Source organism: Electrona antarctica (assembly GCF_951216825.1).
Source record: "Electrona antarctica genome assembly, chromosome: 7".
NCBI classification, from domain to species: Eukaryota; Metazoa; Chordata; class Actinopteri; order Myctophiformes; family Myctophidae; genus Electrona; species Electrona antarctica.
Window position 1 is genome coordinate 21,025,452 of NC_136812.1, and position 63,088 is coordinate 21,088,539.

General features: G+C 42.1%; 5 protein-coding genes across 8 annotated transcripts in view; 3 read left to right on the forward strand and 2 right to left on the reverse strand.

Moving 5' to 3' along the window:
* Positions 1 to 4,486, reverse strand: part of cep350 (centrosomal protein 350) — a 44,197-nt gene extending 39,711 nt beyond the window's left edge. For all 3 annotated transcript variants that reach the window (XM_079506785.1, XM_079506786.1, XM_079506784.1), the window contains exons 1-5: positions 4,155 to 4,486; positions 1,823 to 1,911; positions 1,590 to 1,633; positions 1,280 to 1,394; positions 709 to 877 (exon numbers count right to left, since the gene is read on the reverse strand). In XM_079506785.1, the coding sequence (XP_079362911.1) occupies positions 709 to 877; positions 1,280 to 1,394; positions 1,590 to 1,633; positions 1,823 to 1,898 (404 nt within the window). In that variant the 5' untranslated portion in view covers positions 1,899 to 1,911; positions 4,155 to 4,486. The remainder of the gene's footprint in view (positions 1 to 708; positions 878 to 1,279; positions 1,395 to 1,589; positions 1,634 to 1,822; positions 1,912 to 4,154) is intronic.
* A 2,277-nt stretch (positions 4,487 to 6,763) lies between these two features.
* On the forward strand, positions 6,764 to 8,197 carry LOC306927184 (glutathione synthetase-like; the record flags this gene model as incomplete). The annotated part of the gene is made up of 1 exon (XM_079506870.1): positions 6,764 to 8,197. The coding sequence occupies one exon, from the start codon at positions 6,764 to 6,766 to the stop codon at positions 8,195 to 8,197; it is 1,434 nt and encodes a 477-aa protein (XP_079362996.1).
* A 12,039-nt stretch (positions 8,198 to 20,236) lies between these two features.
* Positions 20,237 to 27,655, forward strand: LOC306926156 (uncharacterized protein; the record flags this gene model as incomplete). Its single annotated transcript, XM_079505416.1, has 9 exons — positions 20,237 to 20,302; positions 21,781 to 21,868; positions 22,270 to 22,423; positions 22,875 to 22,965; positions 23,082 to 23,198; positions 23,395 to 23,470; positions 23,602 to 23,860; positions 24,418 to 24,577; positions 27,560 to 27,655. 9 exons carry the CDS (start codon positions 20,237 to 20,239, stop codon positions 27,653 to 27,655), a joined length of 1,107 nt encoding a protein of 368 aa, XP_079361542.1.
* Positions 27,656 to 44,254: 16,599 nt separating this feature from the next.
* LOC306926157 (glutathione synthetase-like) lies at positions 44,255 to 45,322 on the reverse strand (the record flags this gene model as incomplete). Its single annotated transcript, XM_079505417.1, has 1 exon — positions 44,255 to 45,322. One exon carries the CDS (start codon positions 45,320 to 45,322, stop codon positions 44,255 to 44,257), a length of 1,068 nt encoding a protein of 355 aa, XP_079361543.1.
* Positions 45,323 to 52,588: 7,266 nt separating this feature from the next.
* cUnh1orf52 (chromosome Un C1orf52 homolog) lies at positions 52,589 to 60,155 on the forward strand. Of its 2 annotated transcripts, XR_013790492.1 has the most exons (4): positions 52,589 to 53,029; positions 55,158 to 55,368; positions 57,155 to 57,671; positions 58,719 to 60,155. XR_013790492.1 is itself a non-coding variant. In XM_079506805.1 (3 exons), exons 1-3 carry the CDS (start codon positions 52,745 to 52,747, stop codon positions 57,304 to 57,306), a joined length of 648 nt encoding a protein of 215 aa, XP_079362931.1. In that variant the 5' UTR covers positions 52,589 to 52,744; the 3' UTR covers positions 57,307 to 60,155. The 2 variants fall into 2 exon arrangements, 1 of the variants encoding a protein (XP_079362931.1); XM_079506805.1 differs by having other exon boundaries at positions 57,155 to 60,155.
* Positions 60,156 to 63,088: the final 2,933 nt, after the last annotated feature.

Consider the following 63,088-nt stretch of genomic DNA (forward strand, 5'->3'; position numbering starts at 1 on the left):
AGTAAAACACAGCTAAACGACTAGGCAATAATGGTCAGAAATGTTATTCTATAAGCTCACAAAGTATTGCAGTGCAACGCATTCTGAGCTTATAGATCGGCTAATTTCACTGTGCAATACCATCGTACAATGATGAAAAAGGGCTTAAGTGGTTAAACCTCTTATTGCAGAGGCACGTAAGCTATTCAAGTGGGGGGGGGGGGGGGGTGTCAAGAGCATATGTTCTGTGAATAGTGAATAATGGTGTGTGCTAAAGAACCTCAGGGCCAGACTGTTATTTGTCTAAAAGAGCTGTTCTGACGTACAAAGTCTAAAAAGCGAAAGATAACCAAATGACACACACGATAATTCAAAGGGGAAAAAACATCCTGTAGTGAAATTAACTGTAATTTCCAAATTACATTTCTTCATTGACAAAGCACAAAGACTACTTGACGACGACGTGACAGATGTAATGCTGCGTTCCCACGGGCAGATACAAAGATACAGTCTACCAATCATTTTCAATGGAAGCCAGTGACGTGAAGCTACAAAGCAAATCCAACTTTTGTAGCTGCTACAAAAGACACAAAACTACAAATAAGTTGAACTGGCTTCAACTTCAGATACAAACATGCTGTGAATCTTTGCATCTGCCTGTGTGAACGCAGCATAATACTGCAAAGAGAGGTGGCACTGGGTGTTCCAAGGCAGGGTCTCAGCATTTACCTGTAGGAGGCCAGCGGCTCTCTGAACTCCACACTGTTGTTTCTGCAGACATTGCTGTCCTGGGTGGTGTTTCTCAGTGGGCTGCGAGAACTGCTCTTTTCTGGGCTCTGGTGTCCTCGCCCCCTCCATTTGGATGACCCTCCTCCCACATCATCCATTTGTCGTCCATCTGAGGTAGGAGTATGGTTGTTAAATATCACGTTGAAAAACTCAAAAAAATTGCAATTGTAAAAATTGCCGTCTGTATATAGGGCATGGTTTTCTGGCACCACTGAAAAATCTTCAATCAAGCCATCCAGGATCTTGGTGATTCCTGACCATAAAACCATTGATTATGTGGAAAAAACATCAAAGTTGGTCATGATTCACCAGGATCCTGGATGGATTGATTCTAGGCTTAAGATAATTGATATAAATATTTTTGTAAATCTCTATGGGGAAAGATTAATGATTTTTCAGTGGTGCCAGAAAACCACACCCACTGCTATGCCCTATAGTGCGCATATTTCCCACATGTCCACTGCCTGAGCTTTAGATACAATATCTCATTCTGTATTTTCTGTATTCTTACCTCTGCGTCTGACCTTCCTGGAGGAGGATGAGGAGCTCTTCTTGTGGTCCATAACAGAGGCCAGGACAACCCCTGTTCCTGGAGTTGCCTCCAGTCGGTTCTCGATGTGCCGCAACTGGAAGGCGGGTGAAAAAATAAATAAATCAGGCCATGAAAGAGGAAGACGGAGAGCCATCTCCTCATCGTCATCTCAGGAGATTTGTTTCAAAAGACAAATCATTTCTCCCCCAAACAATGGCTTTTCACCGTAGGCAGCCGACTAATTCCAGAGCAAACTTTAGGAAGCAAAGCATCTCTCTAATGTACTTACAGCAGCTTTGGAGTGAGCCAGGCCTTTCCATACAGCTGTATGATCTGGAAACAACACAAACAAATCAAGATGTCAGTACTGTTAGGAAACTTCTTTCTATGACAACTTCTTCCAACCAACTCATTTTAATATAATTTGATTGTTTAATACTTTTAATACAATAATGTGCTGGTGGACACTAGCACAAGTACCACGCAGAAGAATGAGAAGAACAGAATAGAAGTCCTATGCACCTCTGACATTGTCCAGACCAGAAAGCTGCTGAGAAGAGCTGTTGAGAGATACCTCAGCCGTCTTGCTGCTCCTCATCTCTCCTGCTCACCTGCACAGGAATAGACAGCAAAAAAACAAAAAGCAAATTGCATTACACACACATTTGAGGAAGGATATCACATGCAAGATCATATCGCCTAGACGCCTATAATTGAATAATTTTCACTTCCATCAATCACGCACACAACCTCGGACATTAATCGCCCTTGGGATCCACTATGTCTACCGCAATGCTTTTATTTATTCCCAGCTCTCGATAATCCACCAAAAAGTGGAAGAAAGGATTACCAAAATATGAAAAAGAGAGAAAGGACGTCACTGTATAGTGTATATGGGCCTACGGCACAAAGAAATTCATAATTATATATATATATTATAAATAGCCGGTTTAGCCAGACAAATGGTAACTTTACAGAGTGGGAGATACAATAACAATTGACTATATGTACATGCAAACCACTTAGTGCCACGGTTTGACTCACTCAAGAGTAGGTCTGGGCGATATGGAAAGAAATCTAATATAATGATTTATTTATTTTTACCAAATACCTCAATATCGATAATAATATTGTATTGCGATGATAATATTCTCTTATTTTTTTCAGAAATAGCACATCTACAAGATTGTGCTTCACTGCATTGTGATGCGACAGTTTGAATCCTGCAAAGTATGTCAAGAGCCCATAGCCTACAATGACAAGTTGGCATTTAGCATCATTCTGAACGGACTCGAAGCTGAATAAATAATTCATCTTTCATGACAGGCGGAGGTTGCTGACGGCAGGCAGATATCCTGCCATTTAAAACCGGTTCAGCAGCAGCAAATTCCTCTAAAGATTTCCATGTGGGAAGATGAGCAGCCAAATGCTAAGCATGTGATGTTTACCTAAGATACCGGTCAGGTTAGTGAAGCGGACCTACCTACTGTACCACCAACCAAGAGTCATGAAACAATGGGGTTGATTTAGTTCTGACAGGTGCATTTGCCTCTTAAGACAAGCAGTGTGTCCATTTTTATCACTTGGCTTTTTTGTGCCTTCCAAACAAAGTGGACACTGCCAAAGTGTTAATTCAAGTTATGTACCACCCGCTTATCCCTATACCATAGATCTAGCCAGGTCTGTTGATATATAAATCAGTCTTTACTGGATGTTGCAACCAGGCTGGCTTTCCAGGCTTATGCACAACAAGAAACAGGTATTTGTATCTGTGTTTTCGGGGGAAATACAGGGATTTCTCAGACATCTCATATTTCACACTCCTGTCATTCCTTTCTTGCACGTCATGCCGGCTTACTCATAACAAACACATGACGCAGGTGATCATGTCAAGTTAACAGTTAAGCGAATTATAATCATGTTCTGCCCCGAAATAATATAAGAGGAACTTCCAAAAAGCCCCACTATCAACATATAGCCCCTTTCGGAACCCTGTATAAAAAAAAATTGTATCTCAAATACAAAAACGGTACGGGGTCAAGAAAATCATCCAGGCCCACCCACAGTCCCACACTGACTCTGAAATCAATCATAACAGAGCTAGCAGTAACGATGCCCTTCTTAACTATTCACACATCCCGTTTGGACTGTTAGATCACTTCCAAGCAACAAGAAACTGTCACCTGACCAACAAGAAGAGCTGACGCTATAGCTATTTTATGATAGGCCTACGGCACGGTAACTTTACATAGAAACAAAAACATATATATTGATAAGTGTTTTCGGTCACATTAGTTAGGTATGTTTAATTATAAAACAGGAACCGACACCGACCGTCCGACTCCGAGACGTACACTACGTGGTTGTGTAGCTAACACCCATCTGTAGCTACTAGCAACCGAAATGTTAATGTTCGGCTTGTGGTTACATTATTATTACCGCTTTATAACGCCAATAAACTGCATTGAAACAGTAAAGAATTAAAATCATGTATCTTTCAGGACAGTTCAACAGTGTACTTACCTTATACTGTATCTTGACATGAAACTTACAGTTTAAGTTTTACCGGGTGTACATTACATACAATATAAAGTGATCATACGCCCGCCTCCGCTGTATTAAGTTAGACAACCATTTATCTAAATATATTCTAAGGGCCACGTAATGGCCATTAAACTCAACTTTATTTAGGAAGATTGTCGCATTGTATTAATAAAGGGAGTAGTCCCACTCCCAGCCGCGCTAGCCAACATGAACATTTAGCTGCCTGTCCCCCGGTATTGTTGAATCCAATAACTTCAGACGACTGGCTCTCGAATGATGTCACATAAAAAACAACAACAGCAAATGTTACCTTTTAGGCCAACGATCCGATCTCCTCAATTGTCCATAATCAACACGACGCCTTCATGGTGATGAGGGGGGGACGGACAAACTTCTTTCGGACTACTTCTTTACCCCCCACTGTCTTTGTAGGTCTTGTTGCCAGCCTACTGCTAACTTAGCAAGCTAATGTTACCAAGCTAGTGTCAGTCAGTCAGTGTGCAGATTAGCTACTTTGTTAGCAACCTGCACTCCTTAATGTGCATTTGCAGCGTCTTTCGTCCTCCTGTCCTCCCGGTTAGACCAGGGAAAGCTACCCGCCTCTAAGGTGCCCTTTCCCGGGGTTACAATGTTGATGTTTCAAGAGCGTTCAGTTGACTATATGGTCCACCATTGACAAAACCATAGGAAAACTGATGATATGCGGAAATATCGCGATTGCACTCTGCATAAGGTACTTTGTTTTGCCCTGTGAATTTTGCGTTGAATGAAATATGACCTTTAGTTTCGACGGAGAGTGTCAGATACTGCATTTAAATGTAACAGTTAAGTTGTAACAATTACATTTCTAACGATAAAATATTGTAAAAACAGAAAAAGATATAATAATATTCATTGTGCAAAATGTATTCTGACTTCGATTTCACGAAGCTTTTAAACAAATATTATTGTATACTTATGTAATGTATGTTAATTTATTATACACTATGTTACTATGTTAATATTAGGCAATAGGCAGGCTGTACAGTACTAACCCTATTCATGTTAGTGAAGAGGAAGTGAAATAACCTGATATCAATTGTAGGCAAAAATCTACCGCCAGTATGTGTAAGTTTTACTCATGTTGAGAAAGAGCGTCCCCTGCTGTGCAGTGGGAAAGTAAAGTACATTTTACTCAAGTACTCTAGTACAATGTTGAGGTATTTCTACTGGAGTATTTAACACTTTTCAATACTTTTACTTCTACTGATACTCTACTATCTTTGTTATCTATTATTATATATAGAGTACCCTGGGCAGAATTGCATCAAGACATACAATACTATATAAGATATCAATACTAAGAGCAGTAAATGTGTATTTACAGAAAAACATTGGCCGCCCCCGTCATTATACTTTTGGCAAGCTAGAGGATTTGAGGAACTGATCTCTGGTAACCTTGAGGTCATTGCCCCCCCATCCCCCCACCCCTTTTTCCCATCACTGTACATGTTTCTTTTCCCTTTTTACCTCCTTTATGATGAATTCCTGTTCTGTTCTTTGACTATATAGAAGTGTCTATTTGTACGTCTCTAAATGTTTTGATGAATTGAACAAGGTGGACCCTCTTGTAAACAAGTGTAATGCTTAATTGGGTCATCCACTCACAGTTAACAGTCTTTGTATTGAGTTTGTGCTTGAAATGTACTGTAATTCTGCAAACTGTTAATAAATATTTCAATCAATCAATCAATCAATTGCTCATTAGCTCTGCATTTCATTTTCCAGTTTTTCTCCATCACTCTCCGCTATAATCTTCATCGTGTATACGTTTCCAAAATTATGTTTCTGTTCAGGGCAGGGGTTATCAATCAATATGTCCATATACGGACAAATGTGTCCATTGGAAAGACTTGGCATTGTCCGTGGAACATTTTTGATTTTCTTTTTTAAACACCCTTATAATGTTCATATTTTGATCATAGATCCCATTACTGAATGCCAAGTCTTGAGGTTTTCTTCAGAATATGTATGACACTTATTTACTACAACGCTATGGCACATTAGGAGTCCAACTACTGTAGTACTAGTGGTTGTCAAATGTTTTATTTTCAATGACCCCTCAACTCTGAGAGTGTACAAATGTAACCAAATGCACCCGTAAGGGTACATTTGGTTCCATTTGAACACTCTCAGAGTTACAGACTTGCTATGGTCATTCAGGCTTGTCCTCTCATTTTGTATGTCCATGGCAAAAATTGAATTTTGACAGAAATGTCCACCACAAGCCGACATGGTGATGACCCCTGGTTCAGGGATGTGACGACGACACATTGGCAACACACTCCATTTTGTCCATAGCTGCATTGGGAACTCTGAGTCATAGTGATGACGTGGTCCGCCGGCCCTCCCATATAACCCAATTATTATAATATATAGGAACATGCACAACATTCAAAGTAATAGGGCGACAGAAAAGAGTGTGTCCATTGAGTTCAATGGAGAAGTGGCGCCATGTTCTATTCTGTTCCTCAAGCTATTTCTGCAGTATGTATAATAATGGAAGTCAAAGGCAGTGGGATCAGGAAGACATTTTGCCCAAATATGGAGTCATATAGCCTAAACGTCATAGAAAATGTCATAGATAATGTAAATTTCCAGTATAATACTAATATCACCCTATAATGTGTCCACGTGAATTGTGTTGAAAGTCCATTCTGCCCAGACTGAAGCTCTGTGCTCTTTAGATACCTCAATAAAATTGTATATATTGTGCACATTGAAAAAAAAGTGATCAGAAATGTTTCTGATCTCTTTTTTTCCTCCCTGAACCAATTATCTAACGTTTATCAATTAAAATAGTGTATTCATACACTTTTCCACCTGGCTCTCATTAACTTCAATGCATTTGTGTAGAATTGCAAGGACAGGTGAATAACAATGGCTGCCAGAGGAATACCAGAGGACATACTGATGAATACTAAACTGGTCAATGACTTAGAGACAGTGGCAAAAGATGCAGCTCTCATACATGGAGTCTTAATGCGTACCAATGAGAGCCCCAACTCGTCAGAGATGGTGACGTATGCTCCTTTCACACTCTTCCCTTCCCCTGTGTCCAAAGCTGTGTTTTTGCAGGCTCTGGCAGTGCAGACGCACTTCAATTTACTGGTGGACAAAGTCAGCCAGGACTCTGTGTTTCTGAAAGAGGCTCTTGCCAGCACCATTGCAGTTGATGATTTTACTGGAAGGTTGTTCAGTATCTATCAACAGATTCAGAAAGAAGGAAGATCTCAGTCTATTGTGTTGGGTCTGAATCGGTCTGACTACATGTTGGACCAGAAAGAGGATAGAATTTCATCTCTGAAGCAAATTGAGATAAACACAATTGCTGCAAGTTTCGGGGGTCTCTCCTCACGGACACCAGATGTCCATCGGCATATTCTTAGAGTGGCTGGTCGGCTAGAGGAGAGCCAACGTGTTTTAGACAACAACTCAGCAGCAGGTCTGGCCAGGGGGATAGAGAAGGCCTGGGAGCTCTATGGATCAGAGAGAGCGGTTGTCATGTTCTTGGTTGAAGAGGCTCAAAGAAACATCTTTGATCATCGGTACATTGAGAATGAGCTCTGGAAGAGAAATATTCCTACAATTAGAAGGCGTTTTGAAAATGTATGTATGACAGCATCCCTTGACCAGGACAAGCGACTATTCGTAGATGGACAGGAGGTTGCAGTAGTGTATTTCAGGAATGGTTACATGCCTCAGAACTACACCTCTGAACGAAGTTGGGAAGCTCGTCTGCTGATGGAGCGCTCTCTGGCTGTAAAGTGCCCAGACATCTCAACCCACCTTGCTGGAACCAAGAAAGTCCAGCAGGAGCTGGCCAGACATGGAGTTCTGGAGAGGTTCTTCCCTCAGCAGCCCCAGGTGGTGGAGCAGATCAGAGCCACCTTCACTGGCCTCTACACACTTGATATGGGCCCTGAGGGAGACCAAACGGTGGAAATGGCTTTATCTCAACCAGACCAGTTTGTCCTGAAGCCCCAGAGGGAAGGAGGCGGTAACAACGTCTATGGATCAGACATCTGCCAGGTACTAGAGCGAGTGAAGGACAGCAATGAGAGGACTGCATACATTCTCATGGATAGGATCCGACCAAGTCCCGTACACAACTACCTACTAAGGCGGGACTCACCTCTCAAGCTCACCAGCTGTGTCAGTGAACTGGGAGTGTTTGGAGCTTATGTCAGGCAGGGCAAAGACATGGTAATGAATGAATGTGTGGGTCATCTGCTGAGGACAAAGAGTATTGAACATACTGATGGAGGCGTAGCAGCCGGAGTGTCTGTGCTGGACAACCCTCTCCTAGTTTGATAACTCACACTGACCCCTCCTTTTGGGCTCTGAACTGTTGGTGCTGCACAAAAGGCTTATGGGAATACTTTCATTACCAAGCAAGGAAATACGAGTCGTTTTGTTGTGTTTTGGGTCAATTTATTAATTTATGTATTAAGTAGCCATGTAATAAGCAGGATGGCTGAGTGGTCATTGTTTATAGATAAATCACCTTCAGGCTGATTAACCTGTCGCGTCGTTGGTTAATCAGCCTGTCTGTGATTTATCTATAAAAACTCACACCTGTGTGAAGTGAGGGGCGCTCTTATCATCTTACAACATCGAGGAGGGAATTCGGTATAATACAACGACTCAAACTTGATACATACAGGTACTGTATGTTTTACGTGTAACCTCTATTAATCTAACTCTAATATATTAAAGTCTAAGGGCCTGTACAGACGAGGACGTATTCGGTGTTTCTGGGGCAAGTAATTAGCCGATCTACCCTTTTTGTCACACGGAGACGGCGTTTTGGGGGACTTTAACGGCTAATTTTGAAACTACCTTCCAGAGTGGGAAAGTTTGGAGACGCGACTTTCACGTCTCCGTGTGTACAGCGAATGCCGCCTAATTTGCTGAAACGGTGATGTCATAGTCCCCTCGCCCCTCCAAACTAACCAGTGTTAATGGTTTATTTCACCATAACCACTTACATATAAGTATCACAGCTATTTTATATTTGCACATAATGTCTATAAATCTCTTCTCCAAAAATAGCCGATCTGCAGCCCGCACGCATGCAAACCGTTGTTGAGATTGAGCAGGCATGCACGAGAGAGGAGTTGTGTGTGAGGAGCTGATCACAGATAGAGGGAAAGTGTTATATTTGGCCTATTATTTATGCTATATATTATTGACCGCGTCGCAGTCGCAGTCACAGTCACAGAGAGAGAGAGAGAGAGAGAGAGATGCTGCGTGTTAAAAAATAGAAGGGGCGCGCTCTCTCTCGCTCTCTCTCTCTCTCACACTCTCTCTCTCTCTCTCTCTCTCACACTTACTTTGTGCTTGCTGCTGTTTTCAGAAGAATTAATCCAAGGTTTGTCATATATTATGGTTTAGTAGGCATACACTTTAGCTGGTCAGTCAGTGTGTGCAGACTCAGAGAGAGAAGCAGCACTGCTCTGCTCATTAAATTGATATGACGCATATGCGCATCTGATCAAGATAATTAGTTATTTGGCAACACCTGTGTGAAATACCAACGCTTTCATATAGCCTTTAGAATAAGCTTTTTCTTTTTTTGTGGCCATCTACAGGCCAGCCATGTGTACTGCATCTTTATCTTGAAAACGAAGCAGTTTACCGGTCTCGAGTGGACGTCGTACATAATTAACATAACCGCAATGTAGACGCAGTAAAGTTTTATATCGTTCACAAAACTTAGGCGGGGAACAGCCCGCGACGTCCTCGTGAAGGCAGCCCCTTAGCTCATGTTGCTATGATTAGGTGATGTAATGATGATGTAAAACAAACGGTGTCAAAACAAACATTAAATTCCCTTCATTGTCAATGGCATTGTTAAAACAAACATGAAATGTACTGTAATTCTGCAAACTGTTAATAAATACTTCAATCAATCAATTAATTAATCAAGGCCCTTTATTAAAAACAAACAGTTTTGTATGCGAATATACAGGGCCGGCGGCGTCCTCACTCGGCGTCCTCAGGGTACTAAAAGTGTTTTTGCTCCTAGTGAACTCCCAGTGTATTCCTAGTTCCTGTTCTCTTCGTGTTCCTGGATTTTGGAAATAAACGTCCTACACTTCCACTACTTTGCCTCTCTGCCTCTGTCCTGCTCTTGGGTCCGAAAACCTCCTGCCTCGTACTGTGACAGAATGATCTGACCAGCCTGGACCCAGCGGACAGAGGTTTTATTTTTTGATTTTAGTTTTTTGAACTTGCCTGTTTCGAACAAGCTGCCAAGGCCGTCCACCATGGCGGCTCTACCTTTTTCATATCAAGACTTTGGCGTAACAAAGGATGTCTTTTATGAAGAACCACAGTTCATTGATCAACTGGCTAAATACTGGAGGCAGGATCGTGAATTTGCCCAATACGTGCCATTTTTCAGATGGGAGAGTAGGGGTGCACCTTTCCCTCAGTTACCTACTGAAGAGGTTCCTCCAGTCTCCCCTGCTCTTCAAGTTCAGCCCACTTCGTCACCAGCCCCCCAGAGTCCCAGCCAGCCCAGCAATCCGCTGCCCGGCACTCTACTTCCCAGCACCATGTTGCCCAGCAAACAATATTAGTTTGCCTCTTCTAGTTAGTTACAAGGCTGCAGCCTGTCGCGCATGCCAAGCTGTCATTCTCAGAGGACATTAGATGGTTGAATAATCTTTTATAGTTTGGTATTGATAGCCTAGCACAGACTCACCTTTGCCATGTACCAAGCTATGGCCTGCGCCTTGCTTATACGGTGCTTCAGTCCGATGCGGCCTCTCTTCCGCTTTTTCTCAGAAATGCAGAAACCAGGTCCTAAAACACCAGAATGAGCATTTAGAGAAATGCAATCATGAACTTGTTTGGGCATTCCGGCTTTGAAACTCATTGTTGGTACAAGAACTAAACAAATTATCTTTGTCAAATAGTGTATGTTAAAAAGGACCTCACAAAGGGCTCATTTATACCGAGTGCACCAATCCATCTGCAAGTAAAGCAGGTCAAATGCACCCACATAACTTTCTTTTATTTTTGTATTTATTAATTTTTATCCCACAATTTTGTAACCCATTTTTCACCCCTGTGTCAATTATCTAATGTGATCCTGGGCTCTACACACCCTCCGCCAACCTGGGGGGGGGGCAGCGGACTGACCTGATGCTTCCTTCCATGCATGAGGAGTCCAATCTGCTTCTTTTCACCTGACAGGGGGGAGTTTCCCTGGTTGGACGTAGCGCGTGGAAGGAACACGTTATTCCAACCAGTTCCTTTCCCCTCCATCAGGCACCCCCATAACTATTAGCATTTTACAAACATAATACAAAGGACCAAGATTCATTAGAAAACCCTTCATGGGCAAATTAATCTTCCATAATCACAAAAATATAACCAACCCTTGAGATTCCAGATACTCACCACGCAGAAGTCCATTCCGAAGGTGTTCAGCGGAAAGGAAGCGCCGAATCCAAAGGTTCCCGTATCTGAGAAGTTCTTCCTCTTCAATTTGTATTCCTTTTGCTAGAGGAAGAGCAATGCAGGGACAGACAGACACACATAGCTCCTTAATGGTGTGGTTGTGTCATAGAGTGGAGAATGCCATATTTCTGTGTTGAGGTGCTGGAGCCAGCTAGATGATATGACGGTGGTTGCACCACTCAAAAACACAAATGCCATATAAACAGCCTATTGTGGATCGATCTAAACTTGCCGCTTATGAGGTGTATGACACTAAAGGTTGAATTATGCCATGTGTGCCAATGTGTCTGCTTAAGTACACAGGTCTACTATGTAGCTCATGTGCATTGTGCACCTCTTCAAAAGAGGAAACTAATGACAATGTGCTAAACAAGAATTATTCATAATTATACATAAACTGTAAATTACTGCTCTTGTGATCTCACATAATATACATCTTCTAGAATAATCCTCTCCTTCTCACAGAGAAATTCCAGCCATTTCCAGTGTAAACACTGCACCATAAAGTAAACACAATTACTAATGGCGTTTCAAAAATGAATGCATGACAATGCCTTCTAGTTTTGCAGATGGCTAAAGCCTATGCATAACTACCATAACTATGCATAACTATAATCACTCACTACTCTAGGCAAATCATATTAGACCTGATGGTAGCACGTAGTTACATAAACAATGGTAATTCAGCCTTTAGTGGTCTACTACTGTACATGATCTATTAAACGAAGAGAAGAATATGCCAGCCTAAAGCTGGTCCATCACACTAGAGAATAATTCATCCAATCAGTGTCAGATTCGCCACCACTGAAAATCGCAGGGAGCATTCCCAATTTGATACTGATCAGAACCTCACTAGATCGGTTGTTTTCTAAATCCACTAATGTGCACAGCATTAGGCACTAGACAAATATTAAGGTATTTAGAGCATCCTCACGTCACGGAAAAAGATACCCAGGACGCTGTCTATCACTTCAGTGTCACGGACGGTACAGTAGACACCAATCCTCACATTCCTGCGGACACCAAAGGATCCAGCTTTGCGGGCTGCAGGGGGAGGAGTATAAAAAATATAGGATAAAATTGATGATCTATTCTACTTTGTGAATGACACACTGTACAGGCCTATACACAAATAAAGGTTCCTTTTGGTTCCATTTGTACACTCATTACAGACACCATGGGCCAGATTCACAACGCTGTTTAACGCTCAAATTGTCAGCGTACAGACATTTACGACCATTCCAACATGAAACCATGTAGGCATTTGAATGTCAAGTTTTCTGGGCCAACCAGACCAAAACGTCAAAACGTTTAAGTATAATCTCAAATACCTACCCTTTGAGTAGACAGGTTTCTGTCCTGTGAGCAGCCACCCTATAAGCTCTATACAATGTGTCTCCATCCTGGCCAATGCAGATATGGAGGACCTGTCACGATCTGTGACATTTTCTGTTGTGCTTTTGTTTTGTAGTATTTTTGATCCCTTGGTTTCCTCTGTTGCTTGTTACCTGTGTTGTCTCACCAGTACCCTGATTACCCTAGTGTTTCCACCTTGTCTTGTTAGTCTTTTAGCCAATCATTGTGTTGATTATCTGTTGAATTCACCTGTATTGTATTTATACTCCCCTGGTTTTTCATTTCCTTTGTCAGATCATTGTTTTTGCTCCTAGTGAACTCCCAGTGTATTCCTAGTTCCTGTTCTCTTCGTGTTCCTGGATTTTGGAAATAAACGTCCTACACTTCCACTACTTTGCCTCTCTGCCTCTGTCCTGCACTTGGGTCCGAAAACCTCCTGCTTCGTACTGTGACAGAATGATCTGACCAGCCTGGACCCAGCGGACAGAGGTTTGATTTTTTGATTTTAGTTTTTTGAACTTGCCTGTTTCGAACAAGCTGCCAAGGCCGTCCACCATGGCGGCTCTACCTTTTTCATATCAAGACTTTGGAGTAACAAAGGATGTCTTTTATGAAGAACCACAGTTCATTGATCAACTGGCTAAATACTGGAGGCAGGATCGTGAATTTGCCCAATACGTCTCTGCAGCCCCGCCTCCCGTGTCTGCAGCCCCGCCTCCCATGCCTGCAGCCCCGCCTCCCATGCCGCTTCCAAGGTCCTCCGCCTCGCCTTGGCCTCCTGGCCGACCTCCAGAAGGCGTCTCCTGTACTTCGTCGCGGCCTCCTGGCCGCCCGCCAGATGACACAAGCCTTGCCTCGTCTCGACCTCCCGGCCGCCCCCCTGAGGTCATCCCTGCCTCTGCCCCCGAGGTCGCCTGTTCTTCCCCCTCCCATCCTCCAGGTCGCCCACTTGATGTTACCTGCTCAGCCCTAGTCCATTCCCCTGGTCCCTCTGCCTGGTGTCACCCCAGTACAACCACCATGCCCACGTGGGGTCCATGTTACCAGACCCCCGTTTTGTTTTTTTTCTTGGTCCCATGACAGTCAAAACATGTATTTATCGTCACAAACTTGGTCCTCTATAACAGTGGTTCCCAAAGTGGGATCCGGGGACCCCCAGGGGCCTTTGAGGGAGTTCCAGGGGGTCCTCAGCTAAATGATAGTTTGGAACCAAATGGACCCTTATGGGTCTGTAACTCTGAGTGTACAAATGAAACCAAATGTGTACACTCTCAGGCCCTTTTTCCACCGGGGTTGAACCGGTTCGGTTCTTTCTTCCCACCAAATATTGAACCAGTTCAGAGTGTTTCCACTGAAAATGAGTTGGTTCCGAACCATAAACGTTCGTTCCCAATGTGAACCACAAAACGGTGGTTCAGCTTTGTAATTGCATGCAGCGCTTTGTGAACCAAGACGATATAAGTGGGTGTGTCAGTAGGTTGGAACTTGTCAGTGGGTTGGAACTTGTCAGTGGGTTGCCAGTCTTATTCATAACTATATTCTGCAGATATTTACAGATGGGTTTGTTGATATATCATTCACAGCCTGATTTACATCACATTTTATACCTAAACATGCCGAAAATTGGGTTTTTTATGCCTGTTGACACTATTTTCTGATTTGTGGAGTGATGATTAGAGATATCTAAAATCCCTTCTGTAATTTTCTTTGTCTCTAATATGTCAACAAAATGAAACAATCATTTTGAACCTGGCTTTATCCGATCTTCAGATTTATCGTCCAGAAATGTATGCATATTAGCGCATATAATGCCTAATTTGCATATTTAAACATATAATTTCAGAAAACTTGTAATACAAAATCTTAGTTTTAATATAAGTAATCAACTGGAGAAGTTTCATTGTGATAGCTATTAGTTAACTTTTTTCCCTATTCACCTACCATGTCTCACCTTAAACGAACCAAACATGTCCGGTATGAAGTATTGGATATATCTTGGATATAATGCATGTCAAACTGGGGGTCCTTGAAATTAAACAGGTTGAGAATCACTGCTAGAGCCGTAAAAATCTTCTTATGGGGGTCTGTGGCATGTCATTTCAAAAGGGATCCACAGGCTAATTAGTGTCAATTTTCGGGGTCCTTACCGTCCTTGACATGGAAATGTTTGGGAACCACTGCTCTATAAAGTCCGAATTCACACACCCAGGCCTTAACGAACCGCACGTGGAACCCCAGCCCAGGAAGAGCATGGTCTTCACTGTAGTGAGGAGTCTTCACTCATTGTTGACTGTTTGGTTTGTTTATTACATACCCGGGGATCCGTAAAAAACAATAAACCAAACTGTTCAGCAAAGTTCATCACAGCCCCAGCATTGTAGACCACCACTGTAATAGCACCACACTGACGAGGGAAAATAAATGCAGACGGACACAGACAGCTCAGATTCACAGCTCCACACAGGACACTGTCCTCACAGCAAGTGAGGCTTTTTATTGAACACATGACACACCCATAATCACATACACGCCCACCGCAGGTGGCACTGATCAGTGTTCAATTACGCATAAACATGCAGCAAAACAGTAATAGTTTGCCTCTGTACATAAGATACAATTAAGAGCACTTCTTAACACCCCCACTTGCTCTTAGATTGTCACCTTACTTTTCTTTAGTTCTTCACTTTCCAAACAAAGTCAGCAAACTTAATCAACTTAAATTTAGTAGCAGGTTTAGTCATAACATCTGCTACATTTTCATTAGATGGACAATAATGCAACACAACTTTACCATCAGACACATGTGATCTAATAAAATGGTATTTTGTGTCGATGTGCTTACATCTTTGTCGGCTTACAGGATTTTTTGCCAAAGCAATTGTTCCCTGGTTGTCCTCATAAACCATAGATGTACCATAATCATATTTGTCAAGGTCTTTCAAAAGCAATTTCAGATATAGACACTCTTGGATTGTTGCAGCTAGTGCCATATATTCTGCTTCACAAGTGGACAGTGCGACAGTGGGCTGCTTTTTGGTTTTCCAAGAAACCAGACTGCCATTTTTGGATAGGCCAATACAATAACCAGTAGTACTTCGTCCGTCATTATCAGCCGCCCAGTCTGCATCACTGTACGCTTGAATACCTAGAGTTTCACATTTTCTGTAACAACTCTTTCTCAACTGTACCTTTAAGATACCTCAGAACATGTTTTACTATAACCCATTGCTCATCAGTTGGCTCTGCAAAGTATTGTGACAGTTTGCTTACAATGTAACTTAGATCAGGTCTTGTACAAACGGTCAGATAAATGAGGCTACCGACTGCCTCTCTGTATAATCTGACATCAGTCATCATGTCAGTATTATCAGTATAGTTTAGTTTTTGTTCACTAGGTGTTGACCTGGGCTTGCAATCTTGCATGTCAAACCTTTCTATGATTTTTTCCACATACTTTGCTTGAGACATTTTTACACAGTCATCAATCTGGTTAAAATCAATGCCTAGAAAATGTCTAAGTCTGCCCAAATCCTTCATTTTGAACCTTGATGCAAGCTTGTTCTTTACATCTCTCAGAACATTTTCATCACTTGCAGCAATGATCAAGTCATCAACCCATATTACCATTAACACCTTTTCATTTTCTGTTTCTCTGGTGTAAACACAATGATCGGCTTGATTTTGTACAAAATGAATTTGGGTCAAGTATTCATGTAGAACCTTGTTCCAATTTCTGCCAGATTGTTTTAGCCCATACAATGATATTTCTAGTTTACAAAGTATTTTTTCATTGTTGTTAGATTGTACCTCGTAACCCTCTGGTTGTTCCATATATATCTCACAGTCTATAGGTGCATTCAAGTAGGCAGTTTTGACATCCATTTGGTGCACAATCAGGCTTTCCTGTGCTGCTTTCTGCATCAACACTCGGACACTTGTCAAATTAGCTGTAGGAGAAAGTGTCTCCTCATAGTCAACTCCCATCTTTTGACTGTATCCCTTAGCCACATATCTGGCCTTGTATTTTTCAGACCCATCAATGTTCTGCTTAATTGCATAGACCCATCTACCCCCCCACTGCTTTCTTACCCTCAGGTAAATTGGTTAAGGTAAATGTGTTATTTTCTTTAAGCGATTGCATTTCCTCATCCATCGCATGGACCCACTCTTTTGACTTGTCTGAGCTTAAGGCTCCTTTTAAAGTTACAGGTATGTTACATGTCACTCTATAACAGTAATCTATGTTACTCTGGACCTGGTCACTTTCCTCATCAGATGTATACTCAGAAACATAGTCACATAGGTAACTTGGCCTTCTTTTGATTCTCCCAGATGGATATTTCTTTGGCTCAGGTTCAACTTCAACTGCCTGTGGCTGGATACCCTCTTCAGCCTCATTGACTGGAACTGCAACAATTGGACCTGGGCCTTGCCTAGTAGTTCTACTGGCCCTGGATTCCACCATCAGGTCATCATCATTATCAATAGGTGCACTCTTAGTCTGAGTCTGTTGCTCTACACCAGTTTTAGAAACAAACTTTACTAATCTGTTCCTTTGGACTTTTCTGCTGTCAGGAAAATAGACAATGTATGCTGGACTGGTTTTGTCATACCCAATAAACACACATTTTTCACACCTTGGATCAAGTTTTCTTTTGTCCTGAATATAAGAAAAACACTCTTGCATTCTTGACAGGTTGGGCTGTCTCCCTGTCAGCGCTTGTACTGGAGTCTGCTTTGTGCGTTTGTTAAAACACCTGTTCCTGATAACAGCCGCTGTCTGTACAGCATAAGGCCACAAACCTTTTGGTAGCCCACTCTCAATTAACATGCATCGTGCCATATCAAACAGTGTGAGCCAATTTCGCTCAGCTGTTCCATTTTGATGTGGAGAATACGGTGCTGAGGTCTCATGTTTGATGCAATTCTTAACCATTAAAGATTTGAAAACCTTTGAAGTGTATTCAGTACCATTATCTGATCTTAGACGTTTAATTTTCCCATAAGGGGCTGTGTCAGCAAGAAACTTCAGTGCCTTGCACTGTGTCACTCTTATTCTTGAGAAAATACACAAACACTGCACTGGAAAAGTCGTCAGTAAATGAGTACACACTTCACAATGTGGAGGTTTGTTAGCTGTACCTTTAATTTGCATACCTTCCACAATAGGTGGCAACCTCTTAACATCATCATAGTTACAGTGCCCTAGTATTTCGTGCCATGTTTGCAAATCAAAACACCCTTTAACTTGGTCATCACATTTCACATCATCTTTTACAGTGTGCAAATAATAAAGTATCGTGCACGTGAATGTGAAATTTCGTACCGTCTGTGTGTATCAGGACGTTCTTCCCCTCCTTGAAGATCACCGTCGCTCCGCTGGCAGTCGCCGCTTTCACCGACAAAATGTCTTGTGGGTAAGAGGGAATGTACAACGCCCGTTTCAGCGTAGTCTTGAGATGGCGGCCACGGCTGTCCATCAGAGATACCACTGCATCCCCTCGGCGTTCTGCTACGCCTTTGCATCTTGTGCCATCAGCCAGCTCAACACAGTGCGACTCGGCCTGGAAGTTTTCATCGAACCGCTTGAACTTGTCAAGGTCTGTCACAATATGCGTGGTTGCCCCGCAGTCAACCATCAGGCCTCTCGCGTCAACACCCCGGCTGGAACTCCGCTGCCGTCCCTTCTCGCACCCGGAACACGTACTCCTCCTCGTCAGTCCTGTCGCCTCCTCGGAAACCTTCCGTGCATCGTCTCGGCGCTGTCTCCTGCAGGTCGTGTCTTGGTGGGTGGTGCTCCTGCAGTGTTTACACCACAGTTTGCGTCGGCATGTGCGGGCCAGGTGCCCCTTCAGGCCGCACCTGTAGCACACCACATCTGCTGTCCGTTCACCTCATAGAGTATATATATAAGGTTCACCTGGACCTGCTTCTCTGCCTCTCGATGGTCGTTGTTGCGCCCGCGCCGCCATCACGTTGTCCTCGGCGTGCATCGTCTCCGTGTCCTCGTAGCTCCTTAATTTCGTCTTGAATTCAGCAAATGGTAATGGCTCATCTGCTTGCGAGATATGAATGGCAAATTAAGAGCACTTAACACAAACAGTCCCGGTGTGAAAGCAAAATATTTTAATGTCAATGTATACTTACTTCATTTGTTCTATTGTTCTGCGGGAGTAGACTACTAGGGACCTTAAAAAAAGTGCAAAAGGTATAGTTTATCAAGCTGTAGCCTACCAAAAGTAGAAAGTACTCATTATGCAGAATGAGTGTATTTATAGATGCATTTATACTTTTCTTATTAAAGTAGCATCGACTGCCGGCGTCACAACGGCGTGTTCATAGATGTACATTTGTCTAGTTTAGCTAATATGGCTAATGGTAGCCTCTCGATGGTCGTTGTTGCGCCCGCGCCGCCATCACGTTGTCCTCGGCGTCTGGGGCCTCGTAGCTCCTTAATTTCGTCTTGAATTCAGCAAATGGTAATGGCTCATCTGCTTGCGAGATATGAATGGCAAATTAAGAGCACTTAACACAAACAGTCCCGGTGTGAAAGCAAAATATTTTAATGTCAATGTATACTTACTTCATTTGTTCTATTGTTCTGCGGGAGTAGACTACTAGGGACCTTAAAAAAAGTGCAAAAGGTATAGTTTATCAAGCTGTAGCCTACCAAAAGTAGAAAGTACTCATTATGCAGAATGAGTGTATTTATAGATGCATTTATACTTTTCTTATTAAAGTAGCATCGACTGCCGGCGTCACAACGGCGTGTTCATAGATGTACATTTGTCTAGTTTAGCTAATATGGCTAATGGTAGCCAATTGTCTTTCTAAAACGAGCTACATAGTTGACGGCAAATTATGTTTCTTTTCAAATGCTACTGTTCTCCCTGTCCGAGTACGACACGTACAGGCATTTATCGTTTACATATTCAATTTAACAACTGTAATCCCAATTTACCTTTTAGTTTGTAAGTTTTTTTTAAATATTTATTAACAGAAGAGAAGTTCAGCGGCAGACCTCAATGGACATCCAAGAAGAACTCAAATTGCCGCGTATAAGGGTCACATGTAGACCAGATCTGAAAGCAATCAACGCGCCACAACGCACTCTACCTTTGTAGCTTATAGATATTCTTTAAGATGACAGCTACGGGGAATCCATTAGGACAAATGTATTTGGCCTCGCGCGAAACTGGTCTGGTAACACAAGTACGGGACTAAACACTTAAGGTAAACATTCAGGTTAAACCCTACTCTTTAATTATATATAGTAAACATAGTTGGTATTTCATTTCAATATTTGTTTTGTCCATGTTACGCTGGAAATTCCACTCAGAAGGGTTCTAATGGCCACCAACGAATTACATGTATGCGCAAATCAAAATCCTTCAGAGCGCTGCCACTGGCGTGCCGTCACACTAGGTTACGCTTCTTCACCTCCCAATAGAAGACAGTGTAGTTTGACTAGCGCGGACTTCAAGATGGATGCTCAACAAGAGGATGGATTCAACAACAGAGACTATGACGGACCTGTACCCGTATAACTTCGAGCCTAGCGTCAGACAACCTCGGGACGCTGCGGTCGAGGTGAGAGTACCCCGTTATCGCCAGGAGATGGAGGCATGGGCTGCAAGGTGCAAGCAACCACTGGCGAGTTGGAACGACAGATTGGTAAATCCACCATTGTATGAAACTCCCGTCATTACAGCCTATCTACGTGGCTGCCATGAAATAATACTTTTACAACATTGCTACCCCCAGGGGTCCTTGAGGGAGTTCCAGGGGGTCCCCAGCTAAATTATAGTTTGGAACCAAATGGACCCCTATGGGTCTGTAAACTTGTACAAATGGAACCAAAACTCCCTCAGGGGTCCTTGAGGGAGTTCCAGGGGGTCCTCAGCTAAATTATAGTTTGGAACCAAATGGACCCTTATGGGTCTGTAACTCGATCAGAGTGTACAAATGGCACCAATTCCATTTGTACAACATTGATTTTACAATATGAATTGGGATCTTAGAGATAGAAATGCCATTAAATGGGGGTCCGTAGACTAATGCATGTCAAACTGGGGGTCCTTGAAATTAAACTGGTTGAGAATCACTGCTAGAGCTGTAAAAATGTTCTCTTATGGGGGTCCCTGGCATATGTTTTCAAATGGGGGTCTGCATGCTAATTAATGTCAATTTGGGGGTCCTTGACATGAAAAGGTTTGGGAACCACTGGGCTATGTGATATCCTATCTGTACAGTTAGTATCATGCAAAGTATGTGAACTATTTGCAGTCTCGTGCAAAATGTTACTAATTGTTGGGTCCCTGAACATTTACAATTCATGTCAAAGTTTGTTTCACTTCTAATTTGTAGATAATGGTCTATAGAACAGTTTTGGTTCAAGTGTCAAGAAACAAGATTGAAGAAAAATATATATTTTTCAAAATGGCCAAAATCGTGTCTGTCTTTTCCCATAATTGCTGTGTAGTAATTTGTATTGCTATATTTACTGTAGTCTCATTTTGTGAAATATCATAAGATTTACTCCAATAAGTTTTTTTTGTTTTAATAGATTACTCATTCATAATAACAGACATGCATATGCGCCAACATCAACATTCTAGGTTCAATAGGATAGTTGTTTGGTGTAATGATGATAGTTAGGTGTAATTTGAAGTAATTCGATGTCATCAGCCATCTTTATTTGTTTCCATGCCAGAATATCAACATCAATATTTGAACTCCAGTTGATACCTCACACAGTATTGACTTGATATAGCAATACAGAATTACAGAGCAATTGGGGGGAAAACAAAAAAATAGACATACATGGAACCCCAACTTTCTGTGTTTGTGTAAAAACAAACATTGAAGACAAAAGTGAAGACGCAAAAGTGAGGACACAAATTGTGATTGACTGATCACCCCATAGCAATGATTTGATTGGCTGAGCAAAGTACATATTGAAGAAAAAAGTGAGGGCAGGAAAGTGAAGACGGAAAAGTGAGGACTCAAATTGTGATTGATGTCTGATGATAAGAGCGTCCCTCACTTTTCTTATTGTTTTACAACAGACGCTTCAAAGCCTCTGTGCAACTCCTGACGTGCCAGAGGAGCCTATGATGCAGGAGGAGGAAGATGATCAGGAGGAGGAAGATGCAGGTCAGTCATCTACTGCTGAACCCTCTCTTCCACCCTCTGAGGAATCTGCAGCACACAAGGCAACTCAGTACATCTTCCGGAGACCACACCGTTCTTTGGGTAGGTTACAGGCGTCCAGGTAATCCCCCAACTGCTGTCCTTAGGAAAACAGGCAGCCCCCAAAATGGTGTCGGTTGAAACGCAGACCGACATTTCAAGTTTTGTGGGTACAAAGACGGAAGGGGGCATTTTTGAAAATCCAACAGGTAAGATAGTTTTGTCCTGCACCTGTAGAAAGTTACATGTTTTTTTCCTTCTTCAAAAACCTGTTTTCTCACTTTATTCCTCAGCCATAAGAGTACAGCAAACACTGATCATTTGAATATATTCCCCTAGGTCTGTTCAGCATGTGGGTTCAAGAGGCTTTGGCAAAACCAGCCAATGCTGCACAGAAATATGCCTGCATGCAACCTGCACCATTCCCACCATCATCCAGGCCTGGCAGAGCCAGCAAGCCAGTATCTTCAGTGAGTTGAAGGAGATGGACGGAGGCTTGATTTTGGCTGGAGACTGCAGGTTGGTTAGCATGCTCATTGTAATATTCATCATTAAAGTACATCAGGGAGAAACAATTTGATAAGGTTTGGCTGCCCCTTGTCCATTACTTGAGTAGAAACAATTCATAGACAGGATACCACTGATGTGGTTGACTGTACGACATTTTCTTTCAGATGTTTTCCATTTTTCAAATTACCATTTTATTCTATAGTATGCGGTGTCACTGAGCAGTATGGGTGGGAGGGTTGAGGGTTTTCTTTCTCTTTTTTGTCCTTGTATTTTTTCTTTCATTTTGTTTTCTATAAAAGAACAATGTAATTCATATCACAATGTTTTATCTACAACAATTTATAATCTGTTCTCAATAAAAACCTATTTGACCAAAAAAAAAAGAGTACATCATTTTGGAATGTATCCATCATTTGAAAGCATGACAACAGGTTTTGCTCTTGTCTTGTGCTTTTTACAGATCGGACAGTCCAGGGCACTGTGCAAAGTATGGCACATACTCCCTTATTGGTGACCGGCTGAATAAAGTAGTTGACCTTCAGCTTGTGCAGGTCTGATGTAATTCATGCCTCATGTTTTTAATACTTTCTGCCATATCTATGTGGCTATATTCTTCCTTCTTCAGCATTTTGTTTAGGTTTGTTTTTTTTGTCTGATTGTGCTCCAGAGTTCAGAAGTTCGCAACAGCAACTGGTGTGAGATAGAGGGCTTGCAACGCAGCATCAAGTTTCTGAAGGAACACGACTTGAAAGTTGCAGTCCTTGTCACAGACAGAAACCGACAGGTACAAGACACACACACACACACACACACACACACACACACACACACACACACACACACACACACACACACACACACACACACACACACATACATTGTTTGATGATACATATTTGAATGTGAATTCATTTAAAGCTAGAGGGTTAGTTAACTAATAGATTCTGCCATGTATCTGTATAATTCATTCTATTCTGCAGGTAGCAAAATGGGTGAGAGATGAGCTGTGCAAGGAAGGAACTCAACACTTCTTTGACATCTGGCATATTGGCAAATGTAAGAAATGTAATTTGTCCTTGAAAATGCATATATCTACAAGGAAGTCAAGAGAAAACATTGCATCAGATTACAGTAGTTCATGGAAATATTGTCTGTCTGTCTGTCTGTCTGTCTGTCTGTCTCAACAGCCCTAAATAAGCAGTTGGATGCCCTATCCAGAGAGCATGGCTGTGAGGAGGTGAGGCTTTGGAAGCCTTCCTTGGTGAACCACCTGTACTGGACTGCTGCTTCTACTCCCAGTGGCAATGCAGACATGATGGAGGCAAAGTGGACGAGCCTTGTCAATCATGTACAAGATATACATGTGCATGATGACTCCTGCATTCCCTGTCTGTCAGCATGGCGACTTGGAAGGAGAGGACAGAAACAAGGAGTGGCTCGAGCCAGGTATTTTATCGCCAACAAATGTACACAAATTCACGTTTTCGTGATGTTTGTTAGTTGGTGGTCTGAATAACCTTTTCAAAACCTTGTACAAAAAGCATATGATCAGGAAGAGATTGAAACATCGGTTGACGTGATGTTTGTGTGCAGGTTCAACAGCAGCTGTTAAACTGGAAGATCTTGTCACTAAAAAAATGTTCATCAAGGATGTACGGCAGCTATCACCCAACAACCAAACCTACTCACTCGAGGCGTTCCACTCTTTGATGCTGAAGTTCTGCCCTAAGCATACAGGCTTCTCGTATCTTGGAATGCATAGCAGGTACAGTCTGGCTATCAAGGGCCAGTGTTCTAATAGAATTAGATTTTGGCAGCAAATACTGAATGTGAAATTACATTATATTGAAATTGCAGGATGATAAAGTAAATGTATTATGAATGAAGAGGGTGCGACGACTCTTTTATTCTACAGTGTTTATTTTGGCTGGCACCTTGCAAGGACTGGTAACGGTTTTCATCCTCATTTGACATTAATAATTATAATATGCTCCTTTCCGTAGGCTCCTGTTAGCAGCTATGCATTACAACCACAACGGGAACAGAACGCAGGCCACTACAGCTGATGGCGCGCCACGCCACTCAGTGGCCTACCCTAGGTTCCGTAAAGGGGAACCTGTTGCCTCATTATCGGATATCGTTGCCATTCTGGAGTTTGCAGAGGTCTGTAGACTGTACATCTCAATCCATGCATTGCTGAGACAACTGCAGTTAGGAAGCTTACATACTTGTGCACATTTACAGGCCAAAAACTCATGGATTACATCTGGTGCAGGGGCTGTGTGTGCATCCACTGAATTGCTAACTGTCCACCATCAACAGTTGTCCAAACACTAGCATGTCTGAGAGGTCATTTTGACCGTTTTTTAGAGATTTTGAAGTTTATTATCTTTGCCCATGAAGCTTTCAGAAGGTTCCCCTTCCATGACCATCATCATCCATCATCATTCTATCATCTCAGAAATGTTTGACATCTGAAACATTTTCTAAATATGAATTTAAGCACATGCTACTTCTGTCTGATTTTACTTCAGACATGCTAGTGTTTTAAACAGGCACATTTTCCCATTGGGAAAATGCAAAAACTCACATAGTATTTTTTCTCTGAAACTTTAAGGGCTAAAGTTACAACACTTGGAGGGGTGGTTCATAATAATTTCAAAAATGAATTACAATAGAATTACATCAGCCGTCCTCATGGTGGCGCTATAACAGCCCACATTACGTTTCGCCCTATAACTCTTGAACCGTAGGTCATCAAATAAAAATCTCCTTTCCCCTGTGTAACCAGGTGGACTTTAATGCAGTTTCTCTCATTTCCCCTATGGTGTGTTTGTCACTGACACTAATGATTGTGTCATTGAGTGCAGGTGCAAGTGGCTCCAGACCAGCCAATCATGATGCAGTACTCTTTTCAAAAGCAGGAAATCCTAGTGCAATGGCAGATCTGACTGATTCTCCACAGGCGAGCAGAGTGGTTCTCAGTGCTACCATGGTATGGTATTTTAATGTCTTTTAATTAAGTTTATCCAATTGGTTACAATGCAAGTTTGGGCCAGTAGCTGTGAGGCAGCTTTCTGCCAGAGGTGCGCTTCCACTCTGCTTGCCCTGTGTTAAGGTGTATTATGTGCACATAATGTTGTTGTTTCCTGTGATGTATGTATTTTATTTTGTAGTTTTCAACCCACTGTAAGGCTTGAGCTCCTTCAATGTTTGCATGTTTAGACATTAAGAGTAGTTAAACTAATTGTGTGTTTTTGTTGCAGTGAAACTAACCTACTTGAGTTGATACTCCTTTTGATGTGATGTGCCTTAACTGCTCATGATGTATGGAGAAGAAATGTGTTCTGCCATTTTGTATTAAGCCATGGTGCTATTTATAACTAAGTTAATGTGAAATAAATGTCAACCTTTTGTAAACTCTGTCTTCACTCAGCTCCTCCTCATCCCAGTTTCTTAAGCTCTGTTTTACGAACCTGTTTAAGCCTTAATTGGTTGTTGGTGCAATTCCAACTGGCGTAGTCTGTAGTGTTAAATGCATTTTAGTAACTCCTATTTCGGCCATCTGGTTACACCTGGATTCCTTGGCTCATGACGCTCATCTCCCCATAGACCACTACCTCACAACTAGGTTATTCAAATATGATCATCTGGCCATCATTGTTAGTGCAGGCACCCTCACATCCCCATATTTCACCATGCTGTCTCACTGGCAGCCTCTGATGGACAGCTCACTACTTATTGTCAATGACAGTTGCTTGCCATCACCACTTACACATTAACCAATGACAGTCTGGGTGTGTCCCAAACCCTCACCCAGTTCACAGCCCTCACTTACAGTCGTCAACAGCTCCAGCCCCAGGCAGCCATGCGTTATTGACAAATGTACACATTGGTTCTGTATGTACTTTCTTTGCCATGTGTTGATTATTCTGAGCTACATATCTGATTTACAATATCTAACTTGGTTACACCGTTTAACAGCTTGTTATTCTCCTCTGGTTTTGGTAGAACGATCATGCTGTGTAAAATACACTACATTATTAATCTAATTAATAATTAAACATAATAGCCTATAATATAAACATAATAATAATTATATATTATAATTAATATATAATATTAATCCAATACTCCTGGATGTCAGACAAACAAAATTATACCACATATGTCTTGTCCCTTTTAGTGGCAACGATATTTCATCCGGCCCAATAGTCCATGGGCTAGAGGCCTATTTCTGGGATATCAGTACCACTAAAAGGGACAAAGGTTGCATATGATTTTTGCATTGCTACATGTCTGTAGTTTATGAAATGATATGATAGCAATCTTAAAATGGCAACTGATTGCTTGTTTTCAGCCCTAGTTATATCGGGTATCTGATGAAAGAAATTGGTACATAGTGAATGGCATAACTTGGCAACTAATGGGCCGATTTGGATGATTCTGCTATCAAAGTATAGGTTTTCTGGGGTGCTGAGATGACTGAAGCAATTCAAGTTCGGTCAAAGGTCGAATGTCAAGGTAATTTTCAATCCAAAATGTTAACAAAACTGGCATATCTTGGCCTAAATTTTTATGTTGATCTTGATCTCAATAATACGTAAAAAAAAAAAAAAAGTAGTATAGTTTTCGTTTTTTATTATCAAGATAATAATTACATCAGTCTCATTTACTGCCAAATGTAAGATTAGCCCAGGTTGTTAACCGGAAATTAGCAAATGGCTAACCTGTGATCTCTTTATAATTCACCCGAAACGTAACCCCAAGCTAATCAGATGCTAATAATTTCGGAGACCTTTCTGAATTCATATAACTAAATATTCTGTGGGTCTTGAAAGATTATAGTAAAAATTATGGCAGTGTGTGCAGACCTTTCTAGAGAAACAGTTAATGAGTTCATATAACTACGCAATCTCTTCCTCATCAGAACTGTCCTGTTCAACTGTAGGCATTGAGTCTTCCTCAGGTCCTTGGTTGTACAGTTCTGGAGTTTGCAGAGGTTTGTACATTTCAACCCACTCAGACAACTGCAGTTAGGAAGCTTGCATAGACCTGCACATTTACAAGCCAAAAACTCAAGGACTACATTTGGTAAAGGGGATGTGCACATCCAGTGAATTGCTAACTGTCCACCATCAACAGTTGTCCATCCACTCTGTATGGGATCTGGTGCAGAGTCTGCAGAGAGCATCTCCATATTCGAGTCTGGTAATTGGCACGGAGGGCATGGAGAAATAGACATTCTCTATGTTGAGAGTTGACTGGAATCAGCCTCCCCTCTCCTGGCACAGAAAATCTGGTAGCGGATCTTGTTCACGTCACTGGAGGTGGTCCCAGACAGGTACCAGCTACAAGTGAACTGCTGCAGTTGGTCAAAGAGCTCTGTTGAAACATCCCAACACTGGACAAGTTGTTTGAATGTCTCCAGAAATTCTGGGGTTTTCTTCAATAATCTCAGTGCATTCAGTTTTCCACAACCACTCACAGTGTCACATCCTGTAAATGGGTGTAGCGCAACCACTCTCACAGAGGTTTTCTCCCAAAGCAAGGCCTAGCTTGTCTATGTCCACAAACCATGTGTGGTTTTGTGTACCACACTTCTGATAGATAGGACAAGGGATGTGTTTTTGGAAGGCTAAATAGAGAACCATTAAATCAGTATCTCCAGAAGTAACATAATACTGTGTGTGTGTGTGTGTGTGTGTGTGTTATCTCTGTGTGATCCTCATTTACATGCTTATTTCATGGTTTCCTGAGTTGAGTGCTGGGGTACAACCTTGAGTTTGAGAGTTCCTGACTCTTCAAAGTAATGTCTAAAAGGTTTCTACATCCTCATAAACTTGGAAAATGAGGTATCACGCATGATTCTATTATGTTTTAAGATGTACCCCGTTTCAGAAAGACAGCCATTGTGGATTTGCCCGGTATGGCTACCAGAAGTATAATTCAGCATGTCTGTTGTTATATGATTGTGGTCATGTCCATTCATCGTACAAACATCAGAAATGTGCAAACATTTGAATACTTTGAGTTTAGAATTATGTGGTTTTGCATAATCACAGTATACCACTAAAATGGTATTCAGCTGCACTTCTGAAACTGCTATCACACATTTTCTCACTCCTGGATGTCAGACGAACAAAATGATACCACACATGTCTTGTCCCTTTTAGTGGTACCGACATCTCATTCGGCCCATGGACTACAAGGACTAGTTGTCCGTCACAATAAATGTTTTCTTCAACTCAGTCTGTCTTGCGTTTGGTTTCCCCTATTGATACGGTAACTAACAGATTATATACTGGTGTTGTGGAACTACTCTTTAGGTAAGCACCTTGACATAAATGGAACTTCTCAATATCTGACATGTACTTTACAATTTGACAAGAAGAAAATATTCAATGTTGGCTATACACTACACAATACACATGACTGTTTTACGGATGGGGGTCGGCAGCCAATTACATATATTCTTTGGGTTCCTTGACATGAAAATGTTTGAGAACAACTGACATAGAAACACAGGTTTTTCAGAAAACCAAATGTTTTGCATTTAAACAAGAAAAACATGAATACTGTCAATTAAATTAAATCATTTTAATCATGTTCAACGTCCAAGTCTGGCCATAAAAAGCCCCGGTAGGTTCCAGATTCTTCTGGAAACTGGTTCCTTATGGTGTGGACAACACAGGCAGGTAAGAACTTCCTATTGTGCCGACCAAGCTTGCCATAAGCCCAGCGGGTCATCTGCCGGTATGCTGTGTAACGGTATTGGCTGTAAGAGAGAGATAGATTCTGCTTTATTAATTCGGCAAGGGTACATTCAGGTGTCATAGCACGGCAGTAGTCATGTTCATTTCATATTGTACAACTTACTCAAATGTGCTGAGGTTGAGTGGCCCATGTTCCTGGCGGAAGGCAAGATGCAATATGCAACACAAAGGGATTTAGACAGCAGCCTTCAAATCCAGGGTGTTGTGTGAGGTGAGAGATGTCGGGTCTGTGCTGTAAGTCCTCCACCAACTTCCAGAACGGCTCTCTCTCTGCAGCACACACTTTCGAGAGCTGAGGTCATAGGCCCGCACTTTCCACAGGTGCACCTGAATTCAAACAAAGACAGAAAAAATAAAATGTCACCTCACTGCACAAGTTTGATCTACTGCAGTAGACCTACTGTGCAGGACACAAAAATAAAATCAGATCAAACTGGGGGTCCTTGAAATGAAAAGAGGCTGAGAAACCATGTACAACCCAGATTCGGCACAAACAAGGGACTAAATTATTTTCGCTCCTATGCCACCAAAATGTGGAATGACCAACAGTCATTAAGACATGCGAATCCCTTGACTCCTTCAAAACCGCTCTCAAATGACACCTATGGACGGCTGCAATTCGAAACTGGCCCCCTTTTTCCCCTTACTGTATATGTTTCTTTTCCATTTTTACCTCCCTTATGATGAATTCCTGTTCTGTTCTTTGACTATATATAGAAGTGTCTATTTGTACGTCTCTAAATGTTTTGATGAATTGAACAAGGTGGACCCTCTTGTAAACAAGTGTAATGCTTAATTGGGTTGTCCACTCACAGTTAAGTCTTTGTATTGAGTTTGTGCTTGAAATGTACTGTTAATAAATATTTCAATCAGAATCACAGTTATTTTTAGGCTATATAGCCCAGTGGGTCCCAAAGTTTTTCATGTCAAGGACCCTCAAATTGGCACATATTAGCCTGTGGACCCCCATTTGAAAAGGTATGCCATAAAGGGACCCTCATAAGAGCAGATTTTTACGGCTCTAGCAGTGATTCTCAACCCGTTTAATTTCTCAACCCAGTTTGACATGCATTAGTCTACAGACCCCCATTGGGTCATGGCATTTCTATCTAAGATCCCAATTCATATTGTAAAATCAATGTTGTACAAATGGAATTGGTGCCATTTGTACACTCTGATCGAGTTACAGACCCATAAGGGTCCATTTGGTTCCAAACTATCATTTAGCTGAGGACCCCCTCCCCCTGGAACTCCCTCAAGGACCCCTGAGGGAGTTTTGGTTCCATTTGTACAAGTTACAGACTCATAGGGGTCCATTTGGTTCCAAACTATCATTTAGCTGGGGACCCCCTGGAACTCCCTCAAGGACCCCTGGGGGTAGCAATGTTGTAAAAGTATTATTTCATGGCAGCCACGTAGATAGGCTGTAATGACGGGAGTTTCATACAATGGTGGACTTACCAATCTTTCGTTCCAACTCGCCAGTGGTTGCTTGCAGCCCATGCTTCCATCTCCTGAGTGGAATTTCCAGCGTAACATGGACAAAACAAATATTGAAATGAAATACCAACTATGTTTACTATATATAATTAAAGAGTAGGGTTTAACCTGAATGTTTAGTCCCGTACTTGTGCGAGCCTACACTACCATGCAGACCAGTCCAGTTTCGCGCGCCAAATACATTTGTCCTAATGGATTCCCCGTAGCTGTCATCTTAAAGAACAGATCTATAAGCTACAAATGTAGTGCTTTGTGGCGCGTTGATTGCTTTCAGATCTGGTCTACATCTGATCTACATGTGACCTGTATACGCGGCAATTTGAGTTCTTCTTGGATGTCCATTGAGGTCTGCCGCTGAACTTCTCTTCTGTTAATAAATATTTAAAAGAACTTACAAACTAAAAGGTAAATTGGGATTATAGTTGTTAAATTGAATATGTAAACGATAAATGCCTGCACGTGTCGTACTCGGACATAAAACAGGGAGAACAGTAGCATTTGAAAAGAAACATAATTTGCTGTCAACTATGTAGCTCGTTTTAGAAAGACAATTGGCTACCATTTTAGCCATATTAGCTAAACTATAGACAAATGTACAATCTATGAACACGCCGTTGTGACGCCGGCAGTCGATGCTACTTTAATAAAAAAAGTATAAATGCATCTATAAATACACTCTGTCATTCTGCATAATGAGTACTTTCTACTTTTGGTAGGCTACAGCTTGATAAACTATACCTTTTGCACTTTTTTTAAGGTCCCGAGTAGTCTACTCCCGCAGAACAATGGGCGAACAAGAAATGGGCGACGTAAGTATACATTGACATTAAAATATTTTGATTTCACACCGGGACTGTTTGGTTTATTGTTTATTACGGATCCCCGGGTATGTAATAAACAATAAACCAAACAGTCAACAATGAGTGAAGACTCCTCACTACAGTGAAGAGTGAAGACCATGCTCTTCCTGGGCTGGGGTTCCACGTGCGGTTCGTTAAGGCCTGGGTGTGTGAATTCGGACTTTATAGAGCAGTGGTTCCCAAACATTTCCATGTCAAGGACGGTAAGGACCCCGAAAATTGACACTAATTAGCCTGTGGATCCCTTTTGAAATGACATGCCACAGACCCCCATAAGAGAAGATTTTTACGGCTCTAGCAGTGATTCTCAACCTGTTTAATTTCAAGGACCCCCAGTTTGACATGCATTATATCCAAGATATATCCAATACTTCATACCGGACATGTTTGGTTCGTTTAAGGTGAGACATGGTAGGTGAATAGGGAAAAAAGTTAACTAATAGCTATCACAATGAAACTTCTCCAGTTGATTACTTATATTAAAACTAAGACTTTTTGTATTACAAGTTTTCTGAAATTATATGTTTAAATATGCAAATTAGGCATTATATGTGCTAATTTGCATACATTTCGGGACGATAAATCTGAAGATCGGATAAAGCCAGGTTCAAAATGATTGTTTCATTTTGTTGACATATTAGAGACAAAGAAAATTACAGAAGGGATTTTAGATATCTCTAATTATCACTCCACAAATCAGAAAATAGTGTCAACAGGCATAAAAAACCCAATTTTCGGCATGTTTTTAGGTATAAAATGTGATGTAAATCAGGCTGTGAATGATATATCAACAAACCCATCTGTAAATATCTGCAGAATATAGTTATGAATAAGACTGGCAACCCACTGACAAGTTCCAACCCACTGACAAGTTCCAACCTACTGACACACCCACTTATATCGTCTTGGTTCACAAAGCGCTGCGTGCAATTACAAAGCTGAACCACCGTTTTGTGGTTCACATTGGGAACGAACGTTTATGGTTCGGAACCAACTCATTTTCAGTGGAAACACTCTGAACTGGTTCAATATTTGGTGGGAAGAAAGAACCGAACCGGTTCAACCCCGGTGGAAAAAGGGCCTGAGAGTGTACACATTTGGTTTCATTTGTACACTCAGAGTTACAGACCCATAAGGGTCCATTTGGTTCCAAACTATCATTTAGCTGAGGACCCCCTGGAACTCCCTCAAAGGCCCCTGGGGGTCCCCGGATCCCACTTTGGGAACCACTGTTATAGAGGACCAAGTTTGTGACGATAAATACATGTTTTGACTGTCATGGGACCAAGAAAAAAAACAAAACAGGGGTCTGGTAACATGGACCCCACGTGGGCATGGTGGTTGTACTGGGGTGACACCAGGCAGAGGGACCAGGGGAATGGACTAGGGCTGAGCAGGTAACATCAGGTGGGCGACCTGGAGGATGGGAGGGGGAAGAACAGGCGACCTCGGGGGCAGAGGCAGGGATGACCTCAGGGGGGCGGCCGGGAGGTCGAGACGAGGCAAGGCTTGTGTCATCTGGCGGGCGGCCAGGAGGCCGCGATGAAGTACAGGAGACGCCTTCTGGAGGTCGGCCAGGAGGCCAAGGCGAGGCGGAGGACCTTGGAAGCGGCATGGGAGGCAGGGCTGCAGACACGGGAGGCGGGGCTGCAGAGACGGGAGGCGGGGCTGCAGTCATGGGAGGCGCGCAGGCCAGTGCAGGCGGGGCTGCAGACACGGGAGATGGGGCTGCAGGCGGGGCTGCAGACACGGGAGATGGGGCTGCAGACAAAGGAGATGGGGCTGCAGGCAGGGCTGCAGACACGGGTGGCGGGGCTGCAGTCTCAGACAGCTGAAGGAAGCAGCTGAACAGAAATCCAATGCGCAGGGCTTCCATGACCTCAGGCAGACACTGGTTACCAGTGGGGATGACTGACAAGGGCTCTGGCAGGTCGTCGGCCAATAGGACTGCTGAGGGTGCAGAGGGCGCAGGCCGGTCATATAAGGAGATGGCTGGCAAGGGCTCTGGCAGGTCAACAGCGGATAGAGCCGGCGAGGGTGCAGAGGGCGCAGGCAGGTCCCCAACGGCGACGGCAGGCTGGGAGGGCTTGTGGATGCTGGGCAACATGGTGCTGGGAAGTAGAGTGCCGGGCAGCGGATTGCTGGGCTGGCTGGGACTCTGGGGGGCTGGTGACGAAGTGGGCTGAACTTGAAGAGCAGGGGAGACTGGAGGAACCTCTTCAGTAGGTAACTGAGGGAAAGGTGCACCCCTACTCTGAAAAATGCCACGTATTGGGCAAATTCACGATCCTGCCTCCAGTATTTAGCCAGTTGATCAATGAACTGTGGTTCTTCATAAAAGACATCCTTTGTTACTCCAAAGTCTTGATATGAAAAAGGTAGAGCCGCCATGGTGGACGGCCTTGGCAGCTTGTTCGAAACAGGCAAATTCAAAAAACTAAAATCAAAAAATCAAACCTCTGTCCGCTGGGTCCAGGCTGGTCAGATCATTCTGTCACAGTATGAGGCAGGAGGTTTTCGGACCCAAGTGCAGGACAGAGGCAGAGAGGCAAAGTAGTGGAAGTGTAGGACGTTTATTTCCAAAATTCAGGAACACGAAGAGAACAGGAACTAGGAATACACTGGGAGTTCACTAGGAGCAAAAACACTAGTGACAAAAAACAATGATCTGACAAAGGAAATGAAAAACCAGGGGAGTATAAATACAAAGACAGGTGAATTCAACAGATAATCAACACAATGATTGGCTAAAAGACTACCAAGACAAGGTGGAAACACTAGGGTAATCATGGTACTGGTGAGACAACACAGGTAACAACAAGCAACAGAGGAAACCAAGGGATCAAAAATACTACAAAACAAAAGCACAACAGAAAATGTCACAGATCGTGACAGGTCCTCCATATCTGCATTGGCCAGGATGGAGACACATTGTATAGAGCTTATAGGGTGCTGGCGCTGCTCACAGGACAGAAACCTGTCTACTCAAAGGGTAGGTATTTGAGATTATACTTAAACGTTTTGACGTTTTGGTCTGGTTGGCCCAGAAAACTTGACATTCAAATGCCTACATGGTTTCATGTTGGAATGGTCGTAAATGTCTGTACGCTGAAAATTTGAGCGTTAAACAGCGTTGTGAATCTGGCCCATGGTGTCTGTAATGAGTGTACAAATGGAACCAAAAGGAACCTTTATTTGTGTATAGGCCTGTACAGTGTGTCATTCACAAAGTAGAATAGATCATCAATCATCAATTTTATCCTATTTTTTTTATACTCCTCCCCCTGCAGCCCGCAAAGCTGGATCCTTTGGTGTCCGCAGGAATGTGAGGATTGGTGTCTACTGTACCGTCCGTGACACTGAAGTGATAGACAGCGTCCTGGGTATCTTTCTCCGTGACGTGAGGATGCTCTAAATACCTTAATATTTGTCTAGTGCCTAATGCTGTGCACATTAGTGGATTTAGAAAACAACCGATCTAGTGAGGTTCTGATCAGTATCAAATTGGGAATGCTCCCTGCGATTTTCAGTGGTGGCGAATCTGACACTGATTGGATGAATTATTCTCTAGTGTGATGGACCAGCTTTGGGCTGGCATATTCTTCTCTTCGTTTAATAGATCATGTACAGTAGTAGACCACTAAAGGCTGAATTACCATTGTTTATGTAACTACGTGCTACCATCAGGTCTAATATGATTTGCCTAGAGTAGTGAGTGATTATAGTTATGCATAGTTATGGTAGTTATGCATAGGCTTTAGCCATCTGCAAAACTAGAAGGCATTGTCATGCATTCATTTTTGAAACGCCATTAGTAATTGTGTTTACTTTATGGTGCAGTGTTTACACTGGAAATGGCTGGAATTTCTCTGTGAGAAGGAGAGGATTATTCTAGAAGATGTATATTATGTGAGATCACAAGAGCAGTAATTTACAGTTCATGTATAATTATGAATAATTCTTGTTTAGCACATTGTCATTAGTTTCCTCTTTTGAAGAGGTGCACAATGCACATGAGCTACATAGTAGACCTGTGTACTTAAGCAGACACATTGGCACACATGGCATAATTCAACCTTTAGTGTCATACACCTCATAAGCGGCAAGTTTAGATCGATCCACAATAGGCTGTTTATATGGCATTTGTGTTTTTGAGTGGTGCAACCACCGTCATATCATCTGGCTGGCTCCTGCACCTCAACACAGAAAAATGGCATTCTCCACTCTATGACACAACCACACCATTAAGGAGCTATGTGTGTCTGTCTGTCCCTGCATTGCTCTTCCTCTAGCAAAAGGAATACAAATTGAAGAGGAAGAACTTCTCAGATACGGGAACCTTTGGATTCGGAACTTCCTTTCCGCTGAACACCTTCGGAATGGACTTCTGCGTGGTGAGTATCTGGAATCTCAAGGGTTGGTTATATTTTTGTGATTATGGAAGATTAATTTGCCCATGAAGGGTTTTCTAATGAATCTTGGTCCTTTGTATTATGTTTGTAAAATGCTAATAGTTATGGGGGTGCCTGATGGAGGGGAAAGGAACTGGTTGGAATAACGTGTTCCTTCCACGCGCTACGTCCAACCAGGGAAACTCCCCCCTGTCAGGTGAAAAGAAGCAGCTTGGACTCCTCATGCATGGAAGGAAGCATCAGGTCAGTCCGCTGCCCCCCCCAGGTTGGCGGAGGGTGTGTAGAGCCCAGGATCACATTAGATAATTGACACAGGGGTGAAAAATGGGTTACAAAATTGTGGGATAAAAATTAATAAATACAAAAATAAAAGAAAGTTATGTGGGTGCATTTGACCTGCTTTACTTGCAGATGGATTGGTGCACTCAGTATAAATGAGCCCTTTGTGAGGTCCTTTTTAACATACACTATTTGACAAAGATAATTTGTTTAGTTCTTGTACCAACAATGAGTTTCAAAGCCGGAATGCCCAAACAAGTTCATGATTGCATTTCTCTAAATGCTCATTCTGGTGTTTTAGGTCCTGGGCAGACCTGGTTTCTGCATTTCTGAGAAAAATCGGAAGAGAGGCCGCATCGGACCGAAGCACCGTATAAGCAAGGCGCAGGCCATAGCTTGGTACATGGCAAAGGTGAGTCTGTGCTAGGCTATCAATACCAAACTATAAAAGATTATTTAACCATCTAATGTCCTCTGAGAATGACAGCTTGGCATGCGCGACAGGCTGCAGCCTTGTAACTAACTTAACTTGTAACTTTTATTTTTGTAGAAGAGGCAAACTAATATTGTTTATACCGTTTGCTTTGATTGCTTAATTGATTAAACACATACATTGTACTATGATTTGATTTGGGTGTGTTCTAAATAAAGTGTTAGTGTTGATTATCATGTATTAATCTAATTATAGTAAACTAATACTATTATACAAAAAAAGATAAAGAATCAAGGGAAAAGAGACCTTACAGTAATAGCAATAATGTTTCAAGCTAACACATCATCATATCATCATCATCATCATACTATAATTAACTTCTGTCTGAATGAATGTCTGTCAGAAACACTGCCGTAGAACACTGCCTGCACCAATCACTCCCACTTTTCACACAGGCATTGACCATAATACTATGGAGGTCTTAACAAAGCCCTTTTTCCAATTTAACAAATTATAAATGAATAATGACTTTATTAGTGAATTAAAATTGCCCCATCTAATTACATGAACAAAGCGCAACCTCACACCTCCGCCCCCTAGCGACACCTGCATCACAGGCCACTGTTCTCGGTGTTACTGCACTGTCAAGCTTCCTCTGCTCCCACCGCAACAGATACGTATGGGAAGCCGTTTAGGCCATAAATGCATAGTCAACTCGCACATACATTTATACTTCTCTTGCACATACATATATATTGGTACTTCACTTGCACATACATGCATATCTCACATACACATACATGCATACTTCACTTGCACATACATACATTTAGGTACTTCACTTGCACATACATATATATTTCATTTACACATACATACATACTTCATTCGCACATATATAAATACTTCACTTGCACATACATACATACTTCATTCGCACATACATACATACTTCATTCGCACATACATACATACTTCATTCACACATATATAAATACTTCACTTGTACATACATACATACTTCACTTGTACATACATACATACTTCATTCGCACATACATACATACTTCACTTGTACATACATACATACTTCATTCGCACATATATAAATACTTCACTTGTACATACATACATACTTCATTCACACATAAATACTTCACTTGCACATACATAGGACTGCATGTATACGTGTGCGTGCGTGCGTGCATGCGTGTGTGTGCGTGCGTGTGTGTCTGTGTGTGTGTGTGTGAGAGTATGAATGTATATGCACAACAGTATTTTTATAACAGGAAGGCAATTCCTTTAACAGGAAGCTCGCAAGATGGTCACATAATTCAGTTAGGACACAATTTTTGCCATAACACCGCCCACGCTGCGACAAGAGTGTCTGTCTGGCTGACCTTTCATTTCTCAACCGTTTTCGACAGGGGTGGGTTCGTTGGAATCGTGTCGCCCCCCTGGGGGCGTTTTGGGGGGTCTCAAGGTTCGGGGACCCCCAGGGACCCCCACATGGTAACTCTTTCATTTCTCAACCGTTTTGGATGGTGGTGGGTTCGTTGGAATCGTGTTGCCCCCCTGAGTGCGTTTTTGGGGTTTTGGAGGTTCGGGGACCCCTGGCGAACCCCAGGGACCCCCACATGGTAACTCTGTCATTTCTCAACCGTTTTGGACGGGGTGGGTTCGTTGGAATCGTGTCGCCCCCTGGGGGTGTCTTTGGGGTTCTCAAGGTACCTATGTAGACTCACATATTGCTGTTGCTGTGCGACGTCTAGAAAGTGGTGAAATAGCAGACGGAAGGGGAAACACAGTATAGTATAAAAAATTACTTATCTAGACTTACTTTTCAACGCTGAATCCAGATATCATAATGTCGAGGCTGTCCGATCCCAGGAAAGTGGTCAAAAATGGCACCAAGGTTTTGTAAAAGTGTCACAAATGCACCCAGAAACGATATATTTCCAATGTTTTAAAATAATCAAGGGGTATGTATCCCCACTTACTTTTTCGACCCGATTCCAACGGTGGTGGTCTTATCTCTCTACGATGTCAGGAAGTGGGTGTAAACGCCTCCTATCGGTCCCTTGCCCTCGAAACACGTCTGGAAAAAAGTGAGACCATTTTCGGACTCAACACAACAAGCTGAACACGCTGATATGTGTTTCCCAGCACACAGACTTACGGTTCTCTTAATTGGCTAGCGTTAGGGTTAGTTTTCAACGCGCGATAGCTCGGGTCCGTCAGCCAAGTAATTCACATGGGCGCGTACAGCTCTCCAAGATCTATGCTCCGATAGGTCCGCCATTCTCGTGCGACACCCGTAGCAAGAGTTCTCCAACTCTGACCTGTAATCCACAAGACATGGTAAACCTTACAGTGTATTGAATGGTGACATTTGGTTACTCACCCTAGACGTCACTAGCCTATATACTAACATAGCACATGATGCTGGTCTGGAAGCTCTAAAGTATTATCTGTCTAGTCGAGACCACCCAGCTATACCACCTGATGAATTCATCATTGATTTAGCTTCATATGTCTTGAAGTACAACTACTTTAGTTTTGACAATGAATTTTTTTTGCAAGTATCTGGTACATCTATGGGTTCAATTTTTGTACCTAATTTTGCTAACCTGTTTATGGGGCATTTTGAGGAAAAGTGTGTTTATGACTCTACAAAGAACATATACCAACAAAACATTATTAAATGGTATCGATACATTGATGACATTTTCTGTGTATTTAAAGGTAATTCAGATGAAGTCCAACACTTTGTAACATTATTAAATAGTTTTGACTCTAATCTAAAGTTCACTATGGAATGTACAATAGTCAGTCCCGGGTACACTTTCTATGTGGATGTGGACTTTATATGTGGATAAAGTTAAATGATGGCAATCTGTCGACCACCCTATATCAGAAAGAAACTGATCGAAATACTCTATTATTGGCCACTAGCAATCACCCCCCTGCTCTCATCAAGTCCCTGCCCATTAGTCAGTTTTATAGACTGAGACGTGTTTGTTCCTCCACTGAGGATTTTATTGACAAATCGTCAGAGATGAAAGTCAAGTTTACCCAAAGAGGGCATGCCATTGAAAACGTTGAGAAAGCATATACATTGGCTCTACAGAAGCCCCGTACAGAACTGTTGACAAAAACAAAGAGAAAAGAAAAAAAGTTTTCGGTATGTGTCACCACATATTCTCCTCACTCTCGTGAGATAAAGGCTATGTTCAAAAAGCACTGGCACATTTTAACCTCTGACCCTGAATTATTGGCATTATTTAAATACCCTCCCTTGTTTTCTTTTAAACGAGGAAAAAATGTAAAAGACCAACTTGTACATTCTGACTTTCAGTCCCCTAAGGTTTCACTTAGACAGACCTTATTGAGTCCTCTGCCACAGGGCAATTATCCATGTGGCCATTGTGCCCAGTGTGGCAATACACACAAGACGTCCTCTTTTAATCACCCCCATACTGGCAAGAAGTTTAAGATTAACAGCATTATAACTTGTGTCTCAACCCATGTGGTATACATGATCAAATGTCCCTGTGGTTTAGCATATATTGGGAAAACTACAGTTAAAACAGAGAGCTATCGATGAGACGAACGCGCCAATATGTGTCTCCCCGCGCACGGACGTGTGGTTCTCAAAATTAGGGTTAGCATTTCACCATTCAATACACTAAACGTTATGAGGAAGGAGGAGAGACCCGCACACTGCCACTTGCTGGTTCAATAACTTTATTTTAAAGAGTCATATAGCGGCCTTTCGGCCTTCTTCAGGCATAGTTTGAGAATAGGCTGACATTCATTAAATACACAACAGTAGGTTTAGACAACCAATCAAATTGTATATAGTAATCATTCATCAGATAGCAGCTGTGAAGAACCCAGTCATGTGACTTAAAGGTGCAGTACTTCTGTAGAACATTCCTAGTATATTATTGAAAGTCACCAATTACAATAATACAGGGAATAATATATAAGTCATGCCATAATACATAAGGAAATCAACATACAATTAAACAAGTAAATAAATGTCAAAAAGTCCATACTCAAACAAGAGTGGACATAATGGATAGAAAAGAAGACACATGGTGCTTTTAGTACCCCACTGGACATGAAGTTCAAATCAATGATATAATAAATACAGTTTATGGATTACAGCATAACATTTAATAATAGCTCATCATTCAACCCTTTCGGGTAGAGGGTTTGCAATGTGTGTATCCAGTACGCTTCGCGTTGTTTGAGCAGGACATCATGGTTACCACCTCTGGCTGGTAGTTTGACTTGTTCTATACCAATAAAGCGAAAAGTGGAGATGTCATGTTTAAGATCATTGAAATGAATGGGAACAGGATATTCACGGTCATTTCTTCGAATAGAGCTCTTTTGTTCGCTCATTCTCTGTTTTAACCGTCTAGTAGTTTTCCCAATATATACTAAACCACAGGGACATTTGATCATGTATACCACATGGGTTGAGACACAAGTTATAATGCTGTTAATCTTAAACTTCTTGCCAGTATGGGGGTGATTAAAAGAGGACGTCTTGTGTGTATTGCCACACTGGGCACAATGGCCACATGGATAATTGCCCTGTGGCAGAGGACTCAATAAGGTCTGTCTAAGTGAAACCTTAGGGGACTGAAAGTCAGAATGTACAAGTTGGTCTTTTACATTTTTATATATCGTTTCTGGGTGCATTTGTGACACTTTTACAAAACCTTGGTGCCATTTTTGACCACTTTCCTGGGATCGGACAGCCTCGACATTATGATATCTGGATTCAGCGTCGAAAAGTAAGTCTAGATAAGTACATTTTTATACTATACTGTGTTTCCCCTTCCGTCTGCTATTTCACCACTTTCTAGACCACCCCTGTCGAAAACAGTTGAGAAATTACAGAGTTACCATGTGGGGGTCCCTGGGGTTCGCCAGGGGTCCCCGAACCTCCAAAACCCCAAAAACGCACTCAGGGGGCGACACGATTCCAACGAACCCACCACCATCCAAAACGGTTGAGAAATGAAAGAGTTACCATGTGGGGGTCCCTGGGGGGTCCCTAGGGGTCCGCGAACCTTGAGACCCCCAAAAACGCCCCCAGGGGGGTGACACGATTCCAACAAACCCACCCCTGTCCAAAACGGTTGAGAAATGAAAGAGTTACCATGTGGGGGTCCCTGGGGGGTCCCTAGGGGTCCGCGAACCTTGAGACCCCCAAAAACGCCCCCAGGGGGGTGACACGATTCCAACAAACCCACCCCTGTCCAAAACGGTTGAGAAATGAAAGAGTTACCATGTGGGGGTCCCTGGGGGGTCCCTAGGGGTCCCCGAACCTTGAGATCCCCCAAAACGCCCCCAGGGGGGCGACACGATTCCAACGAACCCACCCCTGTCGAAAACGGTTGAGAAATGACAGAGTTACCATGTGGGGGTCCCTGGGGTTCGCCAGGGGTCCCCGAACCTCCAAAACCCCAAAAACGCACTCAGGGGGGCGACACGATTCCAACGAACCCACCACCATCCAAAACGGTTGAGAAATGAAAGAGTTACCATGTGGGGGTCCCTGGGGGGTCCCTAGGGGTCCGCGAACCTTGAGACCCCCAAAAACGCCCCCAGGGGGGTGACACGATTCCAACAAACCCACCCCTGTCCAAAACGGTTGAGAAATGAAAGAGTTACCATGTGGGGGTCCCTGGGGGGTCCCTGGGGGTCCCCGAACCTTGAGACCCCCCAAAACGCCCCCAGGGGGGCGACACGATTCCAACGAACCCACCCCTGTCGAAAACGGTTGAGAAATGAAAGGTCAGCCAGACAGACACTCTTGTCGCAGCGTGGGCGGTGTTATGGCAAAAATTGTGTCCTAACTGAATTATGTGACCATCTTGCGAGCTTCCTGTTAAAGGAATTGCCTTCCTGTTGTAAAAATACTGTTGTGCATATACATTCATACTCTCACACACACACAGACACACACGCACGCACACACACGCATGCACGCACGCACGCACACGTATACATGCAGTCCTATGTATGTGCAAGTGAAGTATTTATGTGTGAATGAAGTATGTATGTATGTACAAGTGAAGTATTTATATATGTGCGAATGAAGTATGTATGTATGTACAAGTGAAGTATGTATGTATGTGCGAATGAAGTATGTATGTATGTACAAGTGAAGTATGTATGTATGTACAAGTGAAGTATTTATATATGTGTGAATGAAGTATGTATGTATGTGCGAATGAAGTATGTATGTATGTGCGAATGAAGTATGTATGTATGTGCAAGTGAAGTATTTATATATGTGCGAATTAAGTATGTATGTATGTGTAAATGAAATATATATGTATGTGCAAGTGAAGTACCTAAATGTATGTATGTGCAAGTGAAGTATGCATGTATGTGTATGTGAGATATGCATGTATGTGCAAGTGAAGTACCAATATATATGTATGTGCAAGAGAAGTATACATGTATGTGCGAGTTGACTATGCATTTATGGCCTAAACGGCTTCCCATAGATACGAGATACAACTGTCTTCCCACTCCCACCCCCCCCCCCCCCCCCCCCAACACACGCACAGACACACAGCGTGAAGTGGCTACAGCGTGCGCTCCGGCAAAAACAGCTAATCTACAAGCTCACAACATCACAGGGTGCAAAAGCCATGAGTTCTCTCAAGCCAAAGCTCAAAATTGACACCATTTTGGACTCAAATGCACCTGCAATTGGATCTGTGCGACTTACCAAATATATCTGGGAGTACCTGTGCGACTGTCCATACTTTCTGTGGTGCATGTCAAACTGGGGGTCCTACATTTATAGTTCATATGCACAAACTGGACTGAAGTTATTCACTCCTATTAATTTGGAACAATGTATTCATGTAAAATTGTCTTTTTTAGTACCCTGAGGACGCCGAGTGAGGACGCCGCCGGCCCTGTATATTCGTATACAAAACGAAAGTTTGTTTTTAATAAAGGGCCTTGATTAATTAATTGATTGATTGAAGTATTTATTAACAGTTTGCAGAATTACAGTACATTTCATGTTTGTTTTAACAATGCCATTGACAATGAAGGGAATTTAATGTTTGTTTTGACACCGTTTGTTTTACATCATCATTACATCACCTAATCATAGCAACATGAGTTAGACTTTAATATATTAGAGTTAGATTAATAGAGGTTACACGTAAAACATACAGTACCTGTATGTATCAAGTTTGAGTCGTTGTATTATACCGAATTCCCTCCTCGATGTTGTAAGATGATAAGAGCGCCCCTGACTTCACACAGGTGTGAGTTTTTATAGATAAATCACAGACAGGCTGATTAACCAACGACGCGACAGGTTAATCAGCCTGAAGGTGATTTATCTATAAACAATGACCACTCAGCCATCCTGCTTATTACATGGCTACTTAATACATAAATTAATAAATTGACCCAAAACACAACAAAACGACTCGTATTTCCTTGCTTGGTAATGAAAGTATATTCCCATAAGCCTTTTGTGCAGCACCAACAGTTCAGAGCCCAACAGGAGGAGTCAGTGTGAGTTATCAAACTAGGAGAGGGTTGTCCAGCACAGACACTCCGGCTGCTACGCCTCCATCAGTATGTTCAATACTCTTTGTCCTCAGCAGATGACCCACACATTCATTCATTACCATGTCTTTGCCCTGCCTGACATAAATTCCAAACACTCCCAGTTCACTGACACAGCTGGTGAGCTTGAGAGGTGAGTCCCGCCTTAGTAGGTAGTTGTGTACGGGACTTGGTTGGATCCTATCCATGAGAATGTATGCAGTCCTCTCATTGCTCCCCTTCACTCGCTCTAGTACCTGGCAGATGTCTGATCCATAGATGTTGTTACCGCCTCCTTCCCTCTGGGGCTTCAGGACAAACTGGTCTGGTTGAGATAAAGCCATTTCCACCGTTTGGTCTCCCTCAGGGCCCATATCAAGTGTGTAGAGGCCAGTGAAGGTGGCTCTGATCTGCTCCACCACCTGGGGCTGCTGAGGGAAGAACCTCTCCAGAACTCCATGTCTGGCCAGCTCCTGCTGGACTTTCTTGGTTCCAGCAAGGTGGGTTGAGATGTCTGGGCACTTTACAGCCAGAGAGCGCTCCATCAGCAGACGAGCTTCCCAACTTCGTTCAGAGGTGTAGTTCTGAGGCATGTAACCATTCCTGAAATACACTACTGCAACCTCCTGTCCATCTACGAATAGTCGCTTGTCCTGGTCAAGGGATGCTGTCATACATACATTTTCAAAACGCCTTCTAATTGTAGGAATATTTCTCTTCCAGAGCTCATTCTCAATGTACCGATGATCAAAGATGTTTCTTTGAGCCTCTTCAACCAAGAACATGACAACCGCTCTCTCTGATCCATAGAGCTCCCAGGCCTTCTCTATCCCCCTGGCCAGACCTGCTGCTGAGTTGTTGTCTAAAACACGTTGGCTCTCCTCTAGCCGACCAGCCACTCTAAGAATATGCCGATGGACATCTGGTGTCCGTGAGGAGAGACCCCCGAAACTTGCAGCAATTGTGTTTATCTCAATTTGCTTCAGAGATGAAATTCTATCCTCTTTCTGGTCCAACATGTAGTCAGACCGATTCAGACCCATTTTTTAACCACATCTACCCTATTATACTTGATGGAGCACAGTCGGCCTCCTTTTTTTCAGACCCCACCAAATACAATAAAAAGCTACAAGCTCAGAGCTTTAGTTGTAGGTTTGTCAAATGTTCAGAATACGGATGCTAGGGTTTTGTGGTTAAGACTCTGAAAATGGTGGTACTAAACATCTGCCTGTAAATATAGTTATGTTTTGGAGGTGTAAATATACCCTTACAATTTCCAATTTAGGCATTTAGCAGATGCTCTTAACCCAGAGCGATTTACATTACGCAAGAACAAAAAACATGACAATACACCATATACATAAAAAACAGGCTGGCTAATTGGTTTGTGACATCCTGCAGGAGCGTCAATGTGTGTGTTCAAATTCAGATATTTCAATGTTACAGAAAATGCCAGTTGCACCACAATTTTATCACAAATGATTGTCTTGAGCTGATCAGATTTAGACCACAAGTTGTGCTAAATGTTAACCCAGCATTCAAAAACATTTACAGTTTATATACACAAACTGGACTGAAGTTATTCACTCCTATTAATTTGGAACAATGTATTCATGTAAAATTGACAAAATCATAACTCCCAGATGTCCAAGGAAAACATTTTAATGATTTTGTTTTTGTCTTTTTTAGTACCCTGAGGACGCCGAGTGAGGACGCCGCCGGCCCTGTATATTCGTATACAAAACTGTTTGTTTGTGCCTTGATTAATTGATTGATTGATTGATTGATTGAAGTATTTATTAACAGTTTGCAGAATTACAGTACATTTCAAGCACAACTAGAAAATAGAAGTAAGAGCAATGGGCCTGAAGTCTTTTAATTCAGTGGCTCCAGGCTTCTTGGGGAGAGGCACAATACAAGACATTTTCCATAAATCGGGCATTGTTAGAGAGTCAAGCAAATACTGGAATAGCTTCAACAACACAATACCTTTAAGTCCATGAACATTTTCTTTCAACACTCTACCTCTAAGGCCATCTGGCCCAGGGGTCGAGTTGGGATACAGGACAGGCTAGCTACAATTTCATTTTCACTGAGTATAATAGGGACATAATCCGGAATGGACCTACACACACTATCACGCTCAGCACTGAAGTCATTCATTCAACAGCTGAAAAAGATATTTAGATCATTAACAAAAGATAGAGATGGGTGTGACAGGGGGGTACGCTTTTGCTTAGTTTCCCTGCCCATCATCACATTTGGACCTTCCCATGCTTTCTTGGCGTTCCCTGAAAAGTATTGGTACTCAACTTTAACATTAACATTTTTAAAAGCATGTTTTTTTCTCATGAATGCAACCCTTCAGATCACTAGACATCCATACGTTTTTGACAGATTTAGTTCTCATCATTTTACTTTCATTAAACAACAGATAGGATGTAAACGTGTCGTTTCCAACTCGCATCTCATTTCCTCCTTACAGTCCTCTGTCCAGGTCACTATTTCCTTGGTCACTGTTTTTTCTCAGTTTAGCCCTGTAGCGTGGAAGTAGGTGTATGACATTATGGTCAGACTTCCCCAAGGCAGGCCTGCAGATGGATTTATAGGCATGGTATGTTGCCAGACGAAGGCTTTCACCATAGAGCTCCATATATGGGGACAACAGCGACTGACATCAGACTAATGTAGAAACCTCATATATGGGTATACCCGCCTGGCATCGCCATTGTGACATGCACCCAGTTGGCTGGCATCGTCATCGTGACACGCATCCCGTAAAACCTTATATAAGAAGGATCAGAAGAGGTTTTGCTTACCTAGCAGCAAACTCTACTCTTGTCGCGAGAGACTTCTCAGCCTTCAGCACGAGACTGACACCACTGCGGCCGGTTCTAACTGACAACCAGCACTAGTTTGAGCTATCTTATACAAGGTTTCACTGAAATGTTTCACTGCACAGTGCATCGGAAAGGACCATCATCAAGATACAAACTTTGTGCAGTAGCAGTGAGGCACTATGTGTACTCCTTTGGAGGGTACAGTGATAGAAACAACTACATGGATCATATTGGCGTGAAGATCTTCAACACTGTGTCTTTACAGTGGAGGAAGCTGCCACCAGTGACAAATAGAATAGGAGGACGTCCCCTTGAGGTTCCCTCCAGTCGCAACGGCCACACAGCTGTGCTCATAGGAGATGTTGCCTACATCTGGGGAGGGACTGGTGGGCGCCGTTGGTCTGATATTTCTTGCAACTTTCTTTATGGATTTGATGTCGACACCCACAGTTGGTTCAGACCTAAGATGTATGGAACTGTTCCAGAGGCGAGGTATTCCCACTCAGCATGTGCCTTGGGGAACGTTATGTATATCTACGGAGGATATTGTAGTACACAGCTATACAATGACATGTACAAGTTGGACACCACCACAATGGTCTGGACTTTAATTAACACCGTAGGCACTGCTTTTCCATGTTCTTTGCACTCTGCCACCTTAATTGAGACAAAGATGTTTGTACTCTGGGGCTGCGCCACACCCCCACATTTAAAACTTTGTCCATACACCAAGATGAGAGTGTTTGACACAGAGACAGAGACCTGGCTGAGGACGCCTTCTGCACAGCTTTATCCAGAAGCTCGCTGGGGTCATTCAGCCTTTGCCTACAATGGAGAGCTGTACATATTTGGTGGCAACAACTGGAAGCAGGACCTTAATGATCTGTGGAAATACAATCCAGAGACCTTCTCCTGGAAGAAGGTTGAGCCCAAGGGGAAAAGCCCATATAAAACGAATGATACGTGCTGTTGCATGGTGGGAGATCGCATCATTATCTTTGGAGGACATCATGGGACCAGTGCCCAGGCATTAGATGACTTGTTCATCTTAGATCTAAATCCTAGTCTTAAGTCCTTGTGCAAACTAGCAGTTATTCACTATAGTCTGGAGCAGTCGAGACTCCCTCACAACATCAGGTGGGAGCTAGAAAGAGCGATATAGCTTTTATGTTTGTTTGGCTTTTATAGAGACCAAACTGTCCAAAAATGACGGGGATCAACTTTTCCGACCTCTCCCTCACTTTCTGGGGGGTTACTTTAGTTTTGATGCTCACAACTATTCTTGCATCTATTTCTGCGATTTGCTAACCTACTTTTACAAAATCTGACTTTGTTTTGTTGGGGTGCTCAGGTGGAGCAGTGGTAACGTCTGGCCTGTAGCAGTCGGGGCTCCCTCACAAGGGAGACAAGAGAAAAACAACTAAACAGTTTTGTTTTTTCAATAAAAGAAAAACAGGAATACAGGAAAACTCACCCCGGTGAGTTGTCTTCACTTTCTGACATGGCAGGGTGAGTTGTCTGTACTTTCCGCGGGGGCGAGTTGGGCAAGGGAAAAGACGGACAGCTCGCCCAAGAGCCGTGGCTCAGCGGCTCAGCGGTCCAGCCACCTTGGCTGGTAATCCAGTCTGGCAGTGTGCCGCGGGCTCGACTCCCGATCCCGAGTGCCCCCACTGCATGTCATCCCCCCATACCTCTCCCCATTTCCTGTCAGCCTACTGTCTGTCCCTCCATAAAAAATATAAAATAAAGGCGAAAGCCACAAAAAAAAGAGTCAATGAGTCCCTAGACATGAAAAATCAATTAGGTATTCATCCGCCATAGTGCCACGAATGGCGCAATATCCACATCAAATATGGCCACCATCGGCTATGATGAAAATACAACCATTTTGTTTCTGGGTGTATTTGCACATGTATTACCTCCATCCTGACTAATTCAGGTGTGTGGAATTCATTTCAGATAGTATTAACCATTTTAGGTGTTATTGACCTTGAAAGATCATGGTCAAGGTCATTTTGACATTCCGAAGACCTTGGCCATATAACTGGGCATTGTTAGGAGTAAGAACAGGTGCAATAAGTCTAATGCAACTAATTGTGACATTTTCAATTAATTTCTGATATTATGTTGACCATTAAGGATCATCTTATCATTGATATATCAATATAAATGTTTTATTCAATAACTCAATTCCGATTTTTGTTATTACTGTCACTTTTATTGTATTTTTTCCACAATTATTTGTTTTATTTATATTAAGACATGAACCTAAAAATATAACAATTATAAATATCCCCCATGAAATCATAACAAAATCAAATAACAATTTCACACAAGTGCACCATTGTGTGCATGCAAGTTAGTGTGATGGGCTTTCACATGAGGGATTTTCCAGTTTTCCATGGCGGAAAGGAGGGACACCTGCACACCGCCACTTGCTTGGTTCAGAGCATGTATTTAAGAATAAGAAGTAAATAAGAAGTTTTCCATGGCAAAATATTATGCACGGAATGATGGAACTCCATCAGCATGGCAGCAACATCGCCGAGTGTCACACTTCCCTGCACACTTGTATACTGTGAGCAAACTGGGTGGTAAGGGCTTCAGACATTTTGATGGCAGGAGTGTACCAAAGTGCTCCTCCCATCCATGTTCCATTGGCTCTACTAACCCATCAGGCTCAATCTCACTGACAAGTTTTGACTTGTTGACATGAGCTGGAAGGTCACCATCAAACAAGGGAGATGCTGAGAGCACATCATGAGTAAGTATCTCCTGGGTAATCTCGCCCCGCTCCTTGTCCATACTCCTATGTGCCTCGGATGAAACTAACTTCTACTCCTTCAGAATGGTTGTTGGACTGGTGTCTTCTGTGGTTGCTCGTTGAAATGAGGTAGCTTCCACTTTGGTATGGTTGTGCTCATTGTCTTGGTCTTCTCAACTAACATTTCCTGTCTGTATGAGCAGTAGACACACTCCCCATTTTTTAGACAGTTTAGCAAGCGGGCAACGATCCCTCGGTCAACAGCCTGCTTTGTGAGCAGATTGTGCAGTGGCAGAGGCACATTGACTGCCATCGAGTTTGGATTCTGATGCTCTAGCACAAAGTACAGCAGCTTCGCCACATTACGATTGAATGTAAGGCTGCGAGTGGTACTCACATGCTGGAGATGGCATTCTGTGTCTTTCATGGTGTGGTTGTTGGTGAGAAGGTTGAGGACATTGGTGATTGACCCAATCTTGTGGAACAAGAGCTCTAATTCTGCCACAGAATTTGCATTGTGTGGCCCCTACTCTACTACATAGTGACCATCTGGACCCTTTCCCTTTTACACTCACTGAATGGTCTGCTCAATCTTCATGTCACCTCCTACAGCGCAGAAGCCTGACATGGTAACGCCCCGCCTGCCTCTAATTGGCCTACCGACACTGCCCGGGTTAGATTGAACACACGTGTATGTTGTACTATGATTTGATTTGGGTGTGTTCTAAATAAAGTGTTAGTGTTGATTATCGTGTATTCATCTAATTATAGTAAACTAATACTATTATACTAAAAAAGATAAAGATCAAGGGAAAATAGACCTTTTTACAGTTTCATTGTTTTAATTGTTTAATGTTTCATTTGCGGACGCAAAATAGATATACGCAGCGCAGTACCAGCCTGGGTGATCCTGAACAACTGGGTGGGGGATTCAGATTTTACGGGGGCCAGTTTCGAATTGCAGCCGTCCGTAGGTGCCCTTTGAGGGCGGTTTTGAAGGAGTCAAGGGATTCACATGTCTTAATGACTGTTGGTAGGGCGTTCCACATTTTGGTGGCATAGGAGCGAAATGAATTTAGTCCCTTGTTTGTGTCGAATCTGGGTTGCACATGGTTAGTTGTACTCCCTCTGGTGTTGTGGGTGTGGACTTCGTTGACATTAAGGAAGTATTTAGACAGGGTCATGGGTATCTTGGTCGTCAACCCTAAGCCATTCCAGCCTGTCAAAGTGGGCAGGGGTGAGGTGGGTTCGGGGATGGCAGTCCCTCAATCAAATGTAGTGTTTCAAACACCAAAAGGGGTTCCCGCCAAGAATGGGTTAATAAAACCATATTTATTTTAAACTGGAACCAACACGTCTCTGCTCCTCTTCTTATCCCCGCCCAGTGCCAGTGGGCTTGCAATCTGTATTGTGTATTATCATATATTCTCTGGGTGAAATTCCCAGAGTGGTGTAGTCTGGCTCTGTTTCCGGGCCTTAGTGCCCAGGTTACATTTGCATTGGATCAGACTTTGACAGACTGGAATGGCTTAGGGTCGACGACAGAGTACAGCATCTTGCAATGGGTCTGGTCCACAAGATTCGATACTCCACCAAGATACCCATGTACCTGTCTAGATACTTCCTTAATGTTAACGAAGTCCACACCCACAACACCAGAGGGAGTGCAACGAACCATGTACAACCCAGATTCGGCACAAACAAGGGACTAAATGATTTTCGCTCCTATGCCACCAAAATGTGGAACGCTCTACCAACAGTCATTAAGACATGCGAATCCCTTGACTCCTTCAAAACCGCTCTCAAAGGGCACCTACGGATGGCTGCAATTCAAAACTGGCCCCCGTAAAAATCTGAATCTCCCCCCCATCCCCCCCCCTCACTGTATATGTTTCTTTTCCCTTTTTACCTCTATGATGAATTCCTGTTCTGTTCTTTGACTATAGAAGTGTCTATTTGTACGTCTCTAAATGTTTTGATGAATTGAACATGGTGGACCCTCTTGTAAACAAGTGTAATGCTTAATTGGGTCGTCCACTCACAGTTAACAGTCTTTGTATTGAGTTTGTGCTTGAAATGTACTGTAATTCTGCAAACTGTTAATAAATATTTCAATCAATCAATCAAATCGGATGAGGACTATGGAGTATGTCAGTATTTTATTATTAATTATTGGTAGTTTAAACATATTGTACATTTTCAAAGAGGCACATGTGCATGTACAGTAGGAACAATAACATTTAGTTGCTATGTGATTAGATCATTTCATTCGTTTCTTATGTTTGCATTGTAGCGGATGGCGATATTCAAATAACTATTTTATTATAAATGTTTGGTACAGTAAAAATGCATGGAAATACTCACAGAGGTACATGTCTACATTGGGAATAGCAGTAGGCCTATGTGATAACAATTTGATTAGATAATTTTGTGTCTTATGTATGTTTGCATTGAAGCGGATAATCAAATACTTCATTATTTTATGTTTGTGTTTACATAAACCCTCACATAGGGGATAGCGCCCCTCAAAAAATACTTTTGGCTACTCCTTGGATATATTACACTAATTCCACTCATACCAGCCATAGAGTAATACGGATACCAGCTAGGTCCAGCCTAAGGGTCCAGCATACCACCAGAGGGCGACTCACTTTCCATTTTAAATAATTTGCGACTGTCTTTGCGACGTTATTTGAACGATTTACGACTGTTTTGGAGGCTTATTCAAAATGGAGTAATAATATAAGCTGCTAGGCTGCTAACAATGAATATTCCTATTTAAGCGCACGATCTCTACATTATCAAACACGTTTATTTTCATTTAGCATTCTTTGAATAATTAGTAGGCTCGGTAACACACGATGACTGACGAAAATAAGTCGGACTCTTTCCGTTTCTTTTCGGGCTACGACGATTTGAGTGACAGCAGCAATGATACCACAGACGACGAAGACGACGAGCAGAAATCAAAAGAGAAATCCAAGTCAAAGACCCAACAACAAGGGACCAAACGGGCAGCCAGTGGTGGTCCCTCCTTGCCTAAACCCGACGATCTATTCCGATCCGTATCAAAGCCTGCCTTTCTGTACAACCCGCTGAATAAGCAGATTGACTGGGAAAGTCGTACAGTAAAGGCTCCTGAAGAGGTAAAACTAATTTAGACAACGAGGCAACTACGTTAGTTTAGTTATGTAATTGTAATATGTAGCCAGGGGTACCTACCGCGCTGCTATAACTATAAACATACCGGTAGTCAACTTAAAACTAGAATCAAATGGCAGATATTCCATACGATATGGGCATGGCAGTGGGTGTGGTTTTCTGGCAGACTGGCACCACTGAAAAATTGGCTATTCATTTTTCCCATAGAGATTTACAAAAGCAATTCAATTCAAGGAGCTTTATTTGCATGAGAAAACACGTTTACATTGCCAAAGCAAATGTCAAAATACAATAAAAACAGTTGAAAATGGGGAAAGTACATATACACAAGTATATACAGCATTTATTTACAAAAGCATATACATTATTTTAAGGCTAGAATCAAGCCATCCAAGATCCTGGTGAATCATGACCATAACACCTTTGATTCTGTGAAAAAAAACATTAAAAGTCCATAGACTTGACTGCCACATGACGTCACAAGTGTTGGGCTACTCAGAGCCATAGAGTAAGACAGCTAGAGTTTAGAGTTACGACAACTCCGTTCACTTCATGGGTCCAGGCTCTTCTACATAGACCTATATTGGTTTGTCCCTTTTAAAAGGGACAACCGGAAGTTTACGGAATGCATTGGAGTCTATGGGCTCGCGTGAGTACATGAACCATGTGACCAGGCTGTTTTCTGCCCCCTCAATGTTGTAACTCTGTCTTACTCTGGCTCTGGGGCTACCGCAGTACTGCCCCTCAAAAAAATAACAATAAAAAGAGCAAAAACATCACAGTTAATATTAGTACCACTACCAAAAAATGTGTCCCTGGATGGAGCAGAGCGCTGCCGCTGCTTTGAGGGCTTCTGGCACAAAGGACCAGGTATTTTGTTCTGTAGGGAGGATGAATCCTCAGTACCCCTGCCCTGGGACCAAGCCAGGGAAGGGTTGACCAGGATAGTCTCCACTCTCCAGTGTCTTCCTCATTGTCACCTTCCTCATTGTCACCCCCCCCCCCCCCCCCCCCCCCCCCCCTGCATGCAACTAGAAGAGAAGAGGGCACTGGTACACCAGTACAGTACAGTCTGGTAGAATATCTGCAGCATCCTATGGGCCATATTCAGACCGCAGCCATCTTGCCAGCAAGGTGCTACCTACTGTAGGTGATACTTCTCATAGTCAAGAAATTCCTTGCATGTGATTTTTTTCGAAGTGTTGGAGTTTGGAAGCGCTCGTTGAATATCACTCAACGGCCCTAACCACCTGTTTTGAATGTGCACATAGTGCAGCAGGCAGCAGGGGTTGCTTTACTGATAATGAGCGCTTCCATACTCTGATACTTAGAAAACAATCGTCTGCAAGGAATTTCTTGACAGGAAGTAGCTCATAACATGTCTATGGTGGATTTTTATTAAACAAAAACTTTACAGATTGAAAGAGGATAATTCAAGCCTTCCCTACAGCTGCAATGTTGGTGATTTTGACGTTGTTTAATATAATTAGAGAGGACTTTTCTGTTTGGATGAATGGGCTGTCTATGGGAAGTATCACCTAGGTATCACCTTGCTGGCAAGATGGCTGCGGTCTGAATATGGCCAATTGCACGCATTGAAGACCATGAGCTTCCTCAGGAAGAACAGCTTGCTCTGAACCGTCCCTTACTAGAGGGTGTCGGCATTCTTCAGTTCCTTGTTCAAGAAGTAAATGCCTAGGTACTTGTAGGTGTCTCCACCTCCTCCCTATGAATGGTGCTGGGCGCTGGGCTGGGGGTATCCTTTTGCTCATATTGGTATTCCACCACCAGCTCCTTGGTCTTGCCTTTGTTAGTTACTTTCATACCACCTCACAAAGCTTTTCACCAGGGTGCCATGTTCATCCGTGTCCGTGTTTTCCCCCGTGATGCGGCCGACAATGACGGTTGCAGTCTGAATACATGAAGTGTATGGAATATCAGCCATTCTAGAGATAATATTCAATATGGTGTCCTCTCTCTCACAGTAATTTATAGTATACAACTATACATGTTTTCTTGTTGTGTTGCTGACCTATTACTGCAACACAGGAAGAATGAATACGATAACACCACCGATTCTAATCTTGTCTTCAATATTCTTCTTCTCTGCAGCCTGCCAGAGAGTTTAAGCCATGGAAGACCAATGCAGTGCCCCCTCCCCAGAGCTATGCCACAGAACCAGAAAAGAAAAAGGGAGCTCCCCCAGGGATGGACATGGCCATAAAGTGGTCCAATGTCTATGAGGACAATGGAGAGGATGCACCACAGCCTTGCACTGGCAATGCCCAATTCCTACCAGATGAGGAGCAACCCTCTGACTCAGGTTAGAACCACAGTGCCTTCAAAGTGGGATATATTCTTATTTCAGTAGTCAGCCTGAATATAAAAATCACACCCGTGTGAAGTGACTGAGGGGCGATCATCATCTCATTCCGGCCAATCAGAATTTGCGTCCTCACCTTCGTCTTCAATGTTTGTGTTATTCAATGTTTGTGTTATTCAATGTTTGTGTTTACACGAACACTCAAAATTGTCCATTCATTGTCAATGGCATTTAATGTTTATCTAAGTATGTGTTAGCACATAGACTAAAAGCTGGACATAGGAGGAGCTATCACCCCTCAAAAACCACACTTGTGTGAAGTGAGGGGCGCTCTTACATCATCATAGTAATCATACATCTCATTCCGTGCTCAGCCAATCAAATCATCACAAATTTGGTACACACAAACACATAAAGCTGGGCTAGCCGCAATTTGCAACACTAGATTATTTTTAATGGGATGAATCTAGAGTTGCAATACCCTCCCATTGATCCAAATCGAATTTCTAATCTGCTTGTATTAAACTACGTTAAACTCACCAACATTGCAGCTGTAGGGAAAGCTTGAATTATCCTCTTAAAGGAGCATTCAGTGATTTGGGTGATTTTGAACCCCCCCGGTCCGCCCCGGTAACAAGCTGTGCACATGCACGCACTACAGTGGGGAGACACGTGACAGGCCAACAGCACGCACACCAAGGCCCGCCCCCGCTCGATCATGATTGGCGGAAGGCCCCTCTCTATCCTGATTGGATGAAGGCTGGGCCACCTAGCCAAAACTGTACTGTACTGTACTGTACTGTACTGATACACCTGAAATCATCATATATACAGTTAATATGTATGTGTGTGTTAGGCTGCACAACAGTGACACTTGATTTTGAAAACCAACCAAATGCAATTTCCGTGCTCAGACACACCCAGCCACCCAGGCACACACAAAGCTACTTAAGGAAGTGGTTGCACCACTTAGAAAACCACCATGTAATGAGCTACTTTCTGTCAAGAAATTCTGTGATGGAATGTTGGAGTTTGAAAGCACTCGTCAAAGTCACCGAATGGCCCTGTGTACCACCTGTTTCGAATTTGCACATAATGCATGAGGCAGCAGCACAACCTGTTAATAAAAACGAGTCCAAAGTCCAACACTTCGAAAAATATATCACAGCACAGAATTTCTTACCAAAATGTAGTCAACATGTCTACAGTGGATTTTTACGAAACTATTGAAAGACGATAATTCAAGCTTGCCCTACAGTTGCCTCGAAGCAGATCGGAAATTCGATTTAGACCAATGGGCTGTCAATGGAGGGTATTGCAACTCTAAAAAAAATCTAGTGTTGCAAATTGCGACTAAAGCTGGGCATAAAAAATGTGCTGGGCAGTGTTCAATGTGAAAATGTTTAGCCATTGATTCTGATCTTCACTGACAGACTATGTCTTTGGATTGATGTGATCATTCATGAGTGGTCTTTTAGGATGTAATAGATTTGTATTTTTAATTGACTTTTTTCATTTCACAGCATATTATGCCTGTACCTTCTTTATGTTGCATTACAAAATCAGGCCTCCCTTATTTCACTATCTATTGTTTTCCACACCACTTAAGCCCTATGCACTGTACTTTGTTGTATGTTGAATAGTGAAAATACTAAATAGCGCATTGTTTGCATGTAGATCTGCTATGTTCAGTATTTTTGAACTTTTTGGAAATGTGGAATAGGGATGCCAGGTTGAAAGTAGTCTGACACACCCTCCCCCTGTTTTCCCCTGCCGTGGATTTTAGATGAGGAGTCGGATAAGGCAGCGTCTGCAAAGAAACGCAGAGTGGAGACCTTCCAGCAGAAGGAGAAGAGAAAGAGAGACCTGGGACAAGCCACCTCTGACAAGAGCTTTGTAGAGGAAGAGAAGAGAATCCTCAGACAGCAGGCAGAGTGAACCCCGCTTTCAACAAAGCATCAGTTGCTAACATTTTTATGTTAGTGAAATTTCACAGACATTGGCAAATGGACTAGTGAGGTGGTACATGATGGCACCTACAATATGAAAGTGCTCTTTTGGCTATGGGGTGCCATGATTTGTAATATTCTGCTCATAATATGCACACAAATCAATGTTACCACGCTAGATAAATTATGTTTGCTACATGTATCCAGATATAGAATGGAATGTTCAATCATTCAGTTTGTGGCATCTATTTTGGACAACATCTATATCAATGATGTGACGATGTGTTTTCAGAAGATATTTACCCACAACATTTTGAGAGACGACCTTAGTATAATAATAATTATAATAATAGTGTGGATAGTGGATAGTGGATGATTTCACTCGGCTAGAACAAACTTGCCAGTTCACAAAATTTACTGTAATGCAGCTTTTATCACCAGGAGAAAACCACGTTTAATCTGTATTGCGATATTACGATAAACAAAAGCCAGGTGATATCTAGTCTTTCATCACAATATTGATATATTTGAATATTTCTCAGCTCCAACTTTTTTTTTAAAAGATTTTAAACTTCAAATCCTATCGTTGTAATACTGTGAGCAGGATATGTGGAAATCTGATACTTTTCAATGCGTTCTCAATCTTTGTATCGAGAGCTCGCTCTCTGGTGCTGAGAAAAATGCTGCCAGTATATGAAAAATGTATCAAACAAATGCTTAGATTCAGGTTAAAGTTACCTTTAAATTGGCTTCATTTGATTGGACCCCAAAACATTTCTCAGACTCTCTGCCTAACATAGGCTGAAGCCTGAAATGAACAAATAGTGATAAATAGACATGGAAGGATGTTAAATTGCACCCAAAGAAAGAATATGTGTACCTTATAACCCAGTCTAATGAGACCGTATATTTTTATGTTAGGCGTTCCTTTAAATTGACAAAGAGTTCATGAATATTTCGCTTCTTTTTTTTAATTACAGTTTTGACTTTGTTCTGCCTGTGGCCACTAGATGTCACATTTAGCTCATACTTTGTCTTGAAAAGGTTACCATAATGACTGTGGCTTCCCCACACAACAACAAAGGACCCTGTGCTTAGTGTTCTTCATATTTTCTTAGTTAGTTCCTTCCAGGTCAGCTGACATGACCATGACCGTGTACTTACTAGTCTCATACTCACACTTTTGTGAGATGCTCCACCAGCCTCAATATGATATTTAAATTGATTACATAAAAATATGAAGGTAATCATTGCTTTCATTCCCACTATTTCAAGAGGAAGTCGTTTTTTCTGTGTATGCCCGGGGAGTGAATCTCTGAGGATCTTCAAATCTGTGGCCGTTTGAACAACTGGTATACTGGTTGATGTTTTAATTAAAATAATCCTTGTCATACACCATAGAGTGTGGATAGTGGATACGATGATTTCACTCGGCTAGAACAAACTTGCTGGTGCTGGCCAGTTCACAAATTTACTGTAATGCAGCTTTTATCACCAGGAGAAAACCATGTTTAATCTGTATTGCGATATTACGATAAACAAAAGCAACAAAGGACCCTGTGCTTAGTGTTCTTTATATTTTCTTAGTTAGTTCCTTCCAGGTCAGCTGACATGACCATGACCATGTACTTACTAGTCTCATACTCACACTTTTGTGAGATGCTCCACCAGCCTCAATATGATATTTAAATTGATTACATAAAAATATGAAGGTAATCATTGCTTTCATTCCCACTATTTCAAGAGGAAGTCGTTTTTTCTGTGTATGCCCGGGGAGTGAATCTCTGAGGATCTTCAAATCTGTGGCCGTTTGAACAACTGGTATACTGGTTGATGTTTTAATTAAAATAATCCTTGTCATACACCATAGAGTGTGGATAGTGGATACGATGATTTCACTCGGCTAGAACAAACTTGCTGGTGCTGGCCAGTTCACAAATTTACTGTAATGCAGCTTTTATCACCAGGAGAAAACCATGTTTAATCTGTATTGCGATATTACGATAAACAAAAGCAACAAAGGACCCTGTGCTTAGTGTTCTTTATATTTTCTTAGTTAGTTCCTTCCAGGTCAGCTGACATGACCATGACCATGTACTTACTAGTCTCATACTCACACTTTTGTGAGATGCTCCACCAGCCTCAATATGATATTTAAATTGATTACATAAAAATATGAAGGTAATCATTGCTTTCATTCCCACTATTTCAAGAGGAAGTCGTTTTTTCTGTGTATGCCCGGGGAGTGAATCTCTGAGGATCTTCAAATCTGTGGCCGTTTGAACAACTGGTATACTGGTTGATGTTTTAATTAAAATAATCCTTGTCATACACCATAGAGTGTGGATAGTGGATACGATGATTTCACTCGGCTAGAACAAACTTGCTGGTGCTGGCCAGTTCACAAATTTACTGTAATGCAGCTTTTATCACCAGGAGAAAACCATGTTTAATCTGTATTGCGATATTACGATAAACAAAAGCAACAAAGGACCCTGTGCTTAGTGTTCTTTATATTTTCTTAGTTAGTTCCTTCCAGGTCAGCTGACATGACCATGACCATGTACTTACTAGTCTCATACTCACACTTTTGTGAGATGCTCCACCAGCCTCAATATGATATTTAAATTGATTACATAAAAATATGAAGGTAATCATTGCTTTCATTCCCACTATTTCAAGAGGAAGTTGTTTTTTCTGTGTATGCCCGGGGAGTGAATCTCTTGAGGATCTTCAAATCTGTGGCCGTTTGAACAACTGGTATACTGGTTGATGTTTTAATTAAAATAATCCTTGTCATACACCATAGATGCAATAAACAGTGTATTTCTTATTGATGTGAGTTGTTGATCTAATCTTTAATTGTAATGTAGAGACCTGTTTAAAACAAATAATTAAATACAGAATCTCATTAAGAAATACACCCTTTTGTGTGGATAAGAGGCCAACATTTTACTTGACTGAAATGAGCTTGTTGCTTGTCTTGGGCTCTTGGCAGCATATCTTAAATGTATTTGAAATGAGATTATTTTATGCACCCCTGGAAAATCTCTGGCTCAAATGTACATACTCTCCTTTGAAAACAAATCCGTGAGCAATGGAGCAAATCAAGCAATTTCAAGAAGGAAAAAGTACATTTCCATAACTCTTACTTCGCAACAGTTTAGTGATCACAGGAATTCCTGGCCTATCTGTCATCATGGGTTGACAAGAAATAATGGTAAATATGCTTCTGATAAAATTCCAGCTTCCAGGTATGTGCCTGGCCTTGTCTGAGATGCTTACCTAGCCCTGCACAGCCGCAGCAGACTGATTTTATCAGCCATATTTACGAACAACAACTCTTTCTGACTAATTTTATGAGAATTGGAGAGTCATCTTCACGAATGATTCACCACTGTCAGTTTTGGAGATTTTATTTTCCCAGAAAATAAAAGTTCTCTTGGAATGGCATTGTGTGACTAGTAGAAAAGGTTTATTTCCAGTGTTTGTTTTGTTGAATTATTTTAGCCTAAGCTGTTTTCTTGTGATATATCTAAAGCTTTATTTTTTTTATTTTTTTTTACCACTTACCTGGAAAAGCATGTTTTCTCCCCACTCAGATATGACTATCCTAATCTTCATACAATACAATGAAAAATAGAATATGCTCATAGTATATGATCCTCCACTCTAGTCTACTCTATAGAAGACTGAACCCTATTGAGGTACTTAATGCACTTGAACTCTTGAATACTTGTAGATTGCTGTCCCATTATAAATGTCTTCATTTTCAAGTTGGCCACTGAGGAGTCCCTTATTCTCTTGGCTGTGTGCAAAATCATGCAAAGATATAGTGTAACATTTTTATGTCAAGTAAACAGAAAAATACATAAACATATATATTTCCTTCATTATTGTCAGTCTTGCAGAGCAGCCTTGCCGATCTGTTGTTGGCAAGCAACACCATCATACGACAGGGTATGAATTAAGCTTTAACATCCTGACTCCCTGCATTTCCACTGGCTTGTTGACTTCCTCAAAATGTCTGTCATCCTTACAATCTTCAGCCTAGCCAGGGACTCTATATTTACCCCTGAGAGGCCTGTTGCTAAGTGCCAGGATAGGGAGCTGTCAATGTGGCTCGCAGAGAATGTTTGCTGCTGGGAGGCACACTGTTCATGTCTTCTATCACCCCCTCTGCCAGCAGCTGGGGCCACATGCAGATGTTTTCTAGAAGCAAACAGTTGCTTTTCACACCAGCAAACTGACCAACAGTGTGAAACAGATGTTATTTTTTTTTATTCTTTATTTAGGGACATCCACACACATCATATTATACAACCATTTTTCAAATTGTATTTTGAAAAATGAGGGGGTTTTTTTCTTCATTTTTAGACAGGAACAAAAACTACTAATAAAATAAAGCATATGGGAGAGATGGATGATGTGTACAGAAATGTTAAAGTACAATACAATATAATACTCATAGGAAGACATAAGAGAGTATTTGAAGCTGTGAGCAGTAATTAAAATAAAAACATGAAACAGATGTTTAATTGAAAAAAAAAACTCTCGAACTGGTTAAGGTGGTGGGATTCTGGAATCTGTCATTTTCTATTTAATGTAGGACATATAGCATATTAATTGTATGTTATTTATCTAGGTAAAGTGTGGTGCTGTAAAATAGCCTAATAAACATTATTATCTTTTGTAAGTTTGGAACTACACGAGTTGCTCAGAAATCATCATAAAGTTTAAACATCAGGCAGTGCTCATCTTAGACAGCACTGTAGTGCAGTGGAATTTTCCAAGCCAGCGTCAGAAAGTATCATGATATTTGAGTTTGTGGTAATACTGTGGTAATGTCAGCTGATGGCAGCTAAACACAGTCAAACTATTTGCCCTATATGAAATATATATCTAAAGAATAGTTCCATTGCTCTCCCAAGAACTACTGAAAACGTGCACTACATGTTCAGGAGTAAAGTCAGTGGAAGATAGATCTCTGTTAAACCCTGAAACCCCACATGAAAATCAGGTTGGGCCTTGTTTCCCAGTGGCCCCTTAGCAATAACATGGTCTTGATCCAAATGATGAAAACTGGAACGAAAAATAAACTTATGTTTCAGGGATAAAAACTAATATTTAGATGCCGTGGAAAGACATGACATAAAACCCTCTTGTTAATACTGAAAATCAGGGGAAAGGTGACAACTCAAATTCCTCCTGGGTTAAAAAAGGGTCAACTGCTATGAAGAGTGACAGAAATGTTAACATGGTGTTAATCTTCTTTTCCCCAAGAAGAAAACTGTCAATTCTCTTGAAATTAACAACTTTTAACAGATTTTCCAAATGGTAGAATTGTAAGAAGATAATGACACGCATTTACTGTACCTCCTTAAAAACAAAAAAATCTGAATAAGTCTGAATACAGCAATGGATATTTAAGTGGAAAATAGTGAAGCACAGTAGCAGAAGACAAGGAGTCTGACCTCTGTCATGATAAACATGTCAGAGCCTTGATAAAGATAGAGAGCAGACGTGCGTGCGTGCGTGCGTGCGTGCGTGCGTGCGTGCGTGCGTGCGTGCGTGCGTTCGTTCGTGCATCTGTGTCTCTCTGTCTGTTGTAAGAGAAAGAGATGAGCCAGATACAGGGCTACTGGTTAGTAGTCCAGTTAGAGATGGTATCAGTCTATAACACACACAAACACATGCATGCACGCACGCATGCACGCGCGCACACACACACACACACACACACACACACACACACACACACACACACACAC

Bases quoted from the DNA above. Each gene is read 5' to 3' on its own strand.
- cUnh1orf52 (XM_079506805.1), top strand. From the start codon at position 52,745: ATGACTGACGAAAATAAGTCGGACTCTTTCCGTTTCTTTTCGGGCTAC. The intron at 53,030-55,157 runs GTAAAACTAATT...TCTTCTCTGCAG, and splicing joins CAGTAAAGGCTCCTGAAGAG to CCTGCCAGAGAGTTTAAGCC. The intron at 55,369-57,154 runs GTTAGAACCACA...CGTGGATTTTAG, and splicing joins GGAGCAACCCTCTGACTCAG to ATGAGGAGTCGGATAAGGCA.